Source organism: Stegastes partitus, unplaced genomic scaffold (assembly GCF_000690725.1).
Source record: "Stegastes partitus isolate 25-593 unplaced genomic scaffold, Stegastes_partitus-1.0.2 Scaffold37, whole genome shotgun sequence".
NCBI classification, from domain to species: Eukaryota; Metazoa; Chordata; class Actinopteri; family Pomacentridae; genus Stegastes; species Stegastes partitus.
Genome location: NW_007577768.1, coordinates 535,070 through 607,158, shown reverse-complemented (window position 1 = coordinate 607,158; position 72,089 = coordinate 535,070). Strand labels below are relative to the sequence as shown.

At 41.0% G+C, this 72,089-nt stretch overlaps 1 protein-coding gene across 1 annotated transcript; it reads right to left on the bottom strand.

Annotated features, from left to right (window-relative positions):
* Window positions 1-33,631: 33,631 nt before the first annotated feature.
* hhip (hedgehog interacting protein) lies at window positions 33,632-67,430 on the bottom strand. Its single transcript, XM_008302685.1, has 13 exons — window positions 66,848-67,430; window positions 62,866-63,058; window positions 58,176-58,320; window positions 56,122-56,323; window positions 49,726-49,877; window positions 47,781-47,954; window positions 47,513-47,656; window positions 46,445-46,563; window positions 45,080-45,203; window positions 44,087-44,232; window positions 42,744-42,825; window positions 35,236-35,384; window positions 33,632-34,984 (listed from the first exon to the last, which is right to left on the bottom strand). The coding sequence occupies exons 1-13, from the start codon at window positions 67,115-67,117 to the stop codon at window positions 34,788-34,790; spliced, it is 2,097 nt and encodes a 698-aa protein (XP_008300907.1). The 5' UTR covers window positions 67,118-67,430; the 3' UTR covers window positions 33,632-34,787.
* Between the last annotated feature and the right edge of the window lie 4,659 nt (window positions 67,431-72,089).

The following is a 72,089-nucleotide window of genomic DNA, read 5'->3' as shown; positions in this document are numbered from 1 at the left end:
TAAGAATGATTTAGGCACAGTGAATTCCGGTCAGGTCAAGTCCCTGCTTTCATGTTATGATGTGGCTGTTTCAGTTGTTATACGTACGTTTTGGAGAGAATAGGAGCGGACAGAAGAAAGGAGAGGGAAAAGAGGGCCTTTTTTTTTTTTTTTTACTGTTCAAACAGAGTTCAAAGTCATCATGTGGATTTGAAACATGAATTAAGGTCACTGATACACTACGGCTCTGTCCATTTGAAAGAAAGAGGAAGTGTGTGCGCGGCTGCGTGCATGTGTGTTGACCGAAGGGTGTCTGGGAGTTAACTTTTAAGATGTTTGAGGTCTTAGGGATATTTCCACATCAGGTTTTCCTTCAGCCGCACGCACACACACACACACACACACACACACAAACTCTACCCACCACATAGCAGAACATTCATCAGGCCTGTGTTAGTATGAATGGGAATTACAAGAAAGCGCGGGTGCACACGGGCCTTTTTTACCCTCCCCGGGGTCACCCAGAAAAGTGTGACTCTCATGTATTTACTCCGCATAATGTGATTTAAAAGTGACTGAGAGGACAGTGCTGCCTTTAAGATAACAAGAAGCTTTAATTATCCCCGTAGCAAAATTGGGTATAGTGGGTTAGTTAAGCTGCTGTGATGTGATTCTATTTTCATTTCTAAAGTGAAACAAATGAGCCTAGTTCATTTCCTTTTTTTCACGTTGTCCTTTTTTTGCACCGATTCATGAATACGGGGGGGAATGATACGGCAACACAGGCAATACGCTCGGGCTTTATTTAGTCCAGCTGATTTTAGTCGAATTCGGCAGTGTATAAAAGAAATCTGGGGGATTGCTGCAGGCAGTGAGCTGTCACCCTCTCTCTACTCCGCTGCAGATTTTGTAGGCAGAGGCAAGCATGAGAAAATGTCTTCCTAACAAGATTTATAATTTTACGCCAAGGGTTCAAGCTTTGGCTCGTTCCCCTGAGTGGGATTGGTCAGCGTTTAGAATTTTAATTCATTCATGGAAACGCTGCACTGTGTTCCTCCTTATAGTGGCTGTGTGTCAGAGGAGATGGGTCCAATAGGAGCATAATACAAGAATTAGCTGTGGAAAAGCCTCCTCTGACAGAGCGCGGGGAGAAAACACTGGCTTATTTCAATTTTAAAGTGAAAAGGACAGTATGGGGAAGACAGGGGTTTTAGTGGTTTTTACAGTTCAGTGGTGGTGTTTGAAAGCATGGTCTTTCAGCAACGTGGGTGGCACGCTTGTTCCTAGCATCTCTGCTAATGTATTGTCATTGGCTCTATGCACTTGTCAGCATCATTGCTCACTTTCTCAGGATAAATGTTGATTTTGCTTTATATAAGGTAAGCCGAGGCAGCAGCGCTTTGATTTGTGAAATTGCCACGGCCTCGGTGTGAGAGCTTGTGTCACTGCAGATGTCCAAATTCCTTTGACATGTTTATTGTTTTCTTTTATTTTGCGGAGGTCATTCTGCTCGGCTCTAGCACCGCTGTTCCCTGAGCTGCTCCTCCATGCGAAATCTTGTGTGTCGTGTAAACAGAGGACCAGAAAATAACAAGCACAAGAAAAGGGAAAATTTCCACCCCGGCGTCGTCCTCCTTTTTTTTTTTTTTTTTTTTTTCTTCTTCCCTCCCTCGCCCCCTTCAGTGTACCCACCACTTGTTGTCCTTTATTTGTAGCCTAAGTGCTTTGGCATTAAATCTTATTATTTTTTGGTAAATAAACCAGTTTCTGGTAGGAATTACACACAACTTGGTGTGAGGTCCTTTTCAGAAAGGGGCCTGGATCCTTTTATCTAAAATGTTTTCTATTTCTGCTTTTGTAAGACACTTTTGACTGCTTTGAAAGAGAGAAACCAGGTTTTTCTTGCGTTTCTGGGGGTGAGGTTGGGGATTTTTCTCAGCATTGTGGTGAGATTTATTCTAAGAGGCTGCATTTTTTCCTGATTTCCCTCTTTGTTCTCTGTAAGTAGTTCCAGGTCCCCCCTCACTCTCTCTCACACACACTCATCTGTGTGTGTGTGTGTGTGCGTGCGCGCGTGTGTGTACGAGTCTCTGTGATTTTGCGCTCGGGTGTGTGTATGTGTGTGTGTGTGTGTGCGTGTGAGGGGCACATGTGTGAATGTGTGCGCGCGAGGGTGAGGCGGGGACTTGATGTGACACCTGCTGTTGGGATGAATAGGGTCAGTGGCAGGGCCCTTCAGCAGGCAGCAGCTGCTTGTTCTCACTACAAACCCGACTCCCTCAGCGCATCAAAGCCTCCGGGACTACAACCGAGGCCCTGACACAACACATAGTGCCCCCTACCACCACCTCCTATCATTACAGTTATTATCTTCAAGTATTGCAATTCCCCCTCTCCCAGGGTCACGGTCCTAATCGTTCGGAAGGAAACTTGAAATTGACCTGAGGAAAACATCAAAAACAAACTTCAATTTCCATTCTTGCGCTCTCTGAACGCAGGAAGAGATTTCCAGACAGCTGCTGACAGACAAGGATTCTTGGTATTTGGTTGGCCTGACCTGTCTATGCTCTCTTGCTGTGTGGTAGTCTGCCCTGCGTGTGACTTAGTGGGTCTGAAAACATTCCCTGTGGCATAACAGAGGGAGAGGGCAGAAGATAAACAGTGAGGTATGAAAACATCAGTCCGTGTTTTAGCAGTGTTTCGAACCCGACTACGTTTAACCGTCTGTTTTGGTATATTTTTTTTAATTGGAATATAAGAAAAGACAGCATCATCGTGACCCACAACCATACGATAGACTTACAAAGCACACATCACTTTTCACAGCGTTTCGTTTCACTGGCGTTCTCCAGTGAAGGTAGCAGAGATACAGTGTCCTTCCACCAGAGGTCAGCCTTTTATCAACAAATCCTGAAGTCTCACAAAACTGCATTTTTCATGAGAAAACTAACATTAAAGCCAATAATAACACATTAATAATGATACAGATGCAATCATTCAATCTGTGTTGCAGCATTGTGTAGGACAAAGTGGATCCCACATGCAATAACAGGCAGGACTAGTGGTTCTGTGACACTGGAGATGCCAGCGCATGGAAAGCCCTCCTGTCATTCATTTGGGCTCAAACACCCAAGCAAAGAACAGTGTGTGGTCCTGTTGCAGTGCCTTTTTTTAATTTTAGGGTTTCTTTAACCAACACCAAACAGACCAACCGACGGTGCAGGGGTGCAGGGTGTCGCCCTGCTGACGATGTTGAGAAATAACCTGAAACAGAAAATGGCAACAAGACTCCCAGCTGAGTGGAAAATTCTCAACATAGCACAATCTGAGAGTGCTGAACAGATTTTTTTTTTGTAGTTGTACCTGAATGCCTCTTAAACGACCCTTTAATGTTGCATGTCCCTTTTTATTTGAGCCATGTGGTTTGCAAGAAGTAGCACTAAGATGAAGGTTGCATGGGCTTGGTCCTTTTGGAGCGTTTGTAGTTGAAGTACATGACAGCCTTGGACCGCGGGGCTCTCCTGGGCCAGCAGGTGCGTCCGTTGCCGAAGTAGTCCTCCAAACACTGACAGGTGTAGGAACCATCTGTGTTGACGCACCGAGCGTGGCGGCTGCACTGGTGAGACCCGATTAAACATTCGTCCTTGTCTGTGGAGGAGAAGTGGAGGAGATACGAAACGCTTGTTAGGTATTTAATCATTTCTTTTCATTCAGGAGCAAGTAGAAGCTCGATTACATTACAGAGTGAAGGCAAGCTAACGCTGCTTCATAGTCAAGTCACATTAGATCAGTACAGAGAGAGTGAAGGGTTTCAGGACCGGTTGCTTCAAACCTGCTCAAGAGATAATTTTGCAGTGCTCATCACACAGATGAAAACAAAAACATCTTGTGGGTGAGCCCACAGCTGAGTGGGTGAGCTATGAGTGCTCATCAAATAAACATGGTCTCTGGGTTCTCCGCTGCCAAAGCACAGCTTCACATGATCCCTCTCTCTGCCAATTAACACAGATGACGAGAACATGTGGGGATGTGCTGTGATCCGTTTAGTCCCTTACGGGGCTGACACGGGACACATCTGAATGTGTTTTATAAAATCCTGTGGCCCAGTGGTCATCCTAACACTCATGGAGGACTTCTGTTGCATAAAACCTCCTTTGCTCTCTCCACCATCTTCTCTGTTCTGGACGTTCAAGCACAAAAATTTACCGCAGTTGTACGAAAACCATGTGACCATCGGATAAACAAAACAGGGAACAACTGTGTGTTTACAAGCTTCAGAAACATGTCAGATTTGTGCACTTATAAAAAAAAAGAAGCATGCTTTTTTTATTTTTACCTCGACATTTCACCGAACCCTGCAGCGTCCCCAACACAAAGCCATCTCGGCACACACAGACGAAGCTGCCAAACGTGTTCTTGCAGGTCCTTTGTGGTGGACACACACCAGCATCCTGCTGACACTCATCCACGTCTGCAACACGACACAAATGAGTGTCACAAAGCAACACTTTGGTTACTTTAATTGCACAACAGCCCAAATTTTAAATTAAATAAGATTTTAAAACACGCACACACACACACACACACACACACACACGTAAACACACACGTAAACACACACGTAAGCACACACACAACAGCTTAACCTTTCAAGGACAAGGTGCTTAAACCTTTCTTGTCTTTGCTCAAAACAGCAATTACCTTCTAAAAGGCACAAATGAGTACCCTGATCGTGCAACTACCTCTTTGCACTGAACTGCAGCTTTGAAAAGTGCACTGCTTGTAAAAAAAAAAAGACAAGGAATGACCCACATACACAAATGTTTCACCTTAGGCGTGCAGCTTGCAGGCCTTTATAGGATTTTAGGAGCTAAATTACTGATAGTGACACACAAATACTTAGTTTGATAAATTTATCTCAAGTCAGATGTGACTGAGTTACAAACACTTGTTATATTATGTTGAAAGGAACTTGTGATACTTCATGATTGTGACAATGGATTGTTGTATTGAATTTTCTAACATTGTATGTCTGTATGCTTTAATAAACTGGCAAACAAGTTTATCTTTACTTCTGTCCTATCCTCAGGTGAAGAAACACCTGTAAGTTCTTTCATACATTTGAATATGTGTCACCTTCACTCGTGTACTTTACCTATTTTAACCACAGAACTGGAAATACAGTTGTGCATTAATGAAATAAAAGCAGTGATCTCGCTCTGCCTTGAATAGCTAAATAGTTCCCACCGAAAATGCTCCCACAGTCTGAGAATGTCTCCTTAACAGCCGTGAGAGAGGCTCGCTTCATTACAGGACAGGCGTCGTCTGCTACTGAGTTATCGAGGGCAACTTTAGTCATAAAGTGTTTGACACTGAGGAGACAGTCCAGGGTATGTTTTTCCGTACATCAGGTAATTAAAGGCTTTTTTTTTTCTTTTTTTTACTGCTGGATGGACGAATCAGTGGAGAGGTGCCCTCGGCAACTTTGCTGCAGGTCGTTTACATAATGTGCATGAGAAGCTGTGTGCTTCACCTGCTTTACAAATATAAGATAATATAGAAACATGTTATAAAAGTAAGCTATGAATGCCATTAAAATGTGTCGATATGCTGAAGTTTTCTCCTATATACACTATACAGTCCTACTTTAGCGTTTATTTGGTCCAAAAGTCCAATATTTCAATTGTGTTCTCTACCAATTACTGAGGAAAATTCTGTCGCTTTAGCTACTAAATGCTACTTTTATACTTTTCACAAACGGACAACAGCCCTGAACTTTTCTAGACATAACCCAGAGGAGCTGTGTGTGAGAACAAAAATGTCTGAATCAGTTGTACTGGACATAAAATGGACTCTACCCTGCCAGCTCTCTAGCACAAAGTCCGTGTCATGTCTGATTGAGAACATATGTGAATAGAGCAGGTAACTGTCCGGAGAATTCACAGCGAGCGCGCTGATGTGCGTCATGTCATACCTCCCGCATGCTTCACCCAGGTGCCACCCCATGCCTAAACCAAACATATTTCCTGGAATGAAAACGAGTCTGACGTGGGCCCTCTCCTGTTGTCTGCTACGACTGTGACAAGACACAATGTCCGGTAAGAGAAAACAACATATGTTTACCAGCCAGCCTTTTTTTTTTTTAAATTTTCAGGGAAAACAGCTGCCTGCTTTCAGGTTGACTGGATTGGTGAGAGTGATAAGAATGAACTCAAAGATGCTACAATGCACCGTAGAGCCTTTCACACATCGTAATCAAGCAGCAACCTCCGGGGCTGAAAGGTGAAGCCAACAATAAAGTGCAGTTCTTTGAATGGCCACTTGAGGCTGCCGACAAAAGTGAGTCAATCTCCATAGGCCTCCATGTTAAAATGCAAAACTTTATAGTAGAAATAAACATGTTTACAGCCTGATACAAAAACCAGTTTTGGTCTCTACAAATATTTTCCACATTTATGGCAACTTTAAAAAGAGGAAATTGTTCTGTAACTCATTTGCTTAAATTGTATTAAGGCTTAAAATTATTATATTAATTTGATGTAATAAGGGTGTGGCCACTTTGACAGAAAGGTCCCATTCAAGAACAGCCGATGGCCCATTGACCAATCCACTTACACTCAACCTCCTTGCTCATTTTTGGATTAACCAGGCACTGGGAGGAGTCTATACTCACTCTGCCAGCCCACTCTATAAAATATAATGGTCTGTCTGCACCACCATCATTCTGCTACCAGGAAAATAAACACTTTAGCTCATTTGTGTTTCTTTAAACCAATCACAGTCGTCCTGGGCAGGGATGAGCAACGGATGCAGGTCCCTCAAAATAGTCACGAGTGGAATAGGTGTGGTGGAACATGTGCATGCAGGAAGACAAGCATCAAAATGGATAATTCATTGCAAAAACACGAGCAGGGCTGCTGTACTCAACGATGCAAACCCTCTGCAAAACTTCAAATATCTGCCTGGAGGTCAATGGCGGTCAGTGACTTATAAATTATTGATTAGAGCAGCTTTAAGTTTAAAACTTTCCTGAAATATCTACTGCTGCTTCTGTGTTGATTAACGGTTACATCAGTGGGACTGAAAAATAACAACCGTTTCCAAACATGAACAGTGTGTGAATAATGAGACGAATCCAAATGACAGCTCAGTCTGAGTATCAGGCTAAGAGGAACCATGAAAGGTGATAAATCTGAACATGTGAGCCATGTGGCTACGGTGACTCACCACAGCGACAAGCTGAGGGGTGTTTTCTAAGGAAGCAATACCTTCGCAGGTCTTGTTGTCAGCGGCCAGGTGGAGGCCGGGGGGACACAGACAGCGCACCTCTCCCCCTCTCTCCATCTGGCAACCGAACTGGCAGCGCAGGGAGAAACATGCGGCCTCTCCTGGAAGACAGACAGGGAAACACTGGCTGAGGATCGGTCAGAGGGTCACACACACTGTCAGGCCACCACGCTGCTCACGAGCACGGACTCAACAGCAACATTCGGCCTGGTGAGGAGGCCATTAGCAAATATGGTGCCCAAACACCACTTAAAAACTACAGTCTGTGTCTTCAGTAAATCACTAATTTAATCCTTTTGCCCTTGAGATGCCCTGTCACCACTAAGCTTTGTTATGCTATCACTTCCTATAAAATAAACAGTGAATTTCTGTCATAAACATTTACGTTAGCCTTAAAGGGTGTGTAAAATGATTCCTCGGATACTTTACCCTCCTATTATGGTCTAAAGATATTAAGGTACAATGATGGTAGAAGGCTTCTTGTAAAAATCTAACCCGCCGTTGGAAATAATATCTGTCAGCATTCAGGCTTTCTTCATTTATTCAGGCATTACTGTGTTGATTCAAAATGTTTTGTTTAAAGAGGAAATTACTCACTGATGCAGGTGTATCCGTCTGCACCGAGTGTGTAACCAGGCTCGCAGTAACAGCGATAGCTACCGTATGTATTCATGCAGCGCTGGGAGCACGGCCTCTTCAGCAAACCGCACTCGTTCACATCTGGAGTCAATATGAAAGATTATTCCAGCAGCAGATAGAAATCCTCGTGGTAAATGATGCAGAAGAGCACAGGTAGTGGTTAAGAAATTAGAAACATAGGACTGATGAGGATTTTTGTAAATTATACTCCACCTTGATCACACTGAGGCCCTTTGTACCCTGTAGAGCATAAACACTTATCTGGTCTCACACATTTTCCATTGACACAGGACTTCTTGCACAGCGCTGTGGAGGACAATAAACACAATCTAAACTTAGGCACACTAAAACCAATAACTTCTGTACGCTGGCGGCAGAATATTTTAAATGTAGTTGATTGAGGTTAAGCAGTGAATTTTAAACATAATTGAAAGATTCATGTGTATTTGTTCATTCTCTACTGTTTATTGTTTTGCTGGACTGATAACATGCGACCTCTGGGTGATGGATCATTGTGCAGTAGTTGTGCTGTCATTGAATTGCAGAAAAACTTACGCTGACAAATTCCATTAACATCCCTCCATCCCAAACAACAGGAAGTGGTCTGACCATAGCTGCAGAGTCCTAACTGTGTGTGAACCCCTGAGTGCAGCAGTGCATCCTTCACTGACCTGTGGAGGCTGAGACAAAAGGTCATTGGATCGTTAAACATCATTAAGCCTTCAGGGCTTCAGTTACAGAACCCACACAGTCTGGTGCAGTTAATAGGCACTGCACTTATTTTCCAGTAAAGTCTGAAGACTAGTTGGCCTTTTTCCCAGAAGCAATTGTGAAACTGTGAAAATGATATTAGAGACAATATATATATACATAAAAATTAAACATGGCAATTAAAGGGACAAGGTGAGATGTTATAACTTAGAGTTGAACCAAAATGTGTTGTGAAGTTGTGAAAGAGGACAGAAAGAGGGCACTGTATAAAAAGTTATGTCTACAAAGTGAGGGCTAAGTGTGTATTCAGAGAGGACATGAAGAGAATTTTGCATGCAAAGTCAATGGAAGGCAGGTAGCAGTAGAGGGGAAGCTGTGGTGTTCAAAGTAATATACCAACAGCTTCATCCTGGTGGAGTCCACAGCAGCATCATAGAGGCCTAAAGACCCCCTCCAGTAATACCTTGTTCACATATCCATATGGTGTTTTACACAATGTAAAAGACATATCATTCGTGAAATAAGCAGTCAATGCCACAACATAGTATTTCCACCTTAAAACTATAGCGTACCGTTCACAGTCACAAGAGGATAAATGACATCTAGGGGCTGAACCTGGGACGCTCAGATTCACTACTCAGCAAAACACAGAAGGTGCCACCACTCACTTGGCAATACTGTAATGGGCAACATGTCTCAGGAGTGCAATTAAAGGACATGAACAGCTCGTCCTCCACAACGAACCTGAAAATACCTCATCACAAGGTTATCTTCCACCTCATCAAAGCTTGATAACAATGAGTCAGGAAACGGCAAAGCTAATAAACCCTTCCTACGAATAATCAACTGCAATTCTACCATTTTTGATGCAAGAGAGATAAAGCACAGCCATTTTAATCATTGTAGCAGTGGAAAACGCTAATGTACATGCACAGTGGGCTAGAAGCTACAACGATTTTTTGGCTCGGGAACTAGTGAAGCAAATGAACCTAGTATCCAGTTCTCCTTAATACATCCATGACCAGAACACACAGCTACCTGCACTGATCATTATCTCGCAACTAAGGACTGTATGTTTGGTGAACTGACAGTTTGGGATGAAAAAACGTTGCTGTTCCTGTGTTGAAATCCGCACCAACAACGCCCTACGATCATTTGCTTTGCTTTCTACCTGAACTTAACTTAACAGGGAAAAAACTAGTAAAATAGTTGTAACAACCCATCGTTCCACTGACAGGCAGAGCTTCATGTATCGACTTCAGACATCTAGTATGAACACTAGCTAGGTGAGTGTTGTTGCTCTCCCCTTTACCCTCACCCCAGCTGGTCGAGGCAGATGACTGCTTTCCGCCCGACCCTGGTTCTGCTGGAGGTTTCTGTTAAAAGCAAGTATCTTTCTTCCTACGGTTGCCAAAATGCTGCTAAATTTGCTGAGTTTCTCTGTGTTGTATAATATTTCAAGATCTTGACCTCACTATGTGAAATGTTTGGAGATGACTTGTGTCGTTAATTACCGACGTATAAACTGAATTGAATTGAATCACAGGGAAATGAAATTAACAAATTAAATTTCAACAGTAACAAAACATATAAGTAGCTGCAGATGCTGTTCCGACACACTGAAGGACGGTTGCCAGTATTTGTTTAGTGACAAAGGGGTGGAAGTAACGACGTCAGTTAAACTGCCAGGGAAATGTTAGAGTAGGAGTCGCTATCGCAGCACAGAGCTGAACAAAAACCCATAGTAACCAACAGCTTTATTCTGCATCTGCTTCTGCTTGTTGTGAATAGTTTTGTGGGGAATCAAATTAAATTAGATATTAAAATGTTACATTATTTTGTACTTCTATTGGAACTTCTGGCATCTTTTAATTCTTTAAAAAAAAAGCTATTTTCTTAAACCTTTTTTCTACTTCTCTTTTTAAATCTACTTTACAGTTGGCAGTGATTACTTATTTCAGCACTTCAATTTTAATTGCTGTTTCAGTTTTTTTTTAAATCCATATTTAAACTTCAACCGCACTTAAAACTACGATATAAAGGCAAAACTGTCTCAACAAAATTTACATTGGAAGCATTTTTTTCCTCCCAGTTTTCTGCATCATTTATACCTGTGTGATTAATTACGTGAGTCTAATTTTCTGCCAGGTGGGTTTTACCTTCTTCAAGTCTTTGATCACACATGATCTCAAATACCCACAAAACTATTTAAGATTGGATCTTTGCAGTTGTATACTTTAACTACTTATGAAACACCTACCTTATTCCCATGCGCTCACAACAAAACTCCTCATATTGTATGCAGTAATAATTTCTCCCCTCATTATTTGCTGTTATAAACAAAAGTGCAATAAACTGCAGGCCCTACAAAACCACAGAACAAGCTGCTGTTAAATCTCCTCGCACCCACGCTGCAATAAGAGGCTATTAAATTATTTGACACGGGGCAAATAGGTCAATTTTACATGCTCACACTGTACTGAAAGAGGCCACCAACAGTCTGTGTGAGAAACATCCACAATTCTTTTTTAGGAGGCTGAGTAAACCACTGAAGCTCTTGACGTTGTTATGAAATATGTAGCTTTACTGCTCGTAGGAAGAGCTGTAAAAATTCTATACTGTTTCAAGAAAGCCATATTACTTCAAAAATACCATCAAATTCAGATTTCAGTCAACTATCTATAAAACTTTTTATTATTATTATTTTGAACAAGCTCTTACCTGTTCTGATGTTGAGCCAAGGACAGCATAATAAAATGCACCATCGCCCCAAAGACCCGTCGGCTTATTTCAATCATCTTCTTCCACTGCCGTTTTCTGTTATAACCCCTTTAACTACATATTAGCTTCTTCTATTCCCCGAAACCTTCTTCCTGACAAACAAGACGCTTGTTTTGTGATGTGTGTGTTTGAGAGGCAATTGTGGAGGTGTTTTGCGTGCCAAAGGGCATTTAAGTGTGTGTTTGTCAGAGGAGTGGAGGTGGGGGGGTCACATGGTGTAATTGTAAGGTGCTGAGAGTTTAGAGGTGTGACGGCTCACCTGTGTGACAGCGGCAAAACACAGGGGGACACACAAAGAGAGAGGCCGGGAGATCAACAGAAAGAGAGGAATAAAAAGAGCACGGAAGTAGGAACAATGTGAAGAATTACAAAAAATATATACATTATTTATGCTATTGGTTGAATATATAATCTCTGCCTTCGTGTGCAGATGCTCAGTCTGTTGTGTTGTCATTATTTTGGGCACTTTTTTTTTTCCTATTTAAAATTTTAGTTAGATTTTTTACCATATTGTTTTCACTTGCTGGACAAGGTGAGTTTAACTCAAGCAAACACTTGTTTTCTGCAACAGAAAGAGTGTCAAGGTGAACTTTTAAAAGGTTCATTTAGATATTTTGGGAAACACGTTTATTAGCTGTCCTGCCCAGATGAGAAGATTAGTTCCATTCTGCGAGGCTGCGAAGGTAACCAGCGGTCTTAGTTTAGCATAACGTAATGTTTTTCTGACTTTTATTAGTAAAGGTTCTGCTTTTAATATCTTCTTTTTGTGTAACTAGTCAACTTGTTTGTTTGCTGATTACCATACTGAATAAAAGATGTGGACAAACAGACTGTTTTGAGGGCTAAGTGTTTTCCGAAGGCTGGAGCTGAGATCTCAGGGTCGGAAATAAGTGCTGGCAGCCTCAGAGGTAGTGTCTTTGAAGCCTTAACTATTACCAGGGCTGATCAGAGAGCAATCAGTTGTATTAAGCTCGAAGGCGGAGTCCATGTCTGGACGCCTGGTGGTCCGCTCCGCTCACTAGACAGACTCACACACACACACACACACCTACACACACACACACACACACACACACACACTCACCCAGATCCTGCTTTAACACTGCATCTGTCTAATGGATGAACATCAGCTGTTACAAAGTCTTTTATAAGTTGATGTCATGTGTTCACCTCCCCGCAGCGTCACTGAAGGCACAGACCAAACTGATTATACGTCTTCTCAGCGAGGCCCCACATGATTCTAGTCAGTTCAGAGGAAAACGGACCTTTCTGCTCTCAATCGACACCTCCGTTCGCCTGACCTCAAAACAATATAATGGCACATATTTGGCAGGTTCTTCCAAACCAGTTTGACTAATTATGAGATTACTGGAGGTAGGTGGCCCCAGGGGTGTCACCACTGCAGAGGAGACCATAAACCAGCATAAACACACTCAAACGGCAAACTGCTCTGTTTTTAGATTCAGACAATCATACTTGTAGAAAACTGAGATTATATGAGGTGCTGGGTGGCACTGAAGAAGGTGCGGTTGGGGGTGAGCGAAAATTGGAAATTGGTGTGTTTCATCCAAGTTCATTTTCAGCTCTGTCTTTGTCTGCACACACACACATACACACACACACACACACGCACACGCACACACACACAGAACCCCACCCAACCCTTCACCTTGGATGGTTTTTGTCAAATGTGTCACCACCACACATCAGCAAGTGAGGTGGAAAGAAACCATAAAATGGCTGTGCATGGTCTGCCTTGAGTTAGCGCCAAACCTCACTCCATATCTGTCATACACAATACAATTAAACTTAATCCTGCCTGCCAAAGAGGAAAGGAATGAGGGAAACGGAGAAAAAAGGAAAAGTGGCCGTCAACAGTAAAACAGGATGATAAACGCCGTCGGTGCGAGCTCAGTGTGTGGCAAGTGCAGGAGTTGATCAGAGAGTCGAGCTGCGCTCTCTTCCATCTGCCAGCATGGACTTGGTGGGAGAGGATCAAGATTTCGAGTGTGTCTCCGAGCCAAATCTGCAGATCCACCCCCTCCACCTCCCCCTGCTCTGACCACATTAGAGGTGTAACACATTGGTGGTCTTTGATTCCTCGACTTGAAAAGGGATGCCCCACAAAGAGATCAGATATCATTTAAAGCTCCTCCGCCACCCCCACTTGCTCGAAAAATACAACACATCCGTCACAAATGATGAAGTTGAGTGAATCTCCTGATGTGAAAATAAGATTCCAGGAACAGTGTTGGTGGTCAGTCACACAGAATCGCACAGACAGCCCTTCTGCTCTTATTAAATTGTACTCATTCATATGTAATAGTGACATGTGGGTGTACTATGTGACAATTCAGACGCATTCTTACTTTTGTTTTTTTGAAGAATATTTGAAAAAAAAAAGACCACAAATGCACTGGAAAGTCAAATCAAACTTAATTTCATAACTGCTGATCATCATTTTGGACTTAAACACGGCCACTAAAGGCTTAATTTAGACTAAATTGTCAAAGGCTGTTTCCAAGAGTCACACTAAAGGTTTCACAAGTGTATTTAAGCCCCCTTTTTTTGGTTCTTTTTATGTTTATTGTTTCATATGTTGGAGTCAGTGGAATGTTCATACTTATAGAGAATTTACTTGTCAAGAAAGATACAAATTGTGGAGATAAATTACACAATAATCTGTGAGAAAGTGAGAAAAATGCAGCACATAAAAACACATTTGACAGAACAGTGAGTTGGACATGTTCTTGAGCCAATTGCAGACTTTTAGTAGTTTTTTTTTCTTTACAGTTATAAAATAAACAATGCACTCCAATGTAAACATGCTGATGTGTCACTGTCAACGCCTATCTGGATATTTAAGGAACAATTTTATAGAGTCAATCAACATGTTTTAAATAATAAGCAAACCAAATGTCTCAATGGAAAGCTACCTTATTCCATTTTTTTTTTAAAAAAAAAGCATATTTTAATCAACTCAGCAGAATGCAAATTTAGAGCAGCTTGTGTAAAATTTCAGCCCGATCAAAGACGAACTTGCTAATGAACTCTGCCTCAATTAGATCAGTGAAAAAAAGGGAGAAATAAGGTGAAAGCAAGATGGCACCAAATTATACCAGGATTGTTTCATTTTTATACAATCCAAATCCTCATTAGACATTATATATATACCTTTTAAAGTTCTCTATCACATATGGCTTGTAATAGTTTTAGGTTATCTTGACAGTGAAGGCATTAACTTCAAAACATGTTACAGCTATAAAGGCCATTTCCTCACTGGCTGTTAAAAACGTAGTTTTTTAAAAAGTGTAGTTCTTAGTTATCTAGAAGTATGCTATCAGTCCCAGTGAAAGTGGACATCCTCTGCAGCACAGAGCAACCTTCTGTCACTTTCACTTATCTGGATTGACACAAACATGTAACATACAAAACTGTGGACTGCTGCTCCCAGCACAGGAGAAACAAGTAGGAACTGTACAGTATACTGTATCTCTGATGGTGTTGTGATGGTCTGCACAACACTGACTGTACATGAGAGGGTACAAAAAGGCTAAGGTTTGCTCAAATAGTGTTTCTTGCTTAGGAATGTTTCTAGCTAAGTGAAATGACCTGGTTTGACGTATCTAAGTGGCAGCTAAGATTAGAGTTGGTTGAATTCTCTAAATTCTAAGAAAAGGCGCTTCACTACTTCCTTCATTGTGTCCTTTCATGTAGGATACACTGGTCCATCATTTACAAATAGAACAGAGATGATACTGTCCCAGAGCTCCTGGCAGCATCACAGCAGATCCACATCGACAACATCCACCGTCATGTGATTGTGCAGCCTAGCGTAAGTGCTGTCGGATTCTCTTAGCACCGCGGTTGTCTTTTCCAAGTCCTTATGAATTCTCCTTCACTTCTCTGACCTCATCAAGGTCAAGGAAAAGTGTTTAGGAAAAGACATAGGACGCAATGACTATCCAACCACAACCCTGCCTTCAGGCTTTGCTCTGTCTCACAGGGCGGCCTCAACATTTCCCTGTGGTCTCCACAACCTTGTTTCCATTCTATATAAACCTTAAACAGCTCTGTCATGCATACTTTCCCTCATCCATTTGTGTGTTACTCCTCTGAGTCTGTGCATAGCTCTACCTTCTCAAAATCTTATTTTTGCCTTAAAATTAAAGAAATCAAATTGTCATTTAAATCTTTTGGTTGTTTCCCTTTGTTAGTAAGTAGCTACTATGCATTATAGAGAGAAAAAATCCCAGGTAGCAAGTCCTTCTGTCCACATACTAGACTGCACTTCCCTGGTTCAGCTAAATTCACTGTTCACTGTCTGGTGTGTTTCACATTTAGCAACGCACTTGTTAATTTTCTCAACAGGTATAACAAACATGGTCTGAGTTATCGGACATGGTGGTTGTTGATTTAGTTTTTTTTTTTTTTTTTTTCTGTAAAAAGCTGGGCTGGAACAGTTGGCTTGGAGACATATCTGTTAATGTCCTGGTGGGTCACCGCCATGTTATTTGCTTGACAGAGTCATCAGGCTCAGAGTTTAATCCACCTTCCATTTAAGACTGCGTTAGCTAGTTGGAGCCCTGATTCAGCAGGAAGCCAGGGGAAAGTATGCTTCACAAAAGGCTGCAACTGTGTTTTAGTGTTGTGGGTTACAATATCAGGCAATTAAATGTGGGTTCAGTAGCACGAAGTCTCCAGACAAGCATAAGTCACTATTTAATCAATTAGGATCCCAAAATTTTGCTTTTGGATCTTTGACTCAGTGCACCATTACTACAGATATTTGTGTGGACATCACTTATGAAAAGTTTTGTGGCATCAACATAGTGGAGGGTTACTAAAATCCATTAATAAGAATCAACTATTAAAAACTGCAGTGGATTTTACGGCGTATTGCCCCTGATAATGATTAGAAGACACATTTGTTCCAACATCAAGGGCATCCTGGTGGACCGGTGCTTTAATGAGAAAGACTGTCGTAACTAGTTCTCCTGAACCTCCATTTAATACAGTTAATGTGTTTGGTCGTTTTCTAACCCACAACTTAAATGCAGCAGAAACGAGTGTTAAGTTTAGAGCATCAGCAGGCTGAATAGAGTGAAGGGTTGAAGGAGCAGGAGCTTGAACTGAAGATTGAGACTAAATGTTTGACTCCATGACGCTGAGATAAAACAGCAGAAGAAGCAAGGCTCACAGTGTTACTGGTTAGAATTGAAATTTTCTGAACCATTCTCTAACTGAGAGCTGGTTCCAACATGTCTTGAAAGTCCACAAAGCCGTTTCTTTTTAAGTGTGAATGACAGTGAAAATGAAGCGAATGACTTGGTACCAAAGACTTAGTGAAATATTTAGAAACTCTAGAAGACAAGACAACATTTTATCCTAGGATTTTATTATATAGTGCACCACATATTGCATTCATACTTCATTTAAAAAAAACACCAGGCTGGACAAGAAATACAAACATGTCGAGCTTTCAAAGGGGTTGGCGATTCTTAATTGCTGGCGAGTCATCTCTGAAGTAGAGACTTTGCCACAAATTTGTTAGCTTCTCTAGTCAAAGTAGTTTAAGTCTACTCTTATGTATATAGCTACTTAACTCAGTGAGCCCAGTGTTAAAAGTTTAAAGCTGCAATTTTAGAAAATGAGCGAGCCTTAACTTGGGAGACATTCTCCAGAAGTAAGCAAAGGAACAGATTTAAACCAGAGACTCTTGCATCTAAACCAGGCCATAGTCAAACCATGCAGAGCCAGAACCGTCTTAAAAGAGATCCTTAGAAAAATAATGACGCTTGCTAAAATTTTAAATCGGGCCAACACCCAATGAAGCCTTTTGCCTTTATGGTTTCAATCCATACAGCTGAAATAGGTACGACTATAGTGTTGTGCCAGTTTGTTTCTGTCTTTGGCATCACTAAGATTATTCAAAATGATCAAGTTTTGCATCAGCTTCTCTACTTGCATTGATTTTAAAGTAGCTTTGTGTAAAACCTGCTCCGTCTGTTCCTTTCCATCATGACACTTGGAGAGCTGTTGAAGGATTCCATTAAACCCATAAATCCCAGTTATGTGTCACTGGACTGCTTGACAGTGATTTACATGGGAAGAGGACTTACCCTTTCTTACACTACCTGCATGAGGAGCCACTTGAGAGACGTGTTTCAGGAACCCTCAAGCAAACCTTATGTACAATTTAAATAGTCTTGATATAAGCCTGAATTAAGTGTGTAATGACATGTATGATAAACATATGGTGTATATATGCTACTTCCTTTTATTTTGTTTATTATAAAACAAACGGAAAAGTGTAAAGGTTTTAACATACATGTGAGTATAAGGATATACAGTTTGCATATGTACTGATCTACATTTATCTCCTTTTCATGTAAAATGAAGCGTACTGACTTATTTTACATTTTTTGATTAAAACACCAAATATCAAAATGGTAATCCAAACATAAACAGCTACGTGTCAGGACATGCACATAGCAATAAATCTAAGTTTACGTCAAAGCTTGGGTACATCATTGCTTTGAGGGCGTTTCTGTGATTTATGAGTAGCTGTGCAGAGACTTTCATCACCACCGAGCTACTTCTGTGTTTTTGGCTAATGCTTTTAACAGGTGACCCCAGGATGATCGACAGTCTGGGGTCAGAGTTCAGAGAAGGTATACAAAGGAGTCTCCCAGGTGTGAGGGGTTAAAGGCTGGAGTTCACGAATAAGGTCAGCAGACGGGACACCTGCGAGGGCCTGATGAGGACAGCAGGGAGGGCTGCGGCAGGAAGACAATGTAACCGATTTGAAGGAAGAAATGAGGCGTCTTACGCCGATGTCACCAACTTTAAATCCTCTCCCTGTCTCGGATTCTACATATGCACATTTACGCATGTAGACTTCTTTTTAAGTCACATTGTTTAACTTGATTTGGTGTCAAATAGTTTCAATCTTTGAATTATAGCTATTTCAAGAGACTGAATAAACTGATGTTGCGCTTTGAGATTCTTGAACGATCCTTCTAGAAAATTCTCTAAACAGATAAAATTGCTGCGAAATAAACTAAACTGATCCATATTTTTTTTTTAAAATGTATTTATTTTACCTCTTTTAAAGCATAAAACTGGAGTACTTATGACAAGGCCAAACCCAACAATTATTCTTTCCGACTAACACATGCTAATTTTGCAGCCACGGTCTGATACAACATGTGGCTCCGTGTCACAGAAGTCCACAATGTTAAACATCATATAGGAATTTAGATGAGTCAACTAATTGCTGGCAAAGAAAATAAGTAACAGAAATAGAAGCAAAACAAGAGTAAACACTGGAGTTGCTCTCCAATGCTGGAGCCAGTTCCTTGTGATTAAAAAGACTTATTTTGTCCTCCATATGCCTGCAGAGGGAGCACAGAAATGTGGAATGAGAGGATTTCACTCTGCTTAAAGGGTACAACAACGTATTTACAGACAGAAAATAAAAACAAGAACAATTCAGATCATTGGTTGTTACAATTACAGACAAACCACATCAGTTGTCATGTGGTTCTGGTTTCTCAAACATAAAAAGTACACTGGATGTATTTGCGTTTTTGACTTTTGGTTGAGCAAAACAAGCAATTTTAAGATCTCACCTTGTGCTCTCTGAAATTTTGATGGGCATTTTTCACCTTTTTAAATTTTGGGGGAGCAAAATTTGCAATGAAGACAATTTCTTGTAACGCTAAATAAAAGTTTAATCATTCCATCAGAACTAATAACACAATTACCGCTAAACTCATTGATGGACAATTCATGTTTTCTAATGCTGAGGTTTGTGCACACGGGTAGAAATTTCATTTATAATTTGTTGATTAAAGGAGCGGATTTTTTTTTTTTTTCATTTTTTTACAGTCGAAGTCTAACATGACTTTGCAAGTGACAATGTACCTAAAATGAACATTGTCAAAAAGTTGTTGATTAAACCTTTAACTCCTTCCTTTCTTCCCAGGCTGCTTGTGTAACAACCTCTTCCTGTCACCACTTTGCCATGCCTGTTAGGTTATAGCTAAACTGGAAGTACACAGTGTACAGAGAGGCAGTGCAGCCATTAGACACAGAGCTTTGGAGAGATTAGGATGCACACAGTACACCACCACCACAGGCAGTCTCTGTACCAAAACGAGGATTAAGGATTTGGCAATGGTGAGGCAGTGCCACCGAAAAACACTTAACAAAGCAAAAGACACCAGAGAATCGCCAAGAAAATGTATACACCATCTTTACCTTATGTGGCATTGATGAGAATGAATTGCAGATATTTTCTGCAAAGGAATGAGCCATATTTCACTGAGAAAAGTCTGTAATCCTCCATTTGTGGAATAACATTCACTTGATTTATTTATGATTCATTTTGTAGAGTGCGCTCTGACGCTGGAGTTAGAATTATGGGGGTGCATTTGTATGATTGTGTGTGGGTTTGACTGAGAGGCCTTGCACTGTTGCAATTTGCTGTGATAGCTGAGCCATAAACAACCAGATTTTTTGTTTACCAAGCCTTTCTTTGCTTTTTTGTTTAACAGTAAATGTTGATTGATTAGTCAACTTCAATGGTCCTAAGGGTTTTTATTTTTATTTTGAATGCTGACGGATTAAAAAGCTCCACTTAATTAGATATCAAACTTTAAAGGAATAGTTGGTCTTTTGGGGGTAATACAATTATTTGATTTCTTGCAAAGCGCATTGCTCAGCAGTTTGTTGTTTTTGTACATTAGGTGTGAAGCCAAGGCGCTTGATTATCGTAGCTTAACACAGGGACTGGAAGCAGTGAGTGAGGCGATCTCTGTCAAACCACTCTGCAGTCGTGGAAGCAGCTGTATGAGGGTGCACTTTGGCACAGTGGTGCTTTCAGCTGGTCCTAAAGGCAGAATCGTTGACTGTATTTAAAGATACAGCGGAGTGACTTCACTCACAGCTTCTTTTGAAGCGTAGTGTGGCGGCTCCAGCTGTTGCCATCTTGGCAGCGCCTGATTCCTCCTAATTCTGAGCTAACTCAAAAATTAACAAGAGGTGGAGCATGAGTGGAGCAGACACGAGCCATGCAGATGTCTCTGGATTATGTCAGTCGAAGCAGCCGTGCCGTTAATCATACATAACTTTAAGACTTAGAGCAATTAAAAACAGGTGAGTTAAAATAAAAGTTCAGCCTACTACAGCCATCATGAACGAGAAAATTAACTATAGAACCCAAGACTGTTTTGTACCAGGCTGTAAACATGTCTCATTCTGCTATAAAGTTGGACATGCTAACATGGTGGTCTATGGGGATTCACTCAGTTTTACTGCCAGCCTCTAGTGACCATTTGTGGAACTGCAGCTGTTTGCACTCCAGTGTTGGCTTCATTTTTTGTAAAGATTATTTTGCTGGGCTTTTTGCCTTTATTTGATGGACAGTGTAGAGAGACAGATAAACGTGGGGAAAAGACATGCAGCAAATGGACTGCTGGCTGGACTCGAACCACGGCCGCTGCTTCGGGGACTGTAGCCTCTGTAGATGGGTTGCCGTCTCATCCAGTTGAGCTACCGGGGCGCCCCATGTTGTCTTCATTTTTAAGCTAAGATGGTCACAATGACAATATTAACATGCTGGTAGTTAGCACATAGTGTTGTAGTTTAGCATGTTAACATGCTGGTAATAAATGCTAAAAGCAAGTACAACTGAGGCTGAAAAACAAATATTGGACAAATTAAAAGATGAATGTACCCTTCAGGTCTGAGAAACTCAAACCTGCACTCTTTCTAACAGCCAGTAGGGTGTGACTCATCTGGTTGTTGTGATGACCCCTGAAGTCGTCTTGTAGGTGGTTCGAGTTTGTCTATTGGTTCTGTGAGTGGCTGTTTGAGGTAACCTGTGACACCCAGTGTGTTCCTGGGTTACAGGCTGACTGCAGACGAATCTCTACTCTGCTTCCCTCTGCAGGTATCACACCGGTCTGGTTATCGGTTAGTTTACTTTGTTTAGGATGTTTGCATTTACAACACTTGCACAGACATAATTCATACATAATCCATGCATACACACACACACACACACACACACACACACACCACTGACTCTATGTACTCTCACAACCCCATACTGGTTTGGTTTTTGATTTGGTATAATTTAAGTGATAAAAGACAAGCTTTAATTTTTGAATCTTGGTGTGTCTCTTCTTTTGTTGCGGCCGTCTTGAGCCAGGCCGTAACATTGTAAAAAGAAGTCCAATTGTATAGAAATCTCGGAGAAAACTGCCTGACTTCTTCCTTGATTAGTTAATTCAGTAAATGTTTTTCTAATGAGTTTGTGGTCTCATTCCCTAGTTTTAAGTCTCCTTTAATACAGCAAGATGTTCATTTTGTAAGCTAATATGTTTTAGACCAGAGCTATGGTGTGATCAGCGGGTCAGTTCTGTATGGGCATGTGTAGTAAATCGAGTTTACACTACACATGACGGCCTGCTCTCAAAGCTTCGCAACAGTCCTCCACAAACCAACGTGTAACATCACGGTGGCTACATCAATCTTTTATATACAGTTTATGTGCTCATCAGAGTGATTACAATACATTGCTTGGGAGACAAATTTTCATGGTAATCCATCATTTAGATGTTGAGATTTTTCTGTCTAAACCAAAGTGGCTGCTGGACATCCAAAAGGCCAGCATTGCCCGCCATATCGAGCCGTAGCCACTTGTGGATAAACACACAGCTTGATCAAGAGTGGTAACAACAGTTTGTGGTTATACAAAGACGTATATACTGGAACTACATTTGAGTGGGGACTTCCCAGAATATTGTTGTGGTTATGAGAAGGATAAAAAAAAAATGTATCAAGGAAAAGCTACACAAATATAAATTCACCTTAAATCAGAAATTGTTATTTTCCATTAATGCATGGATTAAGTTAATGAAATTAGGAAGTATTGACTGGTTTATGTCTGAATGAATTTTGGAGAAAAGTGGCGTAACTTTTCCCCTTGTTTCCAGTCTGCAAGGCTAATTGCCTGCAATGCTTTATGCAATGCTGAGACATGACATTGATATCATTCTTTCAGTCTAACTCAGATAGATGACAGCTATCCAAATTGACATAATTGACTTTTATGCCTAAGAAATTACTCTAGCAAGTACCGAGTACAGACTGCAGTAGGATAGTGATTACATGCAGAAGTGTGTGTTTGTCTCATTGCATTTAGTTTTTTGTTCCCCAAACCTTCATGTAAATGTTATTTGTGTGTGTGTGTGTGTGTGTGTGTATGTATGTGTGCATGTCTGCTATCACTTGTGCAAGACCCCAGTCTATTTGCTAGTGGTGTGTGATGTGATAAACTGTTTGGCGTACACAGCACAGCAGAACGGGCCGTGCCTGTACAGATAACAAGGCGGCAGGCATCTGGCAGAGTTCACTGGCCTGGACACACAGACACATGGACAGGCTGATGCAAACTAGCTATGGCCCAGCTTCTGCTGGAGGAAAACCACATCTTTGCAAGCACAGAAAACCAACCATCCTTCGATTTCTTTTCCTTTCGCTGTTCTCTTCCCTCTGTCTTGCGGGGCAGGAAATTTCTGGGAGGAAGTCAGTGTTTGAAGAGCAAATATGTACGAAGACATGGTCATCAGAAAATGCATATTGGTTACACAGGGCTAGGAAATTGTTCCAGGCCATTTCTTTTGTAAATGAGAGATACAGAATAGCAGCAAACAGGGGATGTTTGCTCTGCTGCAGTGGTCAGGTGCCCGTGAACATCAGCGGACACTTTTGCTGACCTTTTTTGGCTTTGCTTGGTCTCTTTGGTTGACGCACACTCAGACACACACACACACATGGAGCGTTTGACCCCGGTGTTAGCTCTAGTGTTAGCAGTAAGACCGAGGCGGATGTCCTTCTGTTGACTCTGAGTGATGTAAGCTCGAGATGAGCCCTGCAGATTAAGAGTGAAGGCAAACAAAGGGTCCTGCCAAGATGAGCCACAGTGTATACAGATTAATATAACAATACCGCCACACGAGCGCTGCCGTAAACCATTTGCATAACTCCTTTTAATGTGTTTCGGAAAGTTTCCTTGCTTTGCTTTGAGGATATACCCCCACATGGAAACTTATACTTAGGTGGTCCATTCCAGCCGACATCAGTTGTTTACCTAGCCCGACTGTGGATCACTGAGGGGAAGCAGACAGAGAGCGATGTGTTGTCTTTGACAGCCACATACACGTTCATATAGATCATATGCACACGCATAAGGAAATATGTGGTACATGCAAACTTATACATACGTCCTGTATGGAGCTTCATGCTGCTGCACTTAGACTGTCAGTTGCACATTTCACTCACACATGAGATTTTCATGTTTTTTCCTCGCAATCAGGAAAAACACCACAACTGAACCATTTTGCTTTATGTGAGAGGCGGAACACCAGAGAACATAGAGCAGGACGAATAAATAAGATTCTTGTGGCAACCAACAATAAACAAACATGGGTGCTTTGTGGCTGCCAGTGATATTAAGACTCAGGTTAGCAAGATTTATGCTGAAAGCAAAGTGACAGATGAACAGATTTCTGATAGGGAAGAAAAGATGAACAGATGAAAGATGATCGAGCAAATACATCAGTCAAATCCAAAATGTGACGAAGCCAGTCTTCCTCTTGATGTCGCTCTTATTAACCCTCAAATGTATTTTAAACACTATTACACACCTAAGGTCACTTATGGCAGGCAGATTGTGTCACATTATAAAATCATTTTTCTTCTAACCTTTTCAAAACAATCAACAAAAACATGTTTCAGTCATTTAGAAATATGTCATATTTCTCTGTGTACACTGATCATTTTTCCTGCCTTATCTTGCATGCTCTAATATCTCAGAAAGATGCCTACCAAACACAAATCAGTCAGCACAGTAATCACAGTCACGATTGTGGTTGCTGCACAAAATACGCACCAATCTACCGTTTAGAGGTCGAGTACAGACGAACAGATGAGACACCTCTGAAATTCTTTAGACAATTCTTCAGCTAAAGCTGCTCTGAAACTGGGATAAAATGATGTTTGTGTTTTGATTCTAACATCTGATAAACACTTTTATGGATTCTAATTCTACAGTTCTCCCTTTTAAATGATCTGATTTGTGACATTACATGTCATGACTAGCAGCAGGCAAATCTTCATTTCATGTCATGAAAACCATCCAAAAACACAAATAGTGTTGCTCTGAAGTAAACCTGTAACCAGCTGCAACTCCGCAGTGTCACCATGACAATAAATCAGACACACTTCTGCGTCCTTGCGTCTGTGTTTACAACAGTGAGGCAACTTGACCACCACAAGGTCAAACTCTGTCATCCTCCAAAAGATGGAAAAACAAGGTGTTCTACATGTCTGAACAGAGAGCCTGAACATTATATTATCAGCAAGAAGACATGATGAACGTTTTTGAGCTAAAACAAGGTGTTGTCACCATCAGTTAGTTTAAATCAAAGGTGTATTCTGGATTCTTATGGATAAAAGCAGGTCAGGGATGAGGAAGTTTAGTTAAAAGGTTTAGTTACTGAAGAAAAGCAGAAAGCAAGAGGAAATACAGTCGAAGTTGTAAACATGATGTACGGGAGCTAGCATGGTTAGCATGCTTACAACCACAGCCCACAGATTTGTAAATTACACTGAATTTTATTGACCACTTTACTATCATTAACCTCTGACGCATACAGCATACCTACTTTTACATCCCTTGTATTATTTGACCATGAGTTTATAAAACAAATACAAAGAAACCGTATTTTCTGGATGAGTGGTCGGGCTAGGCCAAAAATGTAGTCTGATTTAACTGAGTCTGGAGAGCATGTGTCCCACCTTGTTTTACGTTACACTTTGTTTATTCATTACTCTCTGGTGCTGCATTCACTTGAACTGGCTGGGTCCATGTAACGCTTCACAGTCTTCTTGTTTGATGAGAAATTCGCCCAAAATTTTCTTTATTCATTTTTTGATTACTTTGCAAATGAGTAGCTGTCTTGCAATGTGTTTTTAAATGAGTAATGTTTGTATTTTTGCTTCAGAACTTGAAACATGACTTGCTATTCTACTTTTCCATTTTTCTGCTATGTCCTTGTGGTTGGACCGTACCATTAGCACCAGGTGGCGTCACCAAACATGGACACGGTGGTGCAGTTGCATTGTGTATGTAGTACATCTGACCACGCAAGAATATGTCAGCTGCACTATGTTAAGTAATAATAACATGCTATAGACTATATACAGTGGTATAACATTATCATAATATTTTTCTCTTAATTATATTAGCTAATTTATTCATTAAATCACCTTTTAGACGAAAGGCTATGTTTAATTCGTATCATTTCATAGACACAGACATACACACACACACACACACACTAAAAGATATGCACATATTCTGACATCCTCTGGATTGTTTGTGGGTAGGGTGGGGGTGTTGTCACAGTCTAAAGTTATTCTGACTGCTAACCGATGTTAAGTCTGAATAAAAATAACAATACCAATAAATTTATACTTCAGTCTATGAGTAAGAGTAGCCTCATGTCACACACATCTCAAAACCTCCCAAAGAGGGTAGCTGATAAATCCCTGCATGGTCAGACGTGCGACATAATGCACCTGCAAGAGTGGGTCCTTGGGTGGCTGTAAATGGTACACTCATAAAGCACTTTTCTACATTAGAGGTGCTCACTCACCAGTGGCAGCAGAGCTAGTGAGGCGCTCGTCCATTGGGAACAACTTCAGGTTTGGTGTCTTGTCTAAGGATGGCTAGGCATTGAACTAACCACATTGTCATTGGATGAGAACCTCCTCTACCACCTGAACTGCAGCCACCTGCACAGCTGTGCACTCCCCCAGAGAGTAAAGGCCTAGTCCAAAGACAAAAAAAAAAACAACTGAATGGACAATTAGTATAGTATTTGACACAAATGGATAAAGTTTCAAACTTATTTTACATTTGATTTATTTTGACGGTGCAAACTAAACAAAGAATTGAAAAGAGTTACATGGACCTGGGCTAGACTCTGGAACGTCATGCCATGTTTCATATGAAAGCTCAGTTGGATTGAAGGCCAGAGTTTTTAACCCTGTTTCTCATAGACATGAATGGGAAGCAAACCCAGGTTTTGCAGTGTAAGGGTTTTCATGAGATTTACCTCAATCAATCAGATTTTGCTTTTTACGAGCCAATCGTCTCGTTGCTGTCAAACTTCTCTGTTCCTGTAAACTGTTCATTTCTCTGCTGACAGCTACCATTTCAGTGAGTGCGATCCACCTCTGCCGACTTCCATCAGAACCAGGTGTCCTTCCAGTGAGCTCACCATAAATCCCATGACGCATGACATCGATACGCATGATCTGCTGTGTTCTCTCACCACCAGTGTCTAGACTCCACCAAGGGGCATATTGCTAAACTGTACTTTTTCTATTGTGTATTGTATTTTATTTTTTAAATTTAAATGACTGTCTCCTGACAGAAAATGAACTCCACATAAATATACAATACGAGCAATAAATAGGAACAGATTCTGGGATGAAGAGGGCATTCAGAAACTGACGTACTCCACTCACACTGACACACTTACATTCACATAAACACAGCTGATGTTTTCCTGCAGAATCCTCTCCTGGAAAGGAGGAAATCAAATTATCTTCATTTTTATTTATTTATTTTTATTTTTTTTACCACCACCCCTCACCCCCGTCAGTCTTACCTGTCGCCCAACACTCAGTGCTGCTCTCAGCCCTCTGTGGGGGTTTAGCATGTGTTAACATGACAGATTGAGCCCCAGTGGGAACCTTAATTGCATCATTTCATGGATGCGAGTCAGTGCTGTGGTCTGGGAGAGTAAACAAGCTCCGAATCCAGGAGCAGAAAGAGAGGAGGGAGAAGAAAAGGGGGAAGAGGGAGTGATGGAATGAAGAAGGGATGGAGAGGAGGGTGAGGATGAATGCTGGAGTTGAAGAGGAAATTGGAGCTATTGAGGAAATATGAGAACGTAAAGGTGGCAAGAGTGATGACAAAACGAAAAGAAATCGCTCAAACTATTTTAAAATCAACAGCTTATATGCAGCCATACCTCCTCCAAGGTGGTCGGCCCGTGCGGTTTGTTTTGTTATGTGATCAGCGGAGACTTTAGTGAGGCAGCAGCAGCCTGGTTGGAAAGTGTGTCTTCATTAGTAAGTGATCGGGGACAGGATATACGAGATTTCAGCTGCCTCTGCCGTGCGTTTCAGCAGTAGTGCTCAGTGAGTGAGCCCAGAGTAAACACATGAGGTCACAGAATACACTACGCAGTCAAGGGGTGTGACAAAACCAGATACACAACTGGGGAACTGACATGAACACAGATGAACACATGATATAAAAAAGCACTGAAACAGCCATTTACACTGTCCAGATCCAATAAATCAATATGTTGGATACTGGCGGAGGGCCTCTGTTCATATTCAAAATCAGGAGAGAACAGCACCGGAGTGGATAAACTGAAACGTTAATGCACGAGCTCCATCAGCGTTGCTCCCCAGCCGAGGAACCGTCCCTGACAAGACATCATGACTTCATATGTTAACACATGACATCAAACTCAGCTAAATTTACATTTAACAGGGATTTCCACCGTTTTGTGGTATTGTGGCGAAGTGGTTAAGTACAGTTAGATCACAGTGGAAACAATTATTCATGGCGCAGGGAGAGTCAAACAAGACTTGAAGGGATGTCACAATCAGAGTGAACATCAGGAGGTGTTTCCAGAAATGTGTCATGTGTGGGCATGGGAGGTATCAGAGAAATGAAATCATTGGAGTCGTCATTTCAAATAATGGCTTATAACGTGGCTTTGATAAAGAGGAGCGCCAGACAAGAACACGGGATTAAAAAAACAACAGACTTTCCCTTTTTTTTTTATGGGTTGTTAAAGAAAACACATCCACCCTGGTGGTCTATTTAAAATAAGCTAGATCTTCCAGCTTTAGTCAAAGGTGCAGATCAAAACTATTTATATCATATTGTATTTATAAAACCTTGAAAAGACTATTGAGAAATTAGCCCATTACATCTTTCACACCACCTCCTTGCTTTTTAAGTCTCTGTGTATGGCTGGGTAGAGTTATATATGGGTTTTCCACTGCGTAAGTCACCACACGTACCTGCGCTGTTATATTTTACCGTCACATGTACACTGCAGTTTGTGCTATAAACCTGAAGTTTAGAGGCAGCTAAATATTCATTTACTGCTTACTTTTACAGAACTCTGGTCCTTACAGTCATTGCACAAATAGTGTCACACCTGCTTAGCACTGCCATGAAAAAACACATTATAGGTTAAACATAAACTCAGAGTAAAAGAAGTCTTTTGAAGTTCCCTTTTGCTGTATCATAATAGCTGAAATTGTTTAATGTAAAGATTAACAAGCTAAGCTAGTGCCTCCCACAGTGTCTGAGTCACATTACTGACATGAAAAAAAAAAGATGGAAAAAACTACCAATTTATCTGTAGATGCTGTTGAAGGCGCTGGTTTCAATCAAGCTGCCATCTCAGCAGTGAAGAAATGAAAGCTCCCCTTTACCCTCGCCCTAACAGGTCGAAGCAGATCCTCCCTGTGCCTGGTTCTGCCAGAGCTTTCTTCCTGTGAAATGGGAGGTTTTTTTTGTTTCCAGTGTCACCAAAGAGCAAGGGATCTTTGGTTTTTTTGTTTTTTTGGTCATAATATAATAACATAAAGTATTTGTCTTATAGTGCAAAATGCCTTGACGGGACGTCGAGAATAAGCAATGTATAAAAGAAAAACTATACTGACTTGACAATTTTAAAAAAAACAACAACAAAAAAATGATTATTTAAAATGTAGAGTCTTACTTTCATAGTCCTGGCTGGGATTCATATCAGTAATAATTGAGAATTGTGGATTGTAAGCATGAATGAAACGAAACCTCCACTGAGATCTTGTGACATTATTGACCATTTATGACCATTTATGACCATTTATGACACCATTTGGCAAAAAGGCTCCGCTCTTTGTGGAAACTCAAAGAATACGGGCAGCAACATGGATTCTACTAAATCCTCCCCCAAGTAATATTACCAGTGTTATTTCCACCCATATTTGGAATCTCAATGCTTTGTGTGGGATTCCATCACTTTGTGTTCTCTTTGAATATCATGCAAAACATTTTGCTGTTCAAGGTCGATTGCAGACATCTGTGAGATCACAAAAATATCTTTTGAATGTACGTACAGTCTGTTGCTGGATAAAATATTTTTTAAAAAACAATATTTAGATTTTTTTCCCCTAATAAAATTTGCTTAGGAAATGCCATGTGTCTTACCTTATGGAGTGCTGACATCATGAATGTAGCTTCGTCAACCCTGAAGTAATATGACTATTCCAGTGTCTCAGTCAAACCAATAAATAACATATTAAAGTCTGTCTCCTGTCACTGACTTAATCCCTAAAAAAATCAACTCAGTGTATTAAAGTTACATACTTAGAAAGTTTTTCCATTAAACTAATCCCTTCCTGGCTTAAAATGACTTAGATGTGACTCTATGTCGGTGCATCCTTTAGTATGTGCAGATCTGTAAAGCCCCTGCCTCTCTCTCCATCACCCCTCCCTCCTCACTGTAGCTCGAGCACACCAGCTCAACACTTTAATCAGCCTCATCTGCTGATACCCGGCACCTAAACTCAGATTTACTCCTTGTGTACATAAATCAAATATTGCAACAAGTATTAATGATCACTCGTGGTTCCCAGAGCACCTTGTAAGTTACTACAAAATAGAAACAGGAGTAAATACAGTATAATAAATTGTTCACTTTGTCCTGGATGAGAAGAAACAGAATGACGTGTCTCTTTTTAATCACTGGGCTATTGTTTTCCTGCTCGGCAGGTCTCCTCCTGTTACCCTATAAGTATTGCTTGTGCTGACTCTTTCAGTCATGTATACAATATTATAGCATGCACTTCCAGCCATCTCAGTCCTACAAATATTTGGTATACAGGCTCCTCATGTTTATTCAAAGTACTGGGTTACACTGTTTGGGAAAGATAGCCAGACAAGGGCCCTTTGGGAAGGAAAAAGAAAACTATTCCAAATGAAAAGTAATGATTCATGCCACCGATAGTGTATAAACTAAAATATATGCTGGACCTCGCAGCTCTATTGGACAGTTCCACTTTATGCAATTTTGATTGGATCTGAACATTGCATAGACAACTTAGTATCGCATTACTCTAAATATGGCAGTGTGTGCACTTTTGTGTATGTGCGTGTGTGTGTGAGTGAGACCAGAGTGAGGTGGGTGGTCTCCGCTCACTTATCATTATACAACACAAAAGCCTCATTGGTATTTTGAGAAGGAAATTAATATTGCCATCAGCAGTGGCTCTTGCGTGCGTGCCTCCATGCAGGGACGTGTTTGTGTACTTCCGAAAAACAGAGAGGAGAATTTCCACTTCATATGAGGAATTTTTCAGGCCGAACTTTGAGCGATAGCATGACGCTGCATGACGACATAGCAGCCATCAGCGTCAACTCCGCAGGCAGCTTTCCCATTTAGAGCAGGAACCGAGAGAAAACCCTGGGTCTGTAGCCACAGTGGCTCTAGTTTAACTTTAAATATTGTCTTAACATCCTTTTCTTTACTCTATTTACCTGGTTGGAGGAAAAACCATCAGTGGGAATGCTGCAGCTGACTTACCAGAAATTCCCAGTATGAGGCCAAGGATACAGTTCTTTTTATTTTCACTCTCACGTCTTAGAATTTTTGCTGTCGAGTAGTACAGACACTGATGAGCCGTAACATAAAAACCACTGACAGGTGAAGTGAATGACATTGATCATCTCATTACAGCTCCATGTTCTGCTGGGAAACCCTGGATCCTGGCTTTCATGTGAATGTTTTTTTAACAAGTACCACTTGGTAAAAAAAATAGTTGCAGACCAAGCACCCCGTCCCTCTCCCCCCATGGCAACCACACTCCTCAACGAACCTGCTGCAGCCTGCAGAATGGGATGGAGTTCAACGTCCAAGATTTAATCCCACCCACTGTGATTTGAAAATGTTGAATTTAGTCGGGTTTAAATGTAGATTGTGACTGGATGCTAGCTGGTGCGTCGGGAGCAATGTTGAGAAACCTTTATGATTGAACTAAACAAGTCATGTATTTAAATCCTTAGAGAAGCAAAAGTGTTGGCAAAGTCGATTTAAGGTATCAATATGTTTTGCAGACCAATGTTCTCTGTGATGTTTTAGATATTACTGCTGCATTTACGTCTTGTATATCTTGCCTGTTATTGCTGTAATGGTTTATGGTTGAGCTCATTTTAACTACTCTATATCCTGAGTTGTAACCTGTCACAAATGTTCAAAACATAGATATGCAAAATGTCAAGAACCCTCCAATTTGTAATCACGAACAGAATTTGACTAAATGTACTTTAAGTTCCAATTATGTTGCAAGATTTGTAACAAAAGTCTAATGAATGAAAAATACTTTATTCATCCCAGAAGGGAAAGTAAATTAAAAGTAATTAGTAGTCACGTTCCTGTTTTGATGAAAACAAAGTAGTAAAAATGATAACAGAAGACAAAATACAGTCTATGTGGAAGATAAGGAGTGACATTGTGTTCTGTATGTTTTGTGAACAGTTGAATCCCACAAAAATGAGACATTTAAATCTACCAGTTCATACTGGGTGGGATTAAATGTTCGACGTTGAATCCAGTGCAGGCAGCAGCAAATGACATTTAATGTCGTCCTAATGGAAACATTTTGTAAATGATGAAGATAAAATTCAAGTACTGTTAATTATTATGACAGTATTATGAACTGATATATACTTAGTACAACACTGAGCTGTTTAGACTGTTATTGTTTTGATTTGATGTTGTAATTAGTATCAAATTATATTTCTTTCACAAAAATGACAAAAAATGAACATAAAGCTGTCATTACTGTCAAAAAGACACTGCACACTCCAAACAAGAGACAAGTATTTCAGACATGCTATAAATTTTAATAGACATATTGATATTTCTGAAGAGAAACAAGTTATCCCTAGTTTTATTTACAATACAGGAATAAAAATTGTCACATACAGTACAATGGTAAAAACAACATAAAGAACTTAAATAATTATTTTATTTGTGTAACTACTTAAATAATGAAAATGGTTATTCTATTCACACCACGCCGTCTCAGCAGCTACAATGCAACTTTCACATTAAGTGCTAAAAAAAAATTTAATTTTCCATTTTACAGCATGAATTCCGTTTTGATTTATGAAGACCAGGTAGAGTTGATTTATTTCAGCAAACACAAGCGAAGTGGGAGATGACCAGCAAATACATCATTTACGGACACCGAACTTCAATTAACCATGAAATTTGAAACTTGTTTATCAAAATAAAAGGGGAGAAAGTAAAATGACACCTCTTTGCCTTCAAAACTGTTCAACACAACAACTGGTGCTTCTCATTTATGGGATTTGAAATGGCAAATGATTAAATGTAGAAGTCCTAATAAGATGAATTACTGGCTGAAAAGAAGGCATGTAAATGCATTTTCTGTATGAACTTGAGTCTGGCATCTGAAAAGACAAACACATCAACGTGGCTCCAGACCATCACTGTCTGTGTAGCTGTTTTCTAACTGTGGAGGAGTCAGATGCTCATTAGAGTATATAATCTTGACTTGTTTTTTCTCTCCTCAGGTTAATCTTAAATCTGCTTTTCACAGATAAGATCTGCCTCTGACTGTGAACTGCTTCCACAGTGACGGGATCTTTGATCATCTCACAACAGAGACACATTTCTGACAGTGGTAATATAACCATATGTCAGGGGAAAGAGTTAGATGGACTCCGCCAACTGCTCCGAATTACTCTATGCAGGCACAGACATGCATTACTTTTATATCGGGAAAAAAAAGAAAAGAAAAAAAATGTCCTCACGTGTCTTCCATAAAAGCTGCATATGTATAAGTACAACATGAAATGACATGAACCGACAAGCTTAGTGTAAAACTGCTTTCTATAAACACCATATTCTCCCATATATTATTACGCTTAAAAAAATAAACCCTCCTCTATGATAACAATAGTAATGCTATAGTTTTTTTTGCAATGCTAAGCAGTACTTAAGTAAGCTCTATTGGAAATATACATCACTGCGCTATCTCTTCCCTTTGTAGGTTTGAATTCGGGTTTCAGTGTGTGACGCAATGAAAGGAGTTTGCCAAACCATACCTGTGATTGTGTCGTGTCTGTGTGAGTGTGAAACTTCTCTCATTGCGCTTTTAACAAATGTCTAAACTCGTTGTGAATAATAACGTGAAGGAAACAAAAAATGAATACAGTGCATGGGAAAACTCAGTTCAAAAACTCCATTCAGATTGCATGAAACTGGCTGTGATGAAATACAATGTTGTCACTCAGGTGCTGCTCCTCCTGTTTAACAGTCCTCTGTTGTAGATCCGTTCTGTACACTGACAGCAAGCGAGTGTTGCAAAACAAACTATACATACTGTATACTGTTATCGCTTTTTATGACAATGTGCCCACAAACTAAATACAACATCATAAATGAGACGACATGGTTGTTCTTGTATTAGTGCCTCTAGAATAGTACAGCACAAAACACTGCAGGCTCTATGTGACTCGTGTTCCTTCAGAGTCTGTGTGTAAAGACATTTACTTTGCCGTGTTTTTAATGGACCATGAGCACAAATTGGATCTTGAGCCACGCAATTTCAATTCTGAATCCTTAATGAACTCCTGAACAACCAACTATCTCCGCTGAAATGCCTCAAACTCCATTTTTTTTGGGGGGGTGGGGTGGTTTAGTAAGGCAACAGATAGCCCCTGAATACATCCAAAGTCCTGGATTTAAATAGTCCGTTCCTGTGGAGTTCCTGTTCCTGTGGAGCAAGCCGTGCGCGGGCATTTTCTGAACAGGAGAGGAAATGTCTTAGTGGAACTTCCATAACTTGGCCATGCTTGTCAATCAACTCACTGCTGTCTGCAGGTCTCTTTGAAATGTGAACACGGCTTGGATGCCAGGCCTGGTGCTCAAGAGCAAGTAGCTTATAGGTGAGAAGAAGAAGAGTTTGGTATGGTGATGTGGATCAAAAGCAGTCTGACGGGGATCCTGTGTGTATTTGAAAGTGTGTCTGTGTGTGTATGTGTGAGTGTGTGTGTGAGTGTGTGTGTGTTTGCATGCCTGTGTGGGTGTGAGGGAGATGAAGAGGCCATATTAAGGACACCTCGTTAGGGTCTGCTGGTGGTGATAGGTAGATTTGTGTCAACTTGAGGATGACGGTGGGGAGCAGCCCCCCTCTGCGCACCCCTATACGATGTAGCTGGTCAGGTCTAAGAGGTACGAGGTCATGTCAATGATGTGGTCCAGTATGCCGTCTTTCTCCTGGTCATTGGGCATACCCCGCTCACTCTTCTCACACTGGGCTCCAGAGTAGCCGCTCTTACACAGGCACTTGTTAGGCTCCATGCACACTCCTCCGTTGCGGCAGGCTGGTTCGCATTTGGCTGCGGTCACAGGGAGGGAAGAGACGAAAACACATTGATCAAACACAAAGTAAGTATCACAAGCTGGTGTTTCATTCAGAACTGAAGTCACAGAGCGTCAGGCAGGTTTTTAATGATTTATAAGAAAAAATGTTGGCAGGCCTACTGTGCATGTTGCGCATTACCAAACCTCATTTACACATCTGGAGTGAAACAACACATGGATGTTGGTCCAGATGATACTGCTCAGAAGGCAGCAGATGCGCACTTACCAACTCGGCAGAAGGGTCCCTCCCAGCCGGGGCTGCAGCAGCACTTGCCAGTAGGAGTGCAGTGTCCGTTCTTACAGTGTCTGGAACAAGCTGTCATCAGCAGCTCTGGCGGCTCCACCTGACGCTGGCACTCCTTAGGGGCATGAGGCCTGCAACAGTTGGTAAAAACAGAGAGGGAAAGTCAGTATGTGAGAGACAGAAGCATCACATGGCCTGGTAGGGAATCACAGACAGCAGAGCCACACATCAGTTTGATATAATCCTGCCTAATATCTTTCAACAAAGTCACACTGATAAAATAAAACTGCAACTTATTTGTGAATAAAAACACAACTAAAGCTATTCAAGGAATATGATTTCAATATTGCTTTTCAGTCCCTGTATGACTGCTTTATTACCATGATTTTAACGCATCCCTCTCGTGGAAATCAAGTTTGTTTTTATCTTATTAACGTCGATATATTTCTTTATATGTTGGGAGAGAGATCATGAGTGAAAAAAGCACCGTGGCTGAGCACTTCCCCATAAAAACAGATTCAGACTTCCAGGGTTTCATACGTAACTAACCCAATGAACCATTCGTGTCAACTTGCACTATCTTTGTTTCCGAATCAGTTTCGGCTACAATATTACAACTTGTTATTGAGTATCATAGAGTAGTTTTACAGTGTTTGAGCAGAGTTATATATATAAGCTGGTGTGCTCGAGCTGTGGTTAATGGGCAGTGGTGTGTGGAGAGACGGGCAGGGACAATGTAAATCCATAGGGAAAGCGAAGGTGTAGAATTAGAGTTCTACCGAAGTCGTTTAAGGTAGGAAGGGACTATTTTTATGGACTTTGTACATCGGCACATAAACATTCGTTTTTAGGTGTTAATTCTATGATTAGAGAGGGACTTTAAATATTGATAACACTACAGATAGTAGGAATATATCATAACAGTACCAACATGACAAAAACATGTTAAGGTTATAATCCTATAAGAGTATAACGTGTCACTTTAGCAATAATTTCCAGCTTCTGTAAATGTACTAACAGCTATTCGTTATCATTCTACTTAAGCAGTTGTGAGTGAACGCAGAAAATGAAAAACACTGACTCAAAGGTCACATGGCTAAATCATGACCTCATCATTTCAAACTAGTTTAACAGATGAGCTTACGTAGAATAGTAACCACGTATTGGAAATGATTACAAATGTAAACAGGGCCATATTGATTTATCAATGGAAAACAGAGTGTTATATAAAGATGTGTAGTCATACTGTAATTCGATGTTTGGATTGCGTGTCATGAAATGTGCGATATGTTGTTTAAATTCTACCCACTAATCAGCACTGCATCTGTTCTGTGTTCAGCTGCTGTCTTAAATGAAGAAACTGGTATTATGTCCAAAACCTGGTCCAAAAATTAGTTCTCTAGTGTCTACAGGGTGTTTGATTGGGCAAGTAATGGATGGTTTCCTTCTTTTTGTCTGCTTTTCGGAGCACTGTGTTACATGAGTCTGTTTAGAAGTTTGAGTCTCGCCCACCAACACACATCAGCTCTGACTTGCCAGATCACTTTCCGTTTCCACAAGGTTTCGTGCAAAATCCATTCGTAACTTTTTAAAAATGTCCCGTTAAACAAAAAGCTTAGACTAGACAAAAACAAAAGCGTCATCCAACCCTCATTGGCTGAGCTACACAGCAATTCTGCATCATGATTTGTGATAGTGCTGTAGGAAATATGTTGTATTAAAACATCTAACACTTCATCCTGATGTATTGTGATCGCTGTAGGCATTTGCTTACCGTTAAGCTATTTTTTAATGAAACAAAAAGAAGGCCAACAAATCTGCCATCACATGTTGCGCCTGTGATCTCAAGATGATTTTCAGGGCTATCAGCTTTTGTTGATATGTAACCCAAGTGGGACAGCGCTTATGAAGTGATGCACATTAAAATGTAGGCTTTTAAGCTCTCTAATTAAAAGATTATTTATAGCCCTATGCTGATATTTTCTGTTGTTATTCATGTATTGGTGGATTTTTCTGAATACTGTAAATTCATAGCAATTCATTTTGAATGTACTGTCTAAGATGGACCTACATTGTACAGTTAGGACACTACCTGTGTGAAGTAGTGTGTTTTTATTGTTTTACCTCTTACATTCTCCCTATTTGCAGAACAAAACAACACATAGGGTTAACACAGGGCTCCCACAGATATAAACATGATCTGGAAAATGCACACAGACACAAACACAAACATCTCCACACCATATGCGTCAAGTTTGAACACCAAAGAGACATATTGTGATCATTTCATATAAAGACAAACATCCAGACACGCACATCAGCAAATGGGCTGAAACAGAATTATTTCATATCACGCTCTACAAATCTGGAAATAATACGGCGAGTGCGTAATCGAGTTCAAATGTGAAGCGTCTGTTAGTGCCTGTTGCCCACTGGCCCACACACACACACGTCAATGTGTGCGTTTACGAGGAAGAAATATAGATGTGTAAACATCACTGTTGTGCTGAGGTTAAAAAAAACACTGGACATTGTGGGACAATGAGAACACGTGCACACATACAGACACACAGGCAGAGTAACTGGACTCCCGTGGGCTGATGTTGGTATGAGAGCTGAGAGGCATGAGTAGTGAGGTCAGAGTGGGTGACTGTGTATGTAATGCTTGGTCCATGCGAGAACAGGCCTCATCAATCATGTCAAGAGAGCAAATGGTCAATCAGCAGTAGAAGCCAAAACTAGATGGAGTTTAGGACCTACAACCAGCACTCAGACCCATCTGAGTAGTTGGTTTTTACAGTGAATTCACTATTAGATGTTCTTAATGTCCAACTTTGGGAAAATCACCTGTCCTGACCTTGACTAGTTTAGTAGGCATGTATTTGTTCCACTTACTGTACAGGTTTGACTGTGAAGACAGATTTGTATTTCAACTATTATTGAAAACAAGGTGGATAAGTACCTATGCACGTGTTTTTAGGATACTAATTGTATTTATTTGACTGTGACTGTTTACTTCCAAATGTGCTGCGAATGTGCTGACAGACACACTGACCGATGGCAGTGACAATACTGTGACTGTGTGTGTGTGTGTGTGTGTGTGTGTGTGTGTGTGTGTGTGTGTGTGTGTGTGTGTGTGTGTGTTAAAGTTGCTTTAAATTTGAAGGATGGAGGGTAGGGGGGGTGATTCCCATGCTCCCATCAGCACCCAACTCCAGACTCCATCCCTGCTGGCTTTTGTTGTTGCAGGCTGCATGTAGTTAAAAAAGAGCAAAGGAGGGAAGAAAACAGAAAGAGAAGGAGAGAGAGAAAGAGTAAGAGTCCCTGGAGAATTGGGGGGTCTGTAGCTAACACTGTTAATAGCAGGCAGGGGTCAGCAGCGCTACTAAACAGTCTGTACGACTGCCAGGGTGGCTGTGAAAACAGCACCTGCTGGTAGCGCCACTTGACAAAGGCAGCTGGGTCAACAGCCACTGTGGGAATTTATCAACTTTGGGAGGGGTGGTGTATGTGTGAGAGCGAAGGAGTGGGAGAAGGCGACAGTGCTCACACATGAGCTAGATAGATGGACAGAGAGAGAGATAATGAGAATGACTTAAGTTGCAACGACTTGCATAGAACACAGATCATGTCTTTAAAATTTAAGTTGAGTGGAAAGTCAGCATTTAAGCATACAAGATGAGAGATCGCTGCAAAGATAAGATGGAAAACAAGGTTTAAGATTAATGCAGGTTAAGACAGGCATTCTGGCATGAATAGCCCTCCCTTCTTTCCTTACATCAGCTAAACATTAACATATTTTAACACTGGCATCCATTCAAGTCTCCTCTGTCAGAGGAGTGTGGATGCTCTTCCTCAAATTTGTTCCCGATCTGTTTGGTTATTATGTTGGTCAGTATCTATGTGTGTTTAGGTTGTTAGCTCACAGGGCCTGTTTGATTGACATGAGGTATATGTGAGAAAAGGGCTGTGGAGTGGTGTACATTGTGCACCCCAACAATGGCTTAATCAAACGGCCCAGTGTGGTCTCTTTTGCTGTTTTGTCATCCGACTCCATTGTTTGGGGGCTCCTTTTGTAGCTTCATTCCTTGTTTTAATTGTGCAAGAAATTTACTGTGTATTGTAGGAGCCAGGGCTATTCAGTAGGACTGGCAAGCAGCTTTGTCAAGGGGAGGACCACAGCAGAGATGTAGGAAGATTTAGGAGGGATAGGAAAATAAAGAAAAGGCTTTTTTCTGCAGCACGCTGGGAGCTAGCGTACTACACGCTCACACAGGCTCACAGATGTGCATGTGCGCGTGTACCCACCACCCACACGGTTTATATCTGTACACACAACACAGGGAGAAGCACACACACAGATAAATATATCCACAAACGAGCACCCTACAGTCTCCTTCTCCTGCGCATCCAGTGATTTGTGACTTCCATGGCTAATGCAGTTCATAAAGGAGGTCCCAGGACCATATTTGAAGTTCACTGTGTCTTTTTAAAGTGTCTGCTCACTGTATTTCAATCAGTCCAGCCTGCAGCTGACAAAACCTGAATGTGTGAAAACTCCTTTTAAATACTGTTTTCCCCTCTCTATGTTGAGGTGCTGCAGCAAACAGAAAGGCAAATTGCATTTTACACCAGAAAGCAGCAGGAGGTCGGGCTCTTAATGTTAATTAAGCTAGTGCTAAGGACCAACTGCAAGAGCAAGGCAGATTCTATCCAGCTTCAAGGCTGGAGGGCAACATGGGCCTATTACATTACGATATGACAAACATGGCATTTTGCTGTATGAGTCCCATGGCATACATGCATTGTAAACACAATGATCGGCTGAAATGTGTGCTGGATAGCAATAACTTTGTTAGTATTCCTTTTTTAAAAAGAGGTTTGTTCCTTGCATAAATGTAAGGCTCTCACTGTATGAATAATTAAGTAATTAAATGCACACTCAAGGCGACCAAAAACAAGCCAAATGTGTCCACAAGTAACTGCCTAGAGTATATGTGCAGAGTAAGCCACAATCAAACTTTGATTGCATGTTTGAGAGCTATTGCTTTGCTCAGCTGCTGTTTGTTTAAGTCTCATATAAAAGGCAAAATTGTCAAAAAGCAAAATAAGAAGAGCAACCAAGATATGAAAGGTTCAATATTACACTGCTGTCAAGCAGACACTACAGAATTGCATATTTCACCTTTTAAAAATCATTTCTTTCTATGTTGTGTTTGTTGCATGTTTTATCCTCTTATCTTTTTACATCTTATGTAAAGCGTTTTGTTTTTCCCTGTGTTTGAAAGGTGCTGCATGAAACATTCTTAACCTTTGAGAATGATACATTGAGGAGAATCTAAGCTCTAAGGTCCACTTACTAATGATTTGGAGCTTTTAGCCACATTTAACAGTTGCCATGTAGAGACTATATAATTGGAAATATTTCTATCCCAATGCTATACCACAAACAAACCCCCATTTGCGTTACTTCTTTCTCTCAAATACACCCTCACTCACACCACACACATTCAGCGTGTTTCAAAATGCATGGTGGCCTATTTATTATTGGAGGGGTACTCCAACTGACAAACAAATACCTAGAAATGAAGTCATCTGGCCAGGACATGTTTACACAAACACTGCTGAGGGATTTTATGGCTGATGTTTCCTTGTAAGCCTTTACCGCTCTCCCTAACAGTTCCTCTTTTTCCCCCTCTATGTTCCCAAACACACAGTTGATCAAAACACAGCGCTAGATGCTATACTGAACCACAAAAACCACCATACTCTAAAACAAACCTCTGTCTGAAAGGGCTTTAGGGTCCAGATGTCCCTGCAGTATGGAAGAGAAAAGAGGGGAGGACCACCAGACTTGATAACGTGCTGAGGTCAGACACGTTAGCTACCCCATTTACTCCCCCCTGTCACCCCTTCTCCATCCTCCCTGTAACAAGATCCTAATAATGAAGCCAGAGTGTATTAGGAGTCAGGACTCCAACACCACAGGGTCCACACAGACTAAACAAGTCCAGTTGATGGTGGAAAGAATTGTTCTCTGGGAGAAATGCGTCCAGCAGCCATGCCAGAAAACATAAATATGAAGCAAGCCACCAGGGCCCCTTTGAAACATCTGTGGTGTAATTAATTGTGCTAATGCCTGGGTGGCACTGTCGTCACCCAGGAATAATCAGCTGTGGATATGTTTCTTTTCTGATTCTGAGGCATGCAAATTCTCCTACTCTGACTGTGCTTCTCTTACTTTATCTGCCTCTCTCAATCAAATTATCTGCCTCTCTCACTCGCTATGCTTCTTTGACTCGAAGAAATATTATTCATTTGCGACTTTGGATTACATTTAAAGCTGACATGACCAACGAAATGACTTAAACCAGATCAGCCAAACCTCTAAAAGATTTCTTTCTCCCATCTCCCCGCTAAACTGCTGATAAAAAGACAGGCAGAAACATCGGAGGGGGGGTTTGCCTTGAAACTTTATATGCAATTGGTTTGAATTACAATGTCTGCTTATTTTTGAAGTGATTTCTTCACTGCCAAGGTAATATATCAGACAAAACGTCTTATACATCCCGTCTGTCTGCATATTTTCTCATCCTGAGTGACAAATGTTTTTCACATGTACTTGGTTTTCCACACACAGTTTATATTTCCATCACTATCAGATTGATTTTTAATACTGGGATGCATATAGATGCATATGGTAAGGATTATGAGGCAGTGACACGCACACACATTTGAATTCTGATGTTGCACTCACGCGCATTTTCCCTCCACATTCCAGTTGTTTAACATCAACTAATTAAGCATTAGACTGCAGAGAAATGGACTGTATTCTACCACTCAAACTGAAGCCGACTTGTGTGTGTGCTGAATTGTTGTTGAACGTCATCCAATAATGACGAATAAAATGTGCACTAGATTATACATATAGACTTGTGCCTGTGTCTCTACATGTGCCTAAATAGACTAAGTCTTTGCTTGACAACAGGTGCCTTTGTGTTTTCCTTACGCTCACCAGAAAAAAAGCCCTGCTCTCAACTTTACTGCAAATAACCAGCAGGCGATGGTAACGAACGTGAACAAGGCCAGCTAATCAGTGTGACTATTAGCTATTCTTTACAGGTACATTTTGAAGTAGTATGCTTATTTTCCAGTGACTGCTCAGCATTTGTTTTGGTCACAGCAATACGTGTAAGCACTCAAGACCTGAGGAGGAAAATGAGCGAGAAAAGACGTCACTGCTGTTTAATGTGATTAACTACAGATCCGTTGTTTCATGAGAGTCAGCTGCAGTGTAAAGCGCCAAACTTTGTATGATATACAGTATCTACGATCATCTAAGTCTCATCACAAAACTAAGACAGCATGAAATTATGGGCAGTGGGCTGCTTTGCCCCACCTGTAGTACCAGGAAGCACTGAGGGTTCACTCACTGAACAGAGACCCAACCACATACCATTACAATCTACAAAAGTACTTCTTGATTTTACCTTTTGGGGTCTACTAGCTTGTAGAGTTTCCCGCTGTGTGACTGTGCCATGCTTTTACTGCTTGCCAGTATGTAGACTTCACCTGCAAAAGAGGAACAGCAACATAGAAATGAGCCACCAGCATTATTTACATTAAACACTTTCAATGTGCATCATGCTTGAATGACCCAATAATTAATTCTTCTGCCATCAATGCATTCCGCTGAATCCTTGTGCCAAAATAAAGAAAGAAGACAAGACAAGACCAGCAGACACAAGAAGATGAAAGCAGAGGACATGAGGGGATGACGAGAATAAGTATAACTGAGGCTTCTGCAATGCTGCACTTGCCAAAGGACTATAAGAAAAAGTTTAATGGGACAATTGGATACTCATGACTGGGAACCAGGCGGATAATTTAATGAGGAACAAGCCTGCAAGAAAATTCCATAAGGGGACAAATTGTAAACATGTGTCTGTGGGGCCCCTTCTTTGGGACATACGCCCGCCCCCTCCACAATCTTGCACTGCTTGCAAATCATGATCAAATGCAGGAATCTTTAAATACCTCGTCAAATAATAACTCCAAGACCTGGCAATAACTGTGATCAAACATTTCTGATGGCTGTGTGAGCGATTCACATCATGTGTTCATTTTAATCAGAAACACCAGAGCTGACAGTTAATAATTCTGTGGGTGTGTGGTGGGGGTCCAAGTGGTAAAAATGTCTTGCATCATATTAGTCTGTTCACCTCAGCTAACCTACAAATTTTACCTTCATGGTGCAGCCCCCCAGATAAACAGTAACACATCTCATGAGCAATGCAAAACACTGCTTTGTAGGTGGCCCAAAACAACAAGTGGGTCTTTGGAGGATTATTGCTATCGTATGGAAATTTAAATTAATCCAGAAGAAAGTACGCACTGTTTAATACCCTTTTGGGAATGTGTAATAGAGGTAGAGCAAGACGGGTATTAGTTTCAGTGTAGTTTAAAGTGGCACTTCCTTTTGGCAAGGTGTTGTAATTTTCACAGATTTTCAACTGTGTTTTCATGGTTCGCCCTCAGTTAGAGTACAGCATTACAAATATCTGGTTCAACTCCACACGGGAACATTGTATACCATAACGCAAATACGTTTACCACTGACAAACATACAACAAGATTTCTATAAGCAATGATTTTTCCATGGGTTTGACATCTGTCATGAATGGCGTCAGAAAAAAGGCTAACATATAGCTGTTACTTATGTGGCTATAGGGAGGAAGAACAAAGCAAAGAAGATAGAAAGGACAAAGAGAGCTGAACTGAACATCTGAGAAGAGATAAACAGTGTATTTGTCTTATTATTGGCTCTACTAACCCAGTTCATCCTCTCCAAAACCCAAGATGTGTCCAACAAGCACAGAGCCACAGGAGCCAGCTGAGCCCAGACACAGAGATTTTTCTTGCCACTGTTCATCACTTGCTGATGTTGAAAATGTAGACTTCTGAAGGATCCGCAGGTTACTAAGGCAAAAGAACACACATAGTGGGTCACTATTGTTACTGTAGACTGATGCTGTATAGAACGTTCTGTACAAGACATGCACATTTCTTACATTTATAAATTGCTATGCTAGTGAGAAAAACAACATAATTGAACTGTAGCAGTGCTGGCCAAGCTAGAGTTGAGATCTGGAAACAAGGACAACTTTTACTTCTCATTCCATCCTATGGTTCACTGACCCATCTTCCTTTTCCACCCCATGTCGCACATGGTGTTACTTAAGACCTCAGCTTTTAGTTTCAAAACAAACATCATGCCGGAGCCTACACTTAGCCACAACAATATGCCCCCAAATTGTAATGAGGCACAGAATTAACCGACCACACATTGTTTTAAACACAGTGCCAACTCCTGATAGTGTGCCCCTCCCCTCACTATTTACTTCCTTTGTTTACTCAAGCATCAGTGTTTGACATCAGCAAAGTAGGATGAATTACAAACCAAAGAAAAGTGTGAACAGCCCAGGGCAGGATGTCTAATCTCCATTTACACTCAATGGGTCGTGCTGTAGTGGTGACAGTAACATAAAACTTGTTTTCCCCCCACGTGGATGGAACTTTGTGTTTACATTGGCACATGTTGATGCAAGGGACGGATTTCTTAGTATGAGAAAAGAAATAAGTCACACTGCTCTCACTAAGTCATAAATCGATTGTACAAAATGCCAAGAGGCTAGAGCTACTAGAATGTGTTCAAAAGACAGCTGTCCAACATTATGTATGAAGAAACTCAATCAAGATTTCGCAACATACAGCTACTTAATGTTCCTGTTAGACTATTAACCAGTGGGTCCCTTATTGTACTTACCCATTTTTATCTCCAAACACATAACTGCCATAAAGTCTTCTAGACTGGCAGCCCCTGTAGATGAAGCCCCCCACAGGTGGTGCTCCTCCACTGGACTGCAGGTCATAGACAGAGGGCTCATTTTCTGCAGAGAGACAGGGGAGTGTAGGTCTGATTTAGGCACTGCTGAAAGACCGACTGCCTGTCATTCATCTGCAACAGTATCTCATGTTGTATGCATGCATGAATAGTGGAAAGTTTTATCAAACAGACAATCAGTTCCATCTCACTCCAGATAAAACACATCGCACAGATTGTAATTATGATTTATTCATGCAACAAATGGTGCTTTGTTTGTTTTGGCATCAAAAACAAAAACTATGCTTACTTCACTTAGACATAATTGCTTTGTTGTTCATATTAGAGACACTGACAAGAAAAAAAGACTAAAGGATGAATCTTGGCAAATGGGACAACAATATGATTTGAGACTTCTTCCTTGGCAGCCAGCTTAGTTTTAATATGTGTTTATATAAAGAATGTATTAATCTTTTATTGAAAACAGTTAAGGCACTATGCCGTGTTCTCTGGATTACAGTTGTCTTGGCAATAGGAAATATGAATGGAGTTTGCTCCACTTAAAAATATATAAACCAAGACGTGGTGTGTTCAATTCCCAACAGCATTCTCTTCACAGGTGGTCTGAGTGACTGAGTGAATTGTAGTGAGAAATCCTTGTTGAAGGATTAATTTAGGTTGGCAAAACATCAGTCATTGTGTCAAAGATAACCTGCTTGTTGTAATTTGGAACAAACAGCAGTAATTTCTTTTTTTGTGAAGAGAAATAGGCTAAGCATTGTAAAGGCAGTGCTGTTATTCATTACTTTCTCAATGTGAGAAGAAGTAGACCCCTCTCAGCTGTGTTTTCAACAATGCTAAACCATCATCTAGACAGTTATTGTTGTTGACAGCTTTAAATCTTACTTGTGGACACAATCTCACATTCCCTTGGCAAATCTACTCTCCACAAGAGAGGAATATTTCTGGATCACATCATTTTTACATTTAACCTTCACTGTCTCTGCACTCAACCTGGCGTGTTTCTGAATTTGTTGCCAAAACATTGTGTTCTTACAAAATGAAAGACATTCATAAAAACAGATGTCATTTTCAGAAGAATAAATATGAAAGGTTATCCAAGAGGTTAATGTTTTTTCCTTTCTTTCTCAAGACATAAGGCCATCAAACAAAACTTGGGCAAAGGTTTCACTCAATTATTGTTATCATGGGCTATATTAACATTGCAAAATAATGAACTCCTTCCAAAAATGAAAAACGTAAATATTATGAACATTTTTGGAAAATCTCATGGAAATCGTAACTCACCGTAATCCTTCCCCTTAGTAATTTCCAGTATTCTTCCTGCTGATGTGTTTTTGCCACTGGCATCTGTACAGAGGATTAGGAGACTGCCATTGTCTGTCTGAAGTCGATCCACTGCACACCTACAGATTACAAGATGCCAGGAGGGAATATTAAAAAAAATGACATTTTTCCTCCTTTTTTATGACACAGTGACAGTAGAGCAAGACAAGAAATGTGGGGAAGAACAGGGGAATGACATGCAGTGAAAGTCCAGCCGGCAAGGAATCACTCAGTGCTGAGAGCCTTTGTGCCCATGTGGTGTGCACCCTAACCTCATGACTATCAGGTCACCCTGCCAGGACTACATGTAATAGAACTGCAAACAATGCTGTAAAATGGTAAATGGTCTGCACTTATATAGCGCTTTTATCCAAAGCGCTTTACAATGTGTTTCTCATTCACCCATTCACACACCTATTCATACACCAATGGTGACAGAGCTGCCATGCGAGGTGCTGCCTGCCATTGGGAACTTTGGGTTCAATGTCTTGCCCAAGGACACTTCGACTGTGGAGGGGCGGGGGATCGAACTGCCAACCTTGCGATTGGAGGACAATTTGCTCTACTACCTGAGCCACAGCCGCCCACCAACCATCTACAAGTAATAAGACTGTCTATATGAGTATAACTGCAACAGTGACTGACATTTTATGACACAAAAAAGGTAAATAATCAGTCACAGCAGCCACCTTTTGAATAGTAGAACTCTATTCCATAAGATGAGAGATTTCTTTGCTTAGGCCGACAACGAGGTGGAACTGTTAGTGCAACACGTGAATATGACGTGTTCGTGAAGGCAGAAAACAAACAGCAAATTTGTGATATGGGTGTGATGAATCAGGGAAGGACACAGCAAACGTGAAGGTCTCAATCTTTGCCCCATTCCAACTAAAGCTTAATCCTGGAGTTTTCAAATTAAAATATTGTCCAAAGCCCTAAAAGCAGTGTAAATGGTAGTCGTATACATAACAAAAGTTATGCATTTTAAAACAAAAACGCATTAGTTGTCCCATCAAGTGTTTCACTTACCTGCCTGGGTCATGTAATCCATGGGCAAAGATTTCAGGTGGCTGGTTGGTGCTGTTGAAGTAGGGATTGTTGCGCGGTATGGAATAGGCTGACGTACAACAGTCTGTGTCCACATCTACCCTTAACACGGACCCTGTGAAATCACTGCATTCAAAAACACAAACAAAAGAACATCTTCACGATTGTAGGAGCTAGGAAACGATTCAATCTTGGGGCACACAGCAGTATGCAACCTTGTATAAAATGATCTTTTGACCTTTGATCTCACCTGAGTCCATCCATTTCCTCCATATCATCCAGAGTGATCATGCCATCTCCAAGAATGATGTGCAGCAGACCATCAGGGCTGAAAAGAAGTTGACCCCCTAGGTGTTTCCTGTGTAGCTCTGCCACTTCCATTAGCACCCGCACTGTCCTGGTGTCCACCTGGTTTGGATTTTTCCTAATAAAAACAGAAAAAAAACATTGACATTGGGTTTTCTGTCATAATGGTGCAAAAAGTGTGGTGGCCAACCTGCAAAGTATCTAATATCTCTCTATGAGGATTATCTGTAGCATCACATATGTGGTTTTCTTAAATGGCTTTTGCACAGTTGGCGCAAAATTGTATTTTGACTGGCTTAAAATATAGATATGAAATGAAATACGATGTTTGTGTCAGGCCACATAAAGTGTCAGTACACACTCAGATTGTCTTAAATGACTTCAAAAAGTAATTGTGTTGGTGGGCTAAATGAGAACAAGGCATGGATAAGAAATGCTGACATGACATACCCCCTTAATCTAAAATTAAATAATGCAAACGACTTTGTTGTCTGGAGACATTAAGTCTAAATCTAATGTATTGTCTCATGGCAAAGACAGTGGGTGGAGATGTAACAGATTTTAAAATGTTGCGCCATTTCTAGTGAAAAGTGAGAATTTGGTTTCACAGTATCAGCAACAAATATGGCATGATGAGTTATTTTGGGTAGTCCTGCAATTTTTTTAAAAAGCAGCTTGCCAAAGGTAAAAAATAACCACCATCAAATTCCTTAACTGTCATTTCTCTATTGGACCCTTAAATTAAGGACTATACACTACAGTCACTGCAACTGCATGCCATAACTATAATTGAGATTAGATAATTAAGTCAAACATACAACTGTGATTATGTAAATTAAAATGCAACACTTAAATGCATTCGTGAGAAAAGATTGTTTTCTTAATCACAGGCCATTGCGAAGCTACAACATAGGAAAAGGCAAAGCACTGCTATCATAGGAGTGTTGCACACATTCAGCAAAACACTTCTAAGAGATCTGACCTACATTCTAAATCCCCATAAGACAAAAATTCTTGTTAACAGCCGCAATAGCATGGCTGGTACTGTTTTCACCTTGTGAGTCTGTCTGTGTTTGCATGTGTGTCATCATTGCAAAATATTGTCGTGGAGACACCTACAGTAGCGAGAACAACCACAAAGGTGGTTTTGAGTACTTGCATAGTACTGGCAGGTGTTCATATGTCTGTCTGTTGTCTGTGGACAGATTCTCCACTGTGCTGTCCAAATAAAGTCATTAATATTAATGCGATAGCATCACAGCTGTGCAAGATGCAGTTATGAAACTTTACAGGTGTGAGGCTGAGATCAAAATGATGGCAAAAGAAGATGGTTGTGGTCTGAGTACACACTGAGTGTTCATGGGTTGGATATGCACTGCAACTGCTGCAATACCGTCACGTCCCATCCCTGGTTATTTTATTTATTTCTTTTCATTGAATCTTTGGTAATTTTCTCTGTGTGCCCTTGAAACTACTATGGTTTCTGGTAGAAATCTGTGTTTAGTATATTTTAACTGGCAGTGACATGATTAATAGATCCAGAATTCTGTTATCAGACTGTTTCAGTTTTGTCTATTTTTTATATCATTTAGATTTTTCAGCACTAAATACATGAATGAGAGCATGTGGGAAATTTCACTTACTTTAACACATCATTGCAAATAACAACTGGCCGAAATTGAAATCTGCTGTGTATTTATGTACTAAAGGTTCCTTAAAAATGTTTTGATTAAATAACCAGGATGAGCCTGAACAAATGCATGTCCAGTCTATATTAATCCAAAACCATTAATGTGTAGACTGTGAGCCAGCTGACATTTTGTTGTCCTTTCAGGTAGTGATGAACAACCCACATTTAAGGTGGATTTGGCACACACTTCTTCCATTACCTCGAAACGGTGTATTCAACCACACGGAGAATGTGGTCGTGCGGTCCGATGGCCCAGCGCTCTTGGTTGGTGGTGTAGGAGACGTAGAGCTTGCCATTCTTCTTGTAATTGGGGTGGAATGCCAGGCTTAGCAGGCCCCTTTCATCTCCACCCTGCAGTCAGATGAGAAACACAAAAGATCCAGGAGTTAATTATGTCCCTCCTTGGCTTCTGCTCGGCTGTGTGGGGTTGGAATCACCCCCCTCTGTCATTTTCATCATCACCAACATGCAACCCCTACACCCCTCACCCCCTTCCCTCCTTTAATTCTTCAACTTCTCTAATCCTCTTTTTTTTATTTGTCCATCACATTCCCTTTCACACCCCTGCTATTCTCTCATTCTCTCCTTTCCTACCCTCTGCTGTTTCACTTCACACCTTCACCAACCTTCCTGAATATACCATTACCAACCATTATAAAGCATTTGACTCTGGGTAGAGCTGCACCTTTTCTACAACCCCCCGCCTTTGCAGAGTCTTCTCTGCAGCCTGGTTATGTGCGCTTGTCCTCAGGGTCGGGGGCCCCTGTGACGCCCAGACCCTCCCGGTGGCCTCCATTGTGCAGTGATTTGTGTGTGTAATCTTTGGGGGATATCCGTGAATGCTACGCTGAGTGGCTGAAAGAATTTATTAGCTCACTCACAGTTCATAGAGAGCACAAAAGTGCAGAGTGCTTCAGTCCGTGCTTTTTGCTCCCCGTCCCCTCGCTCTTTCCTGATTTACACAAAATCCATGCAAAATTTGAGGCTTGGATGGGAGGAGGGAGGGAGGATAGAGTAGAGTAAAAGAGGAAAAAAGAAAACCTAAACAAGGAAGGAGCTGCCAACTCCCACTGTCTTGGCAACATGTTTAGAAAACATCTAAATTGCTTGTGTAATATGTAAACCTTTGTCTCACCCCGGAGGCAGCTACATCAGTTGTCACTACCCTGGTGGTCCTCCCATCATAGTTAGCTGTAATAATCAGCTATAGCATTTCATTCCCCAGGCAAGGCAAGCCAGGTCTGCCCTTTTTTATGTTGTACTCTCCCTCACTATTTCTTCTTGACAAAAGAATGAACAGAATTCTAAGCTTAGGTGTAAAGAATGTTTATAATGTGGTCCCTGTGTGAGTGTATCAGCTTGATTCTTCTACTTACACGAAGCAACTTACAAAAAAAAAAAAAGTTTTACACATTTTGTCTGCAATTAACACACAGGCACTGGCACAGCTGTCTCATCCTTCAGGTATTCCCTTTCAAAATAGTAAAGAATATAAAAATGTAAAAAAAATAAAATAAAAAATATATATATATCTTGGTCTGCACTACAGTGGCAAGCTCTGGATAGGTGTAGTCTATATCACAGGCCAAGAAACACACATCATAAATTGGTGTACTGGATCTCCTAGTTCTGTTTGGACTGCATTAGGCCCAGCCCAGTCAAACACAGCAGTGACACAGGCCACATGCGAATGTAAAAATGATGACTCTTTGCAAAGGAATGTACTCTAAGTACCAATGAGCAACAACAGAGACCCATGTGACAAGCCACAGGGGGTCTATCAATTTGAGTATAAAGTGAAATATTGTGAAAGTTGACAAATAAATCTCCACCCCAAAAGGCAGAGTTCCTCTGCAAAAATTTATGAGTACTACTAAATGTCAGATCATTGAAGTCAAATAAAAACAGAGTTATGTGGGAGTGGATGCAGCACCCTGTACAGCGGGATGTTAGCTGGAGCAGAGGTGACTGGCCTTTGCCAAAGAATGTCAAAAAGTTTCATCTTGGGAAGAGAAATTTTCAACCTCACCTTGAAATGCTGGATCCATATGTTGGATTTGGAGATGCAGTGACCCATATCCCCAAAATAAACTCACCATAGGGAGTAGGTCAAAGACCATGATTCCAAAGAGGCCTAGATCCGGAGCCAAAGGGGGACCACCAAGATACACAGTGGTTAAATGGCCTGAAATATTAGCTCCCTTGCTAATGACTAGCTCCTTCAGCAGCAGGCGAACAGCAGAGCTGGCACCAGAGCCATAAGAAACAAACACTGCATCAGTGAGCCTTTTACTGCAGAGCCAATCCAAGGAGATAGCTTGATTAAAAGAAGACAAAGTGCCAACCTTAGGCCCCTAAGCGTTGATCATGTTAAAACTGCTGCCAAAGCAGAAGTAGGTAAGATATTCTTGGCACGGCTCAAAAACTAATACACTGAATAAACAAACTAATTTAGAAAATGTACAAACTGCAGGTTTCACATATTGTCAGCAGCAAAGTGCATTTTCAGAGGTTTCAAGTTCTCGATTGTGGATTTAAAGGCTGCACTATGATTTAGGAGTTTTGTTCTGCCTTGCATCATAGTACATTAAACCAACTATATCCATGTATGCTGTTGAGCATGGTGATTATGCTACATATTTGTGTCATTTTATGTCACACAACATAAGCTGCAAAATTCTCTTATCATAAATGTTGTAGCTACAACTTGAAGCATCCTCTTTCTTACGGTCACTTAATGTCTTCACAACAGATGTTTATAGCAGGCTGATATAATGTAAATGCCTGCCATCTCCAAACCGCTATCAAACTATACAAATGACTGCTGCGCCGACTTAAAACACATTTTTCCCCCGAACATCTTTGTCTTTTCACGACTGCCATCATTCTTCCACAGACAGGCAGGGGGTTCTGATTGAATCTCTCACGAGGTATTATCTCTTCATTTTTCACAAACACCTGCCTCTGCATTCCTCTTTTCCCTCCAAATCAGTTCTCTGGGGCTCCGGCTTTGGCTCTGTCAAACTTCTGGCATCATTCCACAGAAAGCTGGGAACGTGAGGTGCAGGGATGAGGAGCGGTTGTTATCTCACATCTCACGGTACATTTCACGGAATGCTGACCCTGCCTGAATGGCGGACACAGTGACACACATAACACTACGATTTCTAATTCTGCAGGGGCAGCTGTCTTTGAGCGCTAGTGACACGTGTTGGGTCATGCATTGTTACCCTGAACCTTCTGATCCTTCTTCACTGGCTCGTGGACATTCCTCCACCAAAAAACATTCCACATGAGTTGACTAAAGAAAAACAATGTCTACGTCCTTCACTCAAAGACTACCTGAAGCATGTATGCTCACACCTCCCTCATACACAGCCAACACACTCGTTTCCTGTGTAGTAACACTCTGCCTTTTTCTTGTGCAATAAGAATCACACAGTCAAACCTCCACTGCAGCCCCTTCACCTGTTGATAGTTAAACCCTTGGACCAGAACTCAGCAATGCATGAATCCTCCCACCAACCAAGAACAAGATATAATCCATCATTCAAGTCATAAAGTTAATAGAAAGCTGATTTTTCTGCCTGCTACATTTATATAAGCACTTCAGCTTTCACTAGCAGGTTTCGCTGTCTAGTGAGATCAACATGAGTCTGACGCCACCCCTGCTTCTAGACAGAGTAAATAGTGAAGATGAGTAAGGCCACATTTTACTCTGGCAGCTCTGAGCTTCTGACAGCAGGGACAGAAAGAACAACATTCTCTGACTTATTTTGTTTGAACAGCGAAATATTTTATAGTAGGCCCACTCACCCCTGTTACAAAGGCTAATTCATGTGAGTAGACTGTCAGCTCTGGGGTGCTGCTCAAAGATGTCTTCATTTATAAATTCACTGTCACTATCACACATGCAACTCTCAAGCATCGTCTCTGGAGGTTCTACAGTGTAGGATGCTGTCATGGTTTTAAGCTAAAGCTCAGCATCAAAGTCAACCAAAACCACTAGACAGCACAGAATGCAGAGAAGATTTACACGTATATCAAAGAGTGTTGCTTTTAGTTGCATCGTAAAATCGTTTCCTTGAGAGCGACTCCAAAGAAGTTCAAGGGTATTCGTAGTTGTTGTCATGTCTAATTCTGTTCAAACATCTGTCAGTTACATCTTTATGAAGCTTTATGTAAACAATGTATGCTGGAAGCATTTCTCTCCAGCAAAACATGTGAAGATGCGGTTGTGCACAACCCAGATCACGCCTGTGTGTGTGGTACCAGCAAACAGAATGAGCGACATACTCTAGTGTCCTCAGACCTCATGAGATATCTGTAAAATATGAGCATAACTCACAATTTAATAGTCATAAATACATTCTTACTCAGTTGCACATTGAATGGAACCGAAGAGGAACATGAATAGATTGGTGACCAAGCTGCATGACTTTAAGGTGTAATCAACTGTGATACACATCTTCTATAATCAAGCAGACTGACTGGCAGAAGTGCTTCCAGACCTCTTTTGTGAAGTATGTGAAAATAAACCTGGAAATCTGTGAACAATACTTAAAAAAAACAAAAACAAATGGGAAATCAGAACTGAAACGCTCAGTAGATGACATCTTGACATTAATGTTTTTGGTATGTATTTATATACAAAACAAATACATTGCTTATAAGATTGTTACTCTATTCAATGTTTTAATGCTTAAATGTTCAGTTTTGCTCAGACTCTCGCAAGAACAGTCAAAATTGGCTATATTTACTAAATTTGACCGCTCTGGTGGCATGGGTTGTGTGGCTAGTGTGGCTAGAGTGGGGGTGAGCTGGAGTATAGAGATTGAATTTCAGGAGAACACCCACAGCGCAGGTAGGAAGCCACATTACCACAGCACAGTATTGTTTCTGTGCAGTTCGCCTTAATTGGCACCGAGGGGATCCATGAAAGGAGGGGGAGAGAAGAGTGAGAGGAAACACAGAACATTACAATCAAAGCATGTGCATGGGGTTGATGATAAACCCATTATCTGCCCTGTCTCCTGGGTGCATGGGTTCCTCTCTCTGTATAAAGGACAGCTCCATCCTGTTGATGCTGCCAGTAAACACCTTAGCCCTCCCCTGGTTCTGTCCACCCCGTGTGGCTGGGAGCCCGTTCCGGCAGCCAACATCACAGAATAGGACTCCTGGGGCCTGCAGGGGATTGAGCCACATCTAATTGTCATAATGGTCACTTTATCCACAACCAGTTTTGGATTGAATTACGATAAGAGAGCTGAGAAGAGCAGGGAGAGCATCCCGCCGGGGGTAGTTGCACATTCAAATGCTGTGCTCCGTTTGACTCCTTGTAAGCAAAGGGTCTTGTCAGTGGAGGAGCAAGAGGCATGCGTGATAGATAAACTTCCTGTCTGGGAGTGTGGCCCCCAAACATCCCAGCTACGCCAGCTCCTCATGGAATCTAAACAGTTTTTAACTTTTAAATTCAAAATCTGAGATCCTCTAAGGATTAGGGATGAAAGTTAAGTCTAAAGATGTTACTGTGATGATTAAATTGTCGATGCACCTGCAATATCCATACAGAAAAGAGATTTTTCAAGATCTAGCACCTTACTACTACACACATTTTTTGGGAATACATCTTCTTGACGACACAACAGATGCAACAGTTACCAAAAATCTGGATCACATTCAAAAGATATAAATGACAGAAGGTTATTCATGTGCACCTTTATTTCTTTGTTACTATTTTGCCTGTATTTATTTTTCTCAGACAGGGTCCTGAGCCAAACAGAAGTAGAACACATGTTTACTTGCCCTCTGGCACCCCAATATCCTATCAAGCTCCCTCTTCTGGCAAACAGATTGTCACAATGGTGTGTTGGGAGGCAGACAGGTTAAAGTGCTAACTCCTGTCAGAAAACATACATATCCAACTCTGCTCAACTTGTACTCAGCTCTGCACTCTGTATGTATTGTTAACCCATCATAACTACAGTAAATTAGCAAAAAGATATCACAGACATCTTATAAAAATGCCTCTACACAGGACAATTAAGAGTATGGACAAGCTTAGAATTTTAACCTGAGAGACTGGTATTGCAGTTATCATGTGGGGTATGTCACTATGATATCCGAGCCATGACAGGAACAATATGGGAAAGATTAAGACCGTCATTAAGCATTCATGTGAGCAGTAGCAGAAAATTAGCAGTTTGCACAATGTGTGCAGTATGTACAGTTAATTCGCAAATAATAGCGTAATGCACGATCACATTTGATGAATGACTGCTTATTTAGTCTAATTATATAACTGAATACTAAAAGTGAGCAGGCACCACTTTCAAGGGATTTATCTTGGCTGGAAACATTCCTAACACGTTTACATAAGTGCAAACATTTGTGTTGTAAAGACTTGTATTAAGACTCTGTCACATTACTTCTTCCTCTACAAATGTAGCAAAAAACTATTTCATACTGCATCAGCCAAGATCCTTTCCTTTTCTCTTGCTTGTTTACATCTGTGATCAAATTACATCCACATTACGATGCTACTTTAGCAATTCCTTCGGAACAGGTAACAATATGAAGGCGGACTTATTCCTACCTTCAGGCCGCTCTGCACCAGCTTGTGGATGTCCAAGAAGGGCTCCTTGATTAGCTCAAGGTCATGGTTGAGTATCCTGACAATTCCCTCCCTCTCCAGGACAAAGAGCCGCTGGGAACCATCACCACAGTGCACCACAGCCACCGGCTGCCTTAGACCACTCAACACCTCTTGGGCACAGTAGCAGTTGTGTTTGTGTTTCCTGGGTAACAGGGAAGATACAAAATGTCAGAGAATAATGGTAAAGAATCGAGCTATAGGGTAGAAGGGGCATGGGAGACTTTCAGGTAGTAGAGTTTTAAAGGAAGCATTACACAATCAGCAGTAAGATATTTGTTAAACCTAAACTTCTTATGACATGTACAATGAACAAAAATATAAACACCTGTCATTTAGCTTGTCTTAGTCTTGGGTGGACAGAACTTGAAATTTGCCTCAACTTGCAAGACAAGCTGTTGCATTTCTTCAATCACATGCTACTGTTTTGAAACAGTAAATCAGATTTTGCTTTTACCTAATACGAAGTAAGGTTTTTTCATCCTTGCTGATTAACTCATTTTGTGACTTGCCATTTATCAATGTGGAAGACTCTATTTTGATAAAGCCACTAACAATTAAATGTTTGAGGATTTTGCATGTCTTATACATACCTACCAATGCATCCCATTGTATGTATGTGTAAATGTGTTGTATTAAGGCTTAATGTTGATAAACTCCCTCTGCAGCCATCTGAGGGCACCGGGTACGTTGTTTTTAATCAGCAGTCTCTAATTGGAGTGAGAAACCTGAGTACGGTCCTCACACACAAGAGACAGCTGCAAACTAAACATTTAAAATTCAGTATTTCTTGTGGACCTATTTTACTGCTTGTGACAGAGATTTCTGCAATGACTTTCTACAATGGTTGTGAAAGTCAGCAAGTCAAAGTCAACTAAAACTTCTTTCTCCTCTTTAAATTCACTTATCTGGACAAAACTGTGTGCATCAACTTTGTCTTTTTAGAAGATCTGGCAAAAGAAGAGACAGGACGTTCAAACCAACCCTTCTACACCTGTCTTTCACTATGCAGGTATGTGACCATCCAATAGAGACAAGGTCAAGAACCCCTAGGACTATCTCATCTGTGAACATGACCACTTGGGTGCACTTTGGGCACTGATTTTAGGGGCAATATGAGGAGAAGATTATTGGCCACAAGTGATACCAGTCCATAACCATGTGACACATCCAACAATACTACATATGCTGAATTCTTTCTTGTCCTGTCCCATTTTATATGTACTTCTAGTGTGAGTAGTACATACCACCAGAAAAGGTCTACAATCTCTCCCTCTGTGCATTGCACGAGGTACACATGGGTCCTATGCCTTAATTCCTAAAAACAAAGCCTGTAATCTTAGCCATTAACGTTGACTTTTTTTTTACACTTTCTCCCAGCCTTAAACGTAACAGACTTCTTCTCAATGTCATTTATGTCAGTAAATTTCTCAGAGAATAAGACACTGAAGCAATAAATAAGCCCTGACTCTCTAACTGTCGGAAGTTATTTGACTGAATGTTGGTTGCTGCTATTCAGGTGCACATGCTTCCTGGCTTTCCAGCCTCAGGGAAAACAGAGATGAAAGGAATCCCCCCATGGACAAAAGGGCAAAGCCCTCTGTGATGTACAGACCTTTGCAGTGAGGGAGGCAAACAGAATGACGCAGGATAAGCATTTTCATTATGTTAGCAAAGCAGAGCAAAAGCAGTCTGGACAAACTTTGGGATTAGAGGAGAAATTGCATAGCATGTCTGTCTGAAAGTATGGAGTATGTCAAAATGGACCAGTGAACCCTGAACCTGTTACAGAGGCTACGCCTGTTTCTATAATAACATAAATATCATGTCTAAACATCTTGAATCTGAACTCATAGGTACTGACGAAACATGTAAAGTTCACTTGGTTGAAACACATGAACTAGTCACAGCTTATTTAAAATAATACTCTGCACATCTTTCCCAGTGTAACTAAGTCCTCAAATGAAAATAAACATAGTAAAAGTCAGGCTACAAACCTGCTGATATCTTCTATTTTCTCATCTCCCAAGTAGTTGGAATCTTGCCCATGTGGTTGCTTTCGTTGAAAATCTGGAAAGCATAAACTGGCATCTCTCCTCCCATAGTATTGGCAGAACTCATCCACATCGGCTTGGAATAGTTCTAGTAAACACAACAGATACAGACATAGATTTAGGGGTTACACGTGCTGTAGGTAGGACATGGTTAAATGATTTCCTGCACTTGGCACTGACTAAACCATAAAGAGTCAATGAACAGTCTGACAACATTGTATGGTACTTTAGTTCTCTGTGTATGTCTACAATGGACTACCTGTGCATTTATGAGGGTGTAAGAGACGATAAAGGTAAGTGGAGGATGAGGAAGGGAGAAGTGAAATTATGTGATATGCTTGTGTGCTGGGGAAGGTTGGAGTTACACTTGATGAGCCAAACCAAATCCTGGCTAGACGAGGCTGAAATGAACAAGTGAAGAGAAACTGGGCCAAACCAAATGGATCACAGATTAGACAGGGCTCCGTGGTGAACTACAGCACTTCCAGAGAGCAAAAAGACTACATTCTCAATTTTAGTTGACCCTGTCAATATTTTGAGTTATGAAATGATGCTTTTGCACGTTGTGTCCTGATGGATTCCTAATGGGAAAGACTCTGTGCCTGGCATTCATGAAGTCTGTTCAGCAACATAGGTGTCAGTAATGAGGTTGCATTCGCTTCAACTCAAGGATCCCTTCATTAAACATTAAGTAATAGTTAAATCCAGTGTATGGTGTCAGTGTACATCAGCTGCTTGCGTTTGAATTTATAGCACCTGCTAACAGAAGCGGAAGAAATGGTAAACCTATCGGAAATGGGTAACAACACCTTGCAAGCGGCTGCACGATACATCATGTTTGTACAAGAAGTGTACATCTAGTCTGCAGGAAATAGTAAAGAACTTGAAATACGCCAGTTCACAATCCGGCATGATCAGGGCTGTCATTTTTTCTCTCTGGCGATAAAAATAAAATATCTCAGCTGATTCATGGGTCATTTAAGAGTTGACTAGGTGGTGACAGATCCAGCAGTGTTCTTAAAAAATAGAAAAGCTATATCTAGAAAACAACACTGCATATATCTAGAAACCCAATATAAGCTCTACAGGGATTTTTACCATGTCAGAGCCAAATACATGATTAGTACAAGTAGAAAACTGGGTAAACTCAGGTCAAACTAATACATTGTTATCCTATAGAACAGCCAGTACATCTCCATAAAAGAGAATTCTGGGAACCAAAGGGATTTTAGGAATTTACGAAATAAGACAAAGCATTTATATAGCTTTTCATTGTGTTCTACAACCCTGCATATATAGACAACTTTGTAAAGTGACAAAAAGGAACGAACGTTATCATGACACTAATCCAAATTACAGCTTTTACTACCAGTGACGCTGTCTGCAAAACTGTGTTCATTCACGTAATTGGAGTTAAGTATTCTTAGGTATCCCTTAATGTTCTTGGATAAAAACGACCCAGCCACTTGTTTTATCCTTCAGACAGGTCTGGCTGTTTTGCATTACTGATCTGCACATGGGCACAGCATGTGAAATGAAATAATCAGCCCGTTAAATATGGCATGTAATTCCGAATAAACAAAAGTGTTTTCATGGTGAGAGATGTTCATTTCTTGCAATGTCAAACAAAGACATGATGTTCCCAAATGCTGACTGATTGCATTCTGCTAATTTAGCACATGTATTCAAGGTAAAACTGACATCACGTCATTCCTGATTTCCCTTTGGTCTGTTAGTTTATCTAAAATGTTTAAGAGCCAGAGCAAAAGGTGAGCTGCAATACCATTGCAGTCACACACAGCTATGCCTCCAGCCAGTGCAGTCACAACACTATTCCCGGCAAAAAGCAAAGTGTGCAGTTGGTCTCAGAGGCCCTTTGCGACCTAAAAACAATCTTGCCAATATTGTTTCCTTTAGTCAATCCCTCGGAGGACAGAGGAGAGCAAATACACCAGTGATAAAAACACAAACAGGACTCTCCCTGTCCCTCCTTTCATCTCCCTCTCCTGCCACACACCGCAAGGGCTGACCGCACCAAATACTGGAGGTGATAGGATATCCCCTCAAACATCTAAACACAACATGAAGATCAAACACACATAGAAACACACACACAGCTCTGGCTATACCACCCACACTCTTGTGTCTGCAGTTATCTTAACCATGCTGGTTGGGGACCTCGGGTGCAGGGTGGGGGGATGAGTGAAGGAAGATATGAGAGAAGAGGAGTATGGAGAAGGTGGGAGGCCCCTGGGCAGAAGTGAGAGTCAAGGCAGTAAATATCTTTATAGAGAAAAGGGGGCCAAGTACACGGCCTAATCAAGGGCCGGTAGGAAGTTTCATGGGAGAAGGACGACAGTTATGGATGCTGTAAAGGCTACTGTTTCAATGTAAAACTTTCGGACAGTGGTTTCGAAAAAGCGAAACTTAAGCAAGTGTCACATTGCCTGTTCAAATTTGTGGGTATATTCCTTTTTGTTGCCTCACGTGTTAGTATGCAGATGTATAGTTTCAAAAATATATGCATTAACTATTTTCAAGTACATCGAAGGGAAATATTGTTCTCTGTTATAGGATTCAATCAAAAGAACCTGTCTGTAGTTAGTAGGGTGTGCACACATTTTCACAATTTGTTGAAATATGTAATAGCTATGCAGTAATATGTGCAGTAACAAAACAAAAATAGGCAAAGAGTAGCATGCAAAAGAAAAAAGATAGGAGACAGAGAGAGTGAAGAAGGAACAGGGAAAGACAGGGAGAGAAACAGAGAGTGAGAGACAGAACTCTGTCCATATTCCTGGCTCCCCAGCGCTAAAGTTATACTTCCATCTGGTTATCTTCCAAGGCAACCTGGGTGGCCCACCCAAAGTACTTGACATCTTGATGCACTTCAGCAGTTTTACATACACACAACCTTTGTAGAAAAATAAATGTGTCATTCGTCACCACATATGCTGATCTGTGGGGGGCTGAGGAGGGGGGGGGTGAGCAGGGAGGAGCACAGCAGCGAACATGGGGAGGGGGGGATTCTTCTCCGGATTCTTCTCTTGAGCTTTTTTGGTTTGACTCTCAGTTCATGAGCAAGTTATAGAGCTCCAGACAAGACTTGTTCTTCCTCCTTCTGTCTTTGCTCTGTGGAGCCCCACTCGCCAACCTCAACTGTGGTTGAAGTGTTGTACATGATATGCCTACTGGTCATTAGATGCAGACTCAGATGGACTCGGATGGAATGTATGTGTTTGCTATTTGGCTACAGAGTACCATGTGGGTGGGTTGCAGACAAGTGTGTTTGAAACTGTTCTCTGTTTGCAAATCTCAGCAGATCTAATCAGTTTGTGGCGACAGAGATTGGAAGAAGACTTGGCTGGAGGAGAAGAGACAGTCAAAAAGTGTTTGATCATGTTTGGTATGCACTCTGAAGGCATAGGTACCTGTGATCTTGCATCCCTTCAAAGGAAATTCTTCTGAAGAGTAAATGCTTTCAGGGGGCAGAAGGGTTCCTATGTAACAGTACCATATACACAAGGTGAACTGTTGGATCAATGAGCTTCTTCCCTTTTTTGTGGATTCTCCTATCTCATAGTGGAACTCAAGTAGGGACGACATTTCAACACTTCAACTATGTTTAGAATCGTGAACTTATTATTCAAAGAAAACACTGTAATGGCACAGCATGAGACACGGGTTTGAAGGGGACAGTTTATGTCTGAGGAAGGCAAAGCACCCAGCAGTCATGTCTAGACTTCAGCTAGGGTGCACATGCATCCCAAATACAGAATCAAGCCCAGGAGTTGAGTCTGGCGAACAGCATCCAGGAATAGGTCATAAAATAGTTGATTTTGCTCCAGTCAGTCAAGTTTTCTGGTACACCGGTCAGGCGGGCTGGCTTTTGTCAGTGTACTGAGAAATTTGTTTTCACACCCACCTTTCTGAATCTAATATTTTCCATTTACACATCAGGAAATGTGTCAAATCTGTGTATTGTTACTACATTCAAGGTCAAACTTGTACTGACTAAAATAAACTTGCATAATCTGAACAAACCTAAAAAGGACAAGAAAACAAAAAATATCTGCACCTGGTGACATAAATTTATGCTTGCCTGAATATTGTCTCATAAAGAGCAAAAATATTCTGCTTTGCTTTGCTAATTTAGTTGTGCTACATGAGTGTTCACACTGATGTCTTGGTGTGTCTGTATAAGTTAAGTGTGGCAAGAGATTTTACTGATGCATTAAAATATAACAGTAAAATAGGGAACAAGGCAGCAAGCAAGTGAGCGGTAAGACAAGCTCAGCAACAAATGGAGGTGAGGTCAGATGAGGTAAGAGCTGGATAAATAAATATTCACAGACCAGACTACTGACGCACCACTTCTTGCATAAGTCCAAAAATCTGCCAGTTCTACATGTGCAAGCTGAGTCTCAATAAGAAATGAGGCCTGCTGTGAATTTTAATTAATCACAATCAGACATGTTAGTTCAAATGTGTGAGAGACTTAAATGAGCATGTATAACGTATGCTTACTTTCACTTACTCCGTTCCTGTGTATATGTTTGCTTGCGTACCACCAGGTAACCACACAGGCAATAATTAAAGTTACATTCATGACCATTATTATCTGTGTAATTACCTGGTATGTGCCCCCTGCAGGTGTAGTAGAACTCGCGGCAGAAGTCCTGGCAGAGCCGCGGCAGGTCTGGCTCCCTGTGTGGCATCTTATCCATGTCCAAGGAGTGGAACAACACCTGGGCATTGGGGGAGCAGCGAGCACACTTGATCTCCTCCAGGAGACGTCCACATTCTGTATTGTTGGTGGAGAAAATCTGGAGACCACACGCAACAAGAAACCAATGCCTGATTAAAATGGCGTGCTGTTAACTTTTACCACTTACTTCATATTACACAGGCAAAGCCGACGTGTAGTTTAGGATTTGCTAGAACTTTGGTGATATTAACATCGTAAATATTGCACTATGAAGTAGGAAAAGTTTAGATTATAAGCTGCACTTTCAATTCTTCAATATCATTCATTCCTGACCACTTTAGACACAGTATGAGATTTTCCAAGGCTATAACTATACAAATTGAGAAGTTTAAAATTATCTTGGTGAGTTCAAATTACCATTTAAAGGTAAACTGTTATACTTAGCAAACCTTTTAAAAGTTAAGAGTCGTATGTATAAGCTCACAGCATGTGTAAAATTAATGGTTTTGATTAAATATTTAGATCTTTCATTAAAATTTAAAAAAAAAACCACACAGATGCCTCACAAAACTTTCCCATACATCAGCACAAAATTAGCCAAATCCACCCCACGTACCAAACAGAAAGTCTCTTAACCCTACAAAAATACTCAAGATACAACAGCACATTCACATTAGTAGCTTTACGTTAACAAACCCCCTCTCCCATTTGACACAACGAGAGACTCTCTAGCTGGCAACAATGTGTAAAGCAACACTAAATGTCATGGACCTATTTCTGACTGCCCAAGACACATCACAAATTTAATGTCATCATTTAATGACTAAAGTGCTTGAGCTTGAATATATATTTATATATTTACAAACTCTGCAGCATCTCTACTCAGTCTAAATCAACACATCAAAAAGGCACTCCAATTCATCACTAGTAAGTAGTGCTGTTGACTCTTTTTCTCGTTCGTCTTAGTTTTCAAAGTTTCAAAAATCTGCAATTTTATTTTTTGTTAAATTAAATTAATATTTTCACATCATGCAATCCTAATACTCTTATATAGTCTCTATTCTTTGATACCAAATTGCTAAGCACTGAGGTTGGAACCCCCTTTCTTTTTGGAGAAATAAACAAAGAAATCTTCTAATTCTCTGCCTACTTACCCAAGTTCACAAACAGTTAAAGTCAAATTACAATTCCCACTTCTGACAGATCTCAGAGCATGAAATGAATGAAGCCAAATAAGAGCCTGGGGGTCATTACGCAAAAGTACACATAGAGTTAATCCAAAAGAAATTAGCAGGATTATTTACATAACAAATTAGCTATAATAAAACACAATGTAATCTGTTTTAGGTCAAGAGTGGTGCTGCTTGGGCAGCCAGGCAGCCAGGCAGGCAGGCAGGCTGGTAGTGCTTTGCTCTGTGTGAGGTCCATGTGTAAACACCAATTTAGAGATAGACAGGCACATCATTCCCACTCTGGTATCAACAAATTAGCAGTCTGTCGAAGTCAATTAGACCGGGGGACCCAAGGCTAACATATGGACACCTTACAATTCACTCTGGTTGCAGAACAAACTGCAACTCAGGAAAAGACTTTCTGCTGAGACGTTGTACAGAGCTGTGTTTATCCAACAGGTGGCTGAACCTATGGAAAAATCTGTGAGTCCAGCTGAAAGATATATTGACATATACACAGGGACTACCTCATTATAGAAGGCAGTATAAAGGACTAAATGATGAGGAAGACGAAATTCAAGTTTATCTGGGTTTTCATATGAACTCCAATCGAAATGACATTTTGCTCTATAATTTGTAGTGTTAATATTTTCCTCAAAAAGGGAGCTCCAGGCTGGCTATGACCCTGTATGTGTGGTGTGTTCCTCTGTCTCGGTGCCCTCTACACTCATGCCATGTAGTGTACAGGCATGCCTGCTCGCCTGCTCTAAATTGCCCATTGATTCTGTGTGCCATGGGCTGGCACAGGGTCCACAGAGAGTAGCATTTGTGTGCTCTCAGCCATGCCCTGTGTCCATATGCTGCTGGGATGGGCTCCAATGTTGCCATCATCCAAACCAGAACAAGTGGACCTTTGTTTGTTGCCTTTTGCTGAATCTCAGTGTGTATGTTCCTCAAAAATCAGGGAGAAAATAGTAATGAGGGTCAGCTGTTGCACTTTTGCTGAGGTCAAGAACAGAGCCATAATCAGAAACATGGAACTATAATGGCGTAAGGAAATAAAATTGTCAGTAACTTATTCCCAAGCTATTCCCAATGTTTACATTGCATTTTATAATACTGGCTTCACACCTGCAATGTTCAGCTTCATGTGGGAGAACAGCTGTTACAGGATTACTTCTTTTTTATGATCGCATCTGCATCATGGCTTGACAGCAAAATTGCCGGAACAAACATATTAATAAATATTAGCTCATTTAAAAACAAAAAATACCATTCAGCTGCAAAAAAAATAAAAAAAATCTGCAAACTTCTCATGGTCAGGGAGACTAAGAGTGAAAAGGGGGGCAGAGCACTGAGGTAGGCAACACTAAGCTTTAACAAAACACTTGTCCTCAGGGAATAGGTGTAAGTTTGCTGGCAGGGGGATATAGTGAAGGACACACACCCTCTCAAAGGCATTAACACTTGGACAGGGCTGATGACTGGGGGAGAGTGATGTTCTCCAGCTTCTCCCATTAGTGAAACCAACAAACACAATGGTGTTGTTGTTATTCTTTTGCCATAATCAGAAAGGGCTCCGTGTGTGGGCAGTGTAGTGGGGAGGAGGAGAAGTCGAGTTCGTCCCATTCAGTTTCCCCCCCTCTTATTTGCATGACTTGAGCAAATTAAATGATGCAATATGGCTTTTTGTCGCAACACAAAGTGAGATACCACCCAGCCACTGAATGATTCGAGGGGTGGTTTACATGAGAATGGCCCGATGAGAATCCGCTACAAGTTCTGGCGCATACAGTGGCTTTTTTTTTCCTCCTGCATTTCGAGGAGAGGTTTAAACCCTTTAGCTTAATGCTACACGACATTTTAACACGCATTTTTACCACTTCGGTCGACGCTACAGCGACAGGACTGTTGGTAAAAAGGCGCTAGCTTGGTACATTTAATGGAAGTTTCCAGCAAATACGTGAAACAAACAAATGTCTGTACGTTAACTCTGTGAAACACGACAAGGAAAACAAACCACTATCAGCTCCCAGTTGCGGTAAAAAATAAAAACAAAAACGTCGACGGTTGATTAAAAAGTACAACCGGGCTCCTACCTTTTCGGGTTCAACACTTTAGCTAGTAGCCTCTGTCCTGACAGTTGTAGCTCACTGAACAAGTAACGTAAATCGGCGAGCGATTGCCATGGTAACGCCGAAGCGCATTGGACACGCTGAATTAGAGCTGCACCAGATTGTGCAAAGACACATACCTGGTAAACAAAATGTACATTTATCCCGGACGCATGCAAGTTGCTTCAATTTCAGAGCAGGTAAAACAAGCGAGTAAACCGTCAGGAAAAAGACAGATACGAGCAGAGTAAGTTGCTATCAGAAGGTTGTTGATATCAAAAAGACAGGCTAAAAACATAAACCGCGATAACCCGCGCAGTAGGTCGCAAACGAGGGATTTCACACTCTAATAACAAATGTGTAAAAACACAAGGTGTGGTAAGGTGAGTACAACGTGTCACTGAGTGTATCTGAATGTTCTCTTCGGGACTGTGGAGCAGCACAGCCCCGGGGCAGCTTCCTTCGACCATCCCAACGTTCAGCTGTCGGCAATAACACGCAGGATGACAATACACAAGGGCTGTAAACGCATCTCCTGAGGCGCTCCGGCAGTAAAAATAAAAAACACCCAGTCCTTTTAATTTGAGGCAAATGCAACGTGGTGGATGGACTTTAACCTACCCTGGCATCCCTGCGGTGCAAGATCTGATAGGCGGCTCTCCTGGTGGGACAGCAGGACACCCGAGGATACAACCTGTGGCAAACTTCTCCGCTGCTGCTGCCGTCAAGCAACACTTTTCGCTCCCTTTTCTTCAGCCGCTTGGGCAAGCTCCCGTCGTAACATCTTCTCCTCCTGGGGCTTATCTCTCCCCTCTCGCCGAACTTTGCGTCCCCACATTCCCACACGTTGACCGCGATTGCCAGGACGAGCACAAATTGCAAATGCTTCATAGTTTCAAAAAATCATAAAATTAAAATAATAATAATAGTAATAATAATAATAATATATATATATAAAAGGAAAAATACAAGATATACCTCCTTTTTTTTCAAAAGAGAGAGGTTAACCTGCAGTGCAGAAGGTATATGTAGGCTATATTTATTTTAGCTCTATTTCTCCAAGCAGTCTTTCTCGTTTCAGAGAATTACAAATTAGTTGTTTGTAAACGCAGGTGTCCCAAAATTTGATTCACTGCTATGAAGGCAGGTGTTTAAAAATAAATTATTGCTTCTTTTGATTATATAGCACAAAATATTTTTTTAAAAATGTAGAAAAAAATAAAAATAAAAGCAAAGCAATAAGACAATTTATCCTGATGAACACAAAAAAGAGCCGTGACGTTCCTTTTCAGATGTAATTCCTTCAGAGAGAGTGTGGACATGCACGGGTTGGAAAAAAAACACATAAGAAAATAAAAGTTGCCTCTCACTAAAGTCCTCAGAGCGCTCACATGTTTTCTCGTGCTCTTTCCTCCTTCTTTTTAACCAGCGCGCGAGAAGAGGAGCGAGCGCGGTGACGTATGACTCCGCGGGGGCGCGCATGTGGCCGCAGCCGCGTCCACGTCGAGGTAAGCGGTTACCTGACGGAGGGGCGCGCGGAGACCGGAGGCAGCGAGGGGAGGGGGGGAGTGGTGCTGAGTGCTCACTGGACCTGAAAAAAAAAACAAAACAGTAAATATAAACGAGAATCATTCATCTTCTGCCAAGTTAAACCTCTGATGTAAACAAAATGTAAATGACATATGTTGATAATAGATCAGGGAAAACATAAAATACGAACTTTCTGCTGAATTTCCCAATCCATTAATAAAAAGATAACCCTCTTACTCCGCTTCTGCAGATGAATAACCTTCATGGTTATTGGTCGTGTAAACCACATTCCTCTGTTTTTATTTCTTAGTGGCAGCTGAATGTGACTTTCAAAGTGCAGTTACAGTTGAGATACTAAGCTTGAGTCCAATACTGGCTATTTTATACCAAAAAAAAAAAAAAAAACTCCTGCTGCGTTACATTTAAGATAAAAAAAAACTTGTAATTACTCTGCAGATAATGATTTCACATACAAAACATATGGCCAGCTTACGAAATATGCCTTGTTATAAGTATGAAGTCAACACAGACTCCCTCTCAGCCATGCACAACATTTAAATGCTTCTTTCAAGGTTATTGTCATAAAATATACAGCATACAACTTCAATTGCATTTCTCCTATAATACTATTGTACATATGTAAAATTCTGATTTTAATGGATTATGTTTTACTTTTAGTACTTTCAGGCTACTACATAAAGAATCTGAGCACATCTCTCACCTCTATCCATACGTTGGATTTCCTTAACACTCACGCACCAGAGCCACGTCTTTAAAATATACGGTATATAATGTAGCCTATAAAAACGATACACGCATTTGTCTCTGCATGACTAACTTTATGGCAGAGGCAACTGATATTTCTGCAAGACTCTGGCATTATGAAAACGGAGAACATAATGTTACATCACATACTGTGTCATGGGTTGTTTGACTTTGTTTCTTAATATGGTTTGAGGGTTTACTCTGGTAGCCGCAGAAGAATTACATGTGTTGCAGGCCGTGGAAAATTGGCTACGATGGGAATCAATCACTGATGACCTGAGCAATTTGTTGCCGTACTGCGGGACACACTGTAAGGCATCTTAATTTGCCCCTGAAGTCTCCTGATAATACCAAATGTGGGACAATTCCTTGTTCATTCCCCTCTTCGGAAAAGTCACATGATAGCAATCCAAACGGGAATGTCCAACCGTGGCAATTACTGGAGAAACAACAGCTCCCCCCCCCCTTCCTCCCTTTTGTTGGATACACAGAGAACCTGAAATCAGTTACATTAGCGGCACCTGTTCTTACTTGGGGGTCTCCAGCACTCACTAGAGCCCTGGCTCAGCTTATCTACAGGAATCTGAAGCGGGTGGAATCCAGGAGGGGTTGGTTTGATTGTGGGCAATTATGGAAATGACTGTGTGTGCTATGAAGCCATGGCGGACCCTGCCAGATCTGACCCCCCACCCTCTACATTCTTTACGTTACCCAACTAGAAGGCATTTCAGGACCAAGTATAGCCAAAGTGCTACTGCTGTATTCTGGATGTAAAGGAAGGAAAAGGAATAGGATCATATGAAGAGAGGGAATCTGCCACCACCACCACTAACACTAGAGCTCCAAGCACAGAAAAGAATATAGCTGCATTGTCAAACAGCGTGAAAACATGTGGGATGCAGCTGTGGAGCAGAGAAAAGTACATCTGCTGGGAGAGATAGACCAAAAGAATCACAGTTCGACAGACTGCAGTTCTAAGCTGACATAGTGAGGCACAGGCTCAGAGCAGACACACACACACATGCATACACAGGAAGAAATAATCAGACATCCATATAAAATGTCTTGTCTTGCAGTACTTGCCCTCCACATTATTCAGAATAAACTTAGTCTCTTTTATTTGATGACATTTCAGAACGTAGATGAACTCTGAAACTCTCTTTGCATTAATTTGTCTCGTCATATTTTGTTAACTCAATATTGGTGTAAGTAAAACAAGCAAAGGGAAGGATAATTTTATGACAAGATACCACCTGCTTCGCCCTTTTATTTCTGCAGGGTCAGTGGGGGAATTCTCATGCACTCAGCGTCTGACCCTCTGAAAGGATATCCCAAGGGATGATGGTTAGGTTTGAGTGTGACCACATAAGGATCAACAACATGACTTTGGTGCTCTGAGAGCTCTCATTGCCGCCTCCGCTGTTTCCCAGACTGAGGAGACGTTGAAAGTTTGCTCTGTTCTCGCTGTCCATTCTGTTGCTGCATTGTTTGCTTCATAACTCGGCATCATAATCGTGAGCAAACACACAACGGGGGTAATGACAGAACTCCATCTGTGCATTTTCAATGTTTCCATTCCGAGCAGGCAGAAACCACTACCTCACACCTCACAGTTCATAAGTCCACCTATGTTGTCCCTGAGTGTTGGTAGAGGTGGCCAACACTTAACTGCAGGTTCAGCAGGGTTCATCTGCGAAGCTGCTAGAAAAAGTATGATTATTACTATTTGACTGAATAAAACAGCTGTAAACATAAACAGCACAACGTTTATTTTCCAAATTGCTGTAAAAATTGGAATAAGTCCATTTTCAGCTCTTGTTATTTTAAATATGCTTGGATCAGAAATTCTGAAATATCTCGGTAATAACTGGATGAATTTCCATTAACGGTGGTGCAGACAATCAGGGTCCCCAGAGGATGAACCTTAACCCTATTCAGGACTTTTGGAGTCTTTTGGACCCCAGGCCATTTGGTTTCGGTAGCAGGTATTGATTTTTTTATTTTTGAAATTTTTTTAAATATAAAAAAGAGGGACATTTGTCATACATTTTGAACCAAAAATACATCAACTTATCAGAAAATTTATTTAACACAGTATAAAAGTCTATAATAAATACCAACAAATGTTTTGCACATATTCTTTCTTGGAGTCCAGCGGACCCTGGAATACCTTCTATGTATGGCAACATGAAAGTCCTGAATCGGGTAACGTCACATCTGTCCTCTAGCACCACTGTGGCTTTCTGAATGGAGTGAATGCAGTTTGAGACACACTTCCGTCTTTCCCGCAGGATGGACTGCAGTTTGCTCCAATGCAGTGCAGATATCAAGTAAAAACATGGCTAATGTTGTGGTTGAAATGAATATAATTAATTTAAATTCAGCCGACACTGTACATTGTGCTGAATGCTAATCGGCATGCCAATATGCAAAAATAAGATGGTGAATTCAGTCAACATTTAACTACCCAACATTATCATCCCTAATATAGCTCCGCAGTGCCCCATGCATGGCTGTAGCCTCTCAGGTCTACTATCAGAACGGTTTGTATGAGGAGTTATCTGATCACATCAGAACTCTGAAGTGTGTACAAGGACTTGGCCAACATAGTGAGCCCACATTTTCAGACTTTGTCTCCTGGAAGACATTCATAGTGCTGCATATGTGTGACAGAAATATTTGGGCCAAGTATGAAAACAAAAGCCAAAAAGGTCTCCTCTTATACCTGCACAGCTAACCAATCATCATAGGTGTGAATGAGAGATCGGCCGCTTCAAAAAGTTATAGAAATTGTCCGTCATGTGCAGACCCACCCCGATCTAATGTCACAAAGATGTTGGAGAAGGCGGTTTGTGAAACTGTTCATCAATCTGACATGCAGTTTTTGCAAAGTATACTTGCCCCTTTAAACTTGTTAGGACTATAAATATTTTGTAAACTTGCACAGCAAAAGAACAGAAAGTATTATCCACATGAATTGTTAGCATCTGATAGTACGACTGTGGCTCTTCTATCATTGAACCAAAGCACTTATAACTCATACAGTAAGCATGCAATGTAGCACTGCAGGGTCAAAGCATTCAGCATACTTCAACAGTGCTCAAATCACATCACATTATTCCGTTTTTCACAGCCCCGCTACTAACATGAAATCATTAACGTCAGCCTGCTGCTAACAGTCGTTCAACCATGTGTGTACTTTTCTTTCATGGCATCCATCCCTCACCTTGCAGCACACAGCAGCATTGTATTACTCTCACACCTTCTTTAATGGCCCGGATTTGGCAATCGTTCGCCTTAAGGCATACAGACCTCGGAAAGTGTTCACAATGTCATTAATAGTCCTGACAACAGCTTAATGAGCCTCTGCCATCTGTTTATGAAAGCTTCAGGGAAAAGCAAGAGAGAAACAAGAAAATCAGATCCAGTAGCGATTTCCAGCTGTGTGAGTGCGCCTGATTTCCACTTGAACAGCTCTAAACACATGAGGACATTTTAAGTGTAGTGACTTATGCAGCGTCATCCACAGTGAGTCAGTGACTGAGCCTGGGCTGTCTGCCCGGTATCA

Bases quoted from the DNA above. Each gene is read 5' to 3' on its own strand.
- hhip (XM_008302685.1), bottom strand. From the start codon at position 67,117: ATGAAGCATTTGCAATTTGTGCTCGTCCTGGCAATCGCGGTCAACGTG. The intron at 56,324-58,175 runs GTTTGTAGCCTG...CCTGTTACCCAG, and splicing joins AAAATAGAAGATATCAGCAG to GAAACACAAACACAACTGCT. The intron at 47,657-47,780 runs GTGAGATCAAAG...TTTTGAATGCAG, and splicing joins GAGGAAATGGATGGACTCAG to TGATTTCACAGGGTCCGTGT.